Source organism: Rousettus aegyptiacus, unplaced genomic scaffold (genome assembly GCF_014176215.1).
Source record: "Rousettus aegyptiacus isolate mRouAeg1 unplaced genomic scaffold, mRouAeg1.p scaffold_m13_p_5, whole genome shotgun sequence".
In the NCBI taxonomy this organism is placed as follows: Eukaryota; Metazoa; Chordata; class Mammalia; order Chiroptera; family Pteropodidae; genus Rousettus; species Rousettus aegyptiacus.
The window spans coordinates 46697031-46769119 of NW_023416308.1; the positions used below are offsets into that span (position 1 = coordinate 46697031).

At 36.5% G+C, this 72089-nt stretch overlaps 1 long non-coding RNA gene and 1 pseudogene across 2 annotated transcripts; one reads left to right on the top strand and one right to left on the bottom strand.

Moving 5' to 3' along the window:
* Positions 1-10917: 10917 nt before the first annotated feature.
* Positions 10918-46365, bottom strand: LOC107498254. 2 transcript variants are annotated; one of them, XR_001593991.2, is made up of 5 exons: positions 46232-46365; positions 43902-44060; positions 43075-43128; positions 24282-24456; positions 10918-11442 (listed from the first exon to the last, which is right to left on the bottom strand). It is a non-coding gene; the product is annotated as an uncharacterized LOC107498254 (long non-coding RNA). The 2 variants fall into 2 exon arrangements; XR_001593992.2 differs by lacking the exon at positions 43075-43128.
* LOC118603357 lies at positions 22536-22654 on the top strand (annotated as a pseudogene).
* Positions 46366-72089: the final 25724 nt, after the last annotated feature.

Below are 72089 nucleotides of genomic sequence, written 5' to 3' on the forward strand. Positions count from 1 at the left end.
GCTCTTGTCAGTTTACAGTTTCTGTTGATTTTTCTATGCTGCATACTCCAAACTGTGGTTCTTACAGTTTTCAGTTTTGAATCTCGTTATTGGATCTCTTGAAAAAGAAACATTATAACATTAAATGGATAACAGTGAAAAGACCAAGGAGATAGAAACAGAAACTTGCATCCTTCAATAAATTTAGCATCAAAGTTCTTTGAAGGAAAACATAGCTATTTCTGCTTGGTTTTGCCCAGTTTCCATTTTACTCATTTACCAATAAAAAGATAATTAATATTTATAGCTAATGGTCCCTGGCATGGAGCCAACTAACAATAATAAGATTGTCTGCATAATATAAAATACCAGATTAGCACAATGAACTGAATGAGTTGTAGAACAGAGAGGAATAATTTAGCCAGTGATTCAAAATTCCTGTCTATATCTACACAATGCTAGGCATTTGGGAAAAACCAAACATTCCAATTAGAACTTAAGGAGTTTTCAAATATTTATATTGATTGTAAGCAAGGTTTTTTTTTTTCAGTTTTAAGTGCTGGGTATTTAGCAGACAATACTCTTTCATGAAAAAATTTTTATTCAGAATCTTGGGAATTACTAAAATTATTTTGTCATTGGACCATGTGACACTATTTTAGATTTAGATGACGTGTATATAATATCAAATGCTTTCTAAAGGAATTGATCAATTCATTTGCCTTTGTCACTATGTGGGGTTTCATGAAAATGTTTGTTCAAATAGAGAGTTCTGCAGGACTGGACAAATAGAAATTTTCAAATGAAAATATGTTTGACACTCTGAGGATCTAAATAAAACAGTTGAGCTTGATTAATTCACACCTTATATTTGTTATTTGTTTCAAAATATGCAGAAGGTCAAAGGAACAATCTTTTTTAGAAAGTCTGATAAAGTATTATGAGGGAGGAGAAGCTCTGAGTGAATGAATAAGGAATGGCTGAGGGGAGACAGAATAGCTTTATATATGTCCTCTTTAAAAGGCACTTCAGAGGCAGTTGGAAACTGAGTGTAGAGGGAAGGAAGCTGGGCCTTGGGGCATTCAACTCTGACTGGGAGGTAGCCTGGCAGATGAAGTGTTTCTCACACTGTGTTTCAAAGACCCTGTTCCTCTGTGTGTTAATAGATATGCTAAGGAAAAAGTATACCATGCTTAAGTAAGTTTAGAAACTGCTGGGTTGCACAGAATTGTTTTTGTTGTTGTTGTTGTTGTTGTTGTTGTTGTTGTTGCAGGACTTCTCAGAGCCTTCAGCATGCTTGTGTATTTTGAATTTCCAGAGAAAGAACGCATTATCAGGTTTCCAAAGGTATGAACAACAGAACAGTCTTTTCGAGATGTGTCTATTGGTATCTCCTCAAGTAATGTTCTCAAAAAATCATTTTGAAAAGTTTTAGTGTGGTACAAAGACTCCTGGCTTTAGAGGCAAACACATCAAAGTGTAAATCCTAGCTCTGTTATCTACTAGCTGTGGGCTCTTATTCAGATCACTGCCTAGTATAAGTCTCAGGTTTGTCAGCAGTAAAACATAGCTTTTTTATCTGTAAAATACCGAATTTTTATAATAATAATAATAATAAACAACTAAAATTATAAACAAATACAAAATAAATGTTAGTTCATATTACTATTAATTCAGATGGTGAATTATAAAAAGTAATCTTCAGATATTTATATTAACAAATTTTTAGTTTAGAAGTTTTAGTTCTTGTTTTAAGGGCATTGCCGGTAAAACTGATACTTAACTGAAAAGATGCACTCATATATTTGACAATGTTCTGAAAAACTTCATTTTTAAAGACCTCCAAAACAATTAGCAAAGTAGCCCCAAAGGAGTATCCTACTACTTATTGAAAAAATAGTTGGGAAAATTCTACCCAATTCTACCCACAAAAATGTTGCAACCAACTCCCTGAGTGTTTGGAAAGGACACAGCTAGTTTAGGATTTATGTTTGGACTTTAAAGTTTGAAATAAGCTGAATTGTGTAAACATTTTGGCACAGTATGCAGGGAGTTAAATACATTGCTCTTGGCATTATTAACAGGTGGTGTGGGAATAAGTTGCTGGAGAAAGTTCATGGTGCAGTGTCAGCAGAAGAAAATGTATTTTATAGGCTTACAGGGAGAGAGAGAAGGGGCAACAAAGGTTCCATAAGGTCCCATGCATGAAGATGACTGAAAAATACTTTCCAGCTGTCACAACTGCACGTGGGGTTGGATGATTTCTTGTAGTGTTATGAATATAAACGCTATTCAATTAACTATTTCAAAAGCAAAAAGATTGTTTCTAACAGAGAGCACCTGAAATATTTGAAAGCCCCTATTCCTTTCCAAGTTGCTCAGTCTCTTGAGAGAGATCACCTCCCTTCTAATAAAGGCTTCCTAATGATCTGAGGATATAAAAATAGACATACAAGGAGTATATTCTCTTAATAAGCAGAGCTGTCAGATTCTACAAAGCTGAGCTTAAGTCAGGACTCAGTTTATCCACACAGCAACTCCATGTGTTCTAGTTAGCCCCTCTTCCATGTAGCTAGTTTCCAAAAATAATTCAAGAAGAACACGAGGGAAAGCCATATGAAAACAAACTTAGGTTGAAACATAGGAAGAACTGTTGACTGCAGCACAAAAGACCAAAGAAAATGATAGAATCTCCTTTTTTGAAGAGCGTAAGCCAAAAGGACCCCATCGAAGATGATTAGAGGGTTCCTGCAAGATCTCTTCTTATTTTTTGAGAATGAGCAAAAGGAAACTATGAATTGCCAGAAAGAGAGTAACAAATATTCTCTATTGTGGTCTAGGCAGGAATAGAATCCAACACACTGTGTCTGACAATAGAAAAAGAAAGTGTTGGGAAGGAAAATGCATTGGGGCCTGAGCATGAGTGTACTGTCCAGAGAGCTAGCCCAGCACTGGATACAAGGTCCACATTGTTTTGTGAGACTTCTTAAACTCCAGATCATCTAAGGTTTCTTCTGGCTAACTCCGTAGGGATTTTTGCCAAGCAGGTGATGAGTTTTCATAGCTCATATTATTTCATTATCTTTGTGTAAAGGATGAAAGGCAATTCTTTTATTAAGCTAACCCTGTGACTATAGCTCTCTCACTCAGAAAGCCATATGGCTCTGTTCCAAATATGTGTCGACCAGTACTGTGAAATTTCCCAAAGCCCCAGAGTTATTGGCCATCTCTGTTTTATAGTACTCCACACTCACTGGGCAGTAGGCTTAGCACAATTTAGTCTAGGTTTAAGAATGTTGGCTTTGAAATCTAAGAAACCTGAGTTCAAGTTTAAGTCTGTGTTCTGCCATTTAACCAACCATGTCATACTGGGTCAGGTACTTAATGTATCTTCACCTTTGTTTCCTCATCTGTAACATGGTAATAACCTCAGTCTCTTCTTCCAAGGTATCTTTTAGAATTAGATAAGATAATCCATGTAGGCACAGTGACTGGCACTTGATAAATGGTATCTACATTTCATATTGGATGTGGGAGGTTTCCTGATCTCTACAAAGAAAGAATTGCTCTGGGTACTTGCCATGGTTTTGTGAAGACACCCAGGCCCCATTGCATAATGGAAGCAAGTAATCTAACATCCTTCTTCATATTACTGCAGAAATTGGAAAGACAACAAGATGTGAAAAAGCAACATTTCTGCCTCAGCTGCCCAAATTTTTACTCCTGTAACTCTCCTCTCACCTGCATCCAAAAACATTGTGATCCAAGGCCTGGGCCGGGCACTCTGCTCTTAGAAGCATTTACAACAGCTGAGCTGGGTGAGGACTCGTGCTTTCATCTGGTAATTTAAATAACTATATTTGAGCTTCTAACAGTATGCACAGGCCCTGCCAACATGCATCTGTGTTTTTTCAAATGAGAATTATTCAATTGGCAGAAAAACGACCGAGCCCTTGTAACCAGGAAATATGATTACAGCATTCAACATTGTCATTTAATTTGTTTTAGTATTCAAGCTGGCCTTCTACATCCAGAAATTTCTACACCCAAGCAATGAACAAATGAGGTCAATTTAAATTTATTGCAGTTGCACTAGATGTGTCATATATCCACTGTGGCTCCTCTAGTATTGAGATGGCCCATGAAAAGCCTGACAGGAGGGCCTTAACCACAAACACAAATTTGAGGCTTCCTATGGTTTCCTGCTTATGGCACACAGTGAGCCTCTCTTCTGGTACCCAGTCCCCTGCCTGGTATGTGCTATGCAAACACTGGTAACTGAACTTCTGCAGTAATAAGGGTGACTAAAATTGGTTCTGCGTGATGCCAAAACCACCCATCAAATTGAATTAAGACATTACATTGCTTTTCTTATAAGATATTACACAAAAGAGTTTGTTTCTCATTAAATTGAAAGATTTAGAGATTAGACAGAACTTAAATCCCAAGTCTCTTAGCCCCTTGTTCTATCAACTAAAAGACGTGAGACTTAGTACTCTTATGGTTTCTTCCTTCATGCCTCCCAGTACCACTTAAAATTAAAATTAATATTAAAACCACTCAAATATGGTGCTGTAGTAGCATAGGAAAAACAGGTGGTTGACTCATTCTTTTTTCCCTTTTAAAACTGCCTGCTGATTATCCCATCTGATATTCCACTAATCCTGTTAAACTAAGCATTTACAAAACTGTGCTAAGCCCTGCTCCTAGCCTAGCCCACCGATCCCCTCCACCATAAACCAAGGCCTTCATTGTTTTGTGCTTCTTAACTTCTGGTTGATTTTAATTCAATCATTATCGATCATTTATTTTGTGTAGGCATTGTGCTAAGGGCTGGAGTCTATAACAACAGGCATATAGGTTAGGTTTAGGAAGACTCTATTCTTCTGGAACCATGTAATAGATATGGAACTGGGGAGGTAGGAAACCAAAATTTAGAGTGCTTACAGTGCCAAGCACTTCATAAGTTTTTACAATATTCTCATCAGGATATGTATGTTATTATGCTTCTGGAAAAAGGAGAACATGCTAAGATAAGTTAAGCAGTTTCTTCAAAGTCATAGTAAGTGGTAGAACTGGAATTTGCACCCTGATCTGTCAGATTTTAAAGTCTAAGCATTTTCTATCACAAGATGGGAGAATCACCATTCTCCTAGTCACTGAGGCTGAAAACTTAGAGTCACCTTAAACTTCTCAACTCTCTTTAACTACATAAAGATGGCTTTACTTGCGAGCCACAGAAAATCCTGACTCTAATTAGCTTAAACAATAAGATAACATATTATCTCACATGATGAGAAGTCCAGAAACCAGGTGGCTCCATTCAACTTCTCTAAATTCTCTTGGCTTTGCCATCCTCTATGCTTTGCCTGATAACAAGATGGCTACCCAAAGATTCAGATACCACATCCAGAAACAGCAAAATCCAGAGAAAGAAAGGGGACATGTCTAACAGTGTTTCCTTCTTAAGAGCAAAAAACATTTTCCAAAGCCCCAGGACAGTTTACCCCATATCACTCTGGCTAAAAATGGACATACGTCTACCTCTAAGCCAATCCTTGGCAAAGGGAGTGGAATGAACACAATTGGATTATAAACTAACCAGGATCCACCCACTGGTGCTTGGGATGGAGTCAGTTTCCTTCTTCCCAAAACTCAGAACTATGTGGAGGAGAGATATGTTCCTACACAAAACTGAGAATTTACTAGAAAGAAAGAAAATGGAAATAAATGCTGGGTCTACCACACTCATCTCACATCTCCAAGTTCTGCCTATTCTACTTCTTAATTTTCCTATATGTACTCTTTTCTTCCCATTGCTTCAGCATAGCCCTTTCTACCTTTTGCTAGGTTACTGTAATAGCATCCTAACTGGGCTCTCTATCTCTAATTTTCTCTTGGGTTTAAGCTAGATTAAGCTTCTATAGGTGCAATACAATGATTTGACTTCTTTTTTTTTTTTTATCCAGAAACTGCAGTGACTATTGATCAGGGTACTGAAGGCCCTCTAAGATTCAGACCCAATTTCTCTTTTTAGCTTTATCTCACACAGTCTCACTCATCAAAGTAATTCAGCATAACTGAATTACTTTGAACATGTAGAGGGTTTCAAAAGGTAATTTGAGGGCTAAGGGAGGTCAGAGGGGCATTACCTCTAATGGTAAATATAAGTTATGTGTTAAGACACATGCTCACCATAGAGAGATGAAGAGGATCCTATTGCTAGTACTGTTCTGTTCTAAAGGCTGTGTCTATTTGACCAGCCTTTAAAGTGGAACATCTTCAGTGACAATTTCTACTTTGCAGTTATTAGATGATCATGACATCCTTTCAGATGTCTGTGAGCCCAGAACTACCTGGGTCCATGCTGCCACCCATGGCAGCACGTCCACCAAATACCCAATGACTCTTCTGTGGAGCAGGACTTAGAAAGATACATTTAGGAGGAATTGCTTTGTTCTTGGATCATCTCTCACTAATATTTGTATGCAAAACTATGTACTACAAATGTAAATTAAGATACCTCGACTGGTTGAAATTATCTTCAAATCTATTTTTTAATAACAAATTTTAAATTAAATTTATTGGGGTGACATTGGTTAATAAAATTATATAGTTTTCAAGTGTACAATTAAATATGTCATATGCATATTGTACTGTATTCACCACCTAAAATAAAATTTATTTCTATCACCATTTAATATCATAGGTCCTTGTGTTCTCCTTCTTTTTTTCTCTCTCTTTCTTACACACACACACACACACACACACACACACACAAGCCGTGATGACCATGACTTATGAAATAACATAAAGAATAGAGGATTATGAAATAACATAAAGAATAGAGACATTAACATGGCAAAAAAAATCTCTAGCCTAGGAATATAAGAATTATGTTTTATTGACTTTCTATGGCCCCTCACAGTTTAGCTCCACTACTGCCCTACCTTACAACCTCTCTAACAATACAACAACCACTTCTCATGGAAAGCAGCTGAGGAATATGAGGTGAGATAAAATGATTGAATCTCCATATGGGAACCTCACCACAGATTAGAAAAGATCATCCTGGGGTAGGGATGTGAAGGTTGTCTGCAGAGGCTGCTTTTGAAGGTGAACTTAATAAATCATCTCCTACTAAGATCAAGGCACTCCAACTTCTTGGCATAAGGGAACGACATTCAAAATCATTGGTTCCCTCCCTAATGTCCAGACTCAGTATAGATAAAGCCTATACAGCAAATATAAGGGAGGTAGAGAACACCAATTCCACTGCTATGAATGTTCTAAGGAAAAGAGAAATACAGGTTATGCAGGTATCAATTATTTCTTTCTTTTTAAAAGAACTCCTCCTCACACTCAAACAGAGTTGTCAGTGACTGAACTAATTTTCAAATGGAAAAACCTGAGACATCTACATTCCCCATAAACTTCCCCTTACACACACATCCCTATCACACCCAAACATCTATAGTAGAATGTCTATAATGAATAAGAGGAAAAATGTATTGAGAGTAAAATTAAGTGAAGAATGAAAGAAGGTGTCTCTCAGTAACAGGAATTTAATTTCACCCACAAACCTGAAAAGTTTGCACTATTTGCTAACTATTACAGCTAATCCTTTGGAGTCTGTCAGATTGATATCACTCATGGCTCTCAAACTAACAAGTCCTGCCTGCTTCTATCTGCTCCATTTTTAAGTTCTGGTCAAAACTGAGTCTAAAATAAAGGCTTAAAGAAATGAAAAGCAATTAGCTGTAAACTAGGAAATTCTAGGAAAATCTTCATAATGTTTGGAGTTGAAATTGAATCATCAGTGGAATGGGACCCTTCATTGTTTGTACTATGTGAGCTGATGTGTGATAGAAGCAGTATAATGCAGAGGTTGAGTTTGAGATTTGGGGAGCCAAACAGGCCTGGATTTATTCCTGACTTTGACACTTAGTAGTTGTGCAGCCTTGGACAAATCATTTATCCTTAGTAGCCTCGTCTACAAGATGAACATAAGATAAATGAGGTGATGCCTAAAATGTACCTACAACTATTCCAAATACATAGTGAGTTCTCCACAAATAAAACTATTCTCAATAAATATACGATAATTATCATATGGCTTTTAAAAATCCATTTGACTTCAAATCAGACCTAATACACCTTAGCCAAAGCATTTTTTCTCACTGTGAATGAAATAGGTTTTCCACGTGTAGTTTTTCTTACATAATATGTTGCCAAGTTTCAAATTAAAACTCTAACATTAAAAAATACCCCCAAAAGATGGTCTAAAAAGAATGGAAAAAAGAAAGAAAATGGAAGAACATCAAGCATTTATTTAAAACACATTCAATACAAGGATATTTTTAATGCGTTAAAAAAAAAAAAAACTCCCTCAAAAAAATGCAAACCCAGATGGTTTGAACAGTTAGTTATACTGTAATGGTATATTACAATACCAAAACTTGAAAAAGGTGTATATGACAAAGGAAAATTATAGACTAGTCTGTCTCATGAATTCAGTTTAAAGTCCTAAACAAAATATTAACAAGCAGAATGGACAAAAATCTATAGAGAATAACACATCAATACCAAGGTGAGCTTATCCCAAGAATGCAAGGTTGACTTAAAGTTAGAAAATCAGCTAAAGTAATTCACTTCACTAAAAAATAAAACAACAAAATCATGATGATCCAAGTAGATGCAGAAAAAGCATTTCCTAAAACTAACACTCATTCATGATTTTTAAAAACTCTTAACAAACCCCACATAGAAAGAAGTTTACTTAAGGGTTTTCTATCACAACATAAACAAACAAATAAAAAACTTTAGGAAATATCACATTTAATGATGAAAAGTTAAAAGCTTTGTTCTGGAACAAGTCAAAGATGCCTACTATCACCATTTCATTTAAAATAGTATTAAATAGTCTAGTCAGAATAGTTAGGCAATAAAAAGAAAGAACAGGTAGGGAAACAAAGAAACAAAGTTTTATTACTCATAGATTATTTGATCTTATATATGAAAAACCCAAAATAGATTCTAGATAACTTATTAGAATTAATAAGAGAGTTTAGCAAAATTACTGAATAAAAGTCAACATACTAAAATTGATTTTACATCTATATACCAGAAGCAAATAGAAAATTAAATTTTGTAACTATTTCAATTTCATTAAATATGTGAAGTACTTAGAAATAAGTCTAATAAGACAGTTACAGAGCAGTATATAAAAGTTGATTGAAAGATGCTCAGGTGTTCACAATTGCATTTGATTCCCCCCATTCTGGACACTTTCCTGCTCTTAGTATGACCAATGTGATTTGCTTTTAGAAAAGAAAGATGAGTAGGAGCTTTAAGGACCAGTGTGCTACTTAGCTGTCTTTCTTTTCTGCTGCCTCTGTAACCAGCAGTGCTCCAGATGGTGATGCTCCATCAGCCCGGCTGCTGAGTGAGGATGACACAGAGTAGATCTCCAGCTGACCCACAATGGACACATGGCATAGACAAGAAATAAACCTGTGTTAAGCTACTGAGCATTTTAGGTTGTCAGTAATCGAACCATAACTGGCCTATCCTGTCCATTGCAGACATTAAAGAGACCTTAGATAAATGGAGAGATAGATCAAATTTAAGGATTATGAAACTCAATAATCAAAAACACATCAATTCTTCTAAAATAGGTTAAATAGAACTTGATAACCTGGTTCTAATAATTCAAAAGTCCAAGAAAGGTAAGTAATTCAGAGAGAAAAAGTGAGGAACTCGTCATTCTAAATATCAAGATTTATTATAAAGTTATAGTAATTAAGACAGTGTTGGATTGGTGCAGAGATAAACAAAGATTGATGAAACACAATCAAGAGCCCAGAATCAGACCCACACTTAGATGTAGACTTAACCTATGACAGAGCTCAAAACAACTTTTCAAAGAAAGATACTATGACAACTCATTACCCACAGGGGAGAAGTGAAATTTGACCCTTACTTCCTATCATCCACAAAAAACAACCCCAAATAGATTAAAGACATATCCATGAAAAAACAAAACCATAAACCTTTTAGAAGATAATACAGGGAAATATTTTCATGACCTCAGGTTGGAAGGATTTCTTAAAGAAGATATAAAAGCACAAACAGGATAAATATAAAAAATTTAGCAACATTAAAATTAAAAACAACTTTCTTGAATGGACACCATAAAAAGAGTAAAAGGTAAACCACAAACTGAGAGAAGATATTTGCAACACATGAGATTTAGCGATGTACTAACATTCAAGACATATAGAAAGAAACTCTTCAGGTCAATTAGAAAAGGGCAAAAATGCAGTACAAACAATGGACAAAAGACTTGAACAGGGATTTAATAAAAGAGAAATTCAAATATCCAATAAATTATTGAAAAGATGCTCAATTTCGTTAGTAACCAGGTTAATGTACATTAGAACAAAAATAAGACATCATTATACATGCATAAGATAGAGGAATAAGTCTGACAATATCAAGTGTTAGTGAGACTGTAGAGCATTGGGGACTCTCATACACTGTTGGTGGGAGAGTAAGCTGGTACAGAATCTTTGAACTTCTGTTTGGTAATATCTGGTAAAGTTATGTCCGCTAATTCTACTCAGTTACATACACTAGAGGAATACTTGCTTGCATGCATTAAAAAATATGTACAAAATATTTAAAGCACCATTGCTCACTGAACCAGGAATAACATAAATGTCAATTATCAATAGACTAGGTAAAGAAACTGTAGCACAGTCATACACTGGAATACCACACAGCACTAAAAATAAATTTCATCAATATGATGGATGAATTGCAGGAATATAATGTTGAATTTCAAATCCTAGAAAAATTCACATGATGCAGACTAATTTCATTGATATGAACTAATAAACATGCAAAATTATTTAGAGATAAAAACATCTGTGGTAAGTCAATAAAAAAAATATAAAATTCAAGAAGGTGGTACCTCTGGGGAAGAGACGATGAACTTGGAAATTCCAAGGCACATGGTACATATATAACACATGTTATATACATATGTTTTAAGTGTAATTTCCATTTTATTTTTTCCAGGGTATCATTCTTCAGAGTTAGCCCCTTACATGGGCTTTGGTGGTGGTCGTGGAGCAGCCCTTGCAGGTCTAAATCGGGATGGGGTGTTCAGTCCTTCTGGTCTTCACAAGATTCCTCACTACCTTGCTGCAAATGCACAAGTTGCATGGTAATGTAGTTTCACATCCGGCTTAGGAAGCACACAGGCATTGAAGACACTCACTTCCGAACTGTCCCTCACGGCTGCAGCTTCTACTATGCTTTGAATGACGAACTTCTTAATAGCCTTGACCTTGAGCACACAACGGGCACATTTGGTGCAGCGAATAGGCTGCACATGGCCACGATGCTTCCTGGTACAACTGTTATTCTTTCCTTTTTGGTCATCTTGGAAGCCAGGAGCTGAAGGAACAGGATGTTATATGTTTTTTACCTGGGGTAGAAGGTACATAGGTATTCACTTCAAATCATACCTATTTTTTTAAATTTATTTTTCAATTACAGTTAACATACAATATTATATTAGTTTTGGGTGTATGACCTAGTCATTTGGCCTTTATATAATTATGAAATGATTGCCCTGATAAGTCTAGCACCCACTGACACCATATATAGTTATTACAATATTATTGACTATGTTCCCTGTGCTGTACTTTACATATTCGCTTAATATACTCTTTTATGTGTGTATTCCACAATCTAAAGATTATTTTCAAGTGATTATGGACACGCAGAAAGTTTCAAAAGTAATACAGAGCAGTCCCCTGTATTCACAATTTTGTAAAATACCTCTCCCATCTCCCTCAACCCCACAAAAAGACCTAATATAAACAAACAAACAAAAAAACAAACAAATAAAAAACCTAGTGAGGAAATGAGATTTGTAGAATGTGAATTTTGCTGAGCAATAAGCTTGGGGAAAAGTTGATAAACTACAGAGTGATTTTTACCTGTCTTATTTTTCATCTTGGAGATGAACAATGTCAGGTCAACATTATTCAGGTGAAAAGAAATAAAATAGAACTGAAGGGATTTTATTCGAGTGCTGCATTTAAGTAATTGAGAAGTGATACTATTCCAAGGTGACTTAAGACAGATTTAAATATTCTTACTAGAAAGGCAAGAGGACACTCATTTGAAGTCATGTGAAAATAATTTCTTTGAAAACCAGAGACAATATTTAGATGGGAACACTCAGCTACATCCAGGATATTTTTATAAGGCCTTAGAAACATTAAGCCCTTTGTGTTGTAGGTGTGAAAAATTAGGTTGGCCTTGAGATGAAGCTCCTAATTCCCTTATCAGTTGTCCAGAAATGGAAGATGTTACTAAAATTAGTCTTGCTCTTAACTGGAACTATTTACCTCCATCAAAAGCAACAAGTATATTCCAGCCTAGGAGGAAGCATCGCTGGTATATTACACCACAAAAGCTAGCCAAGTGGCTCTGGAGTCAAACAATCTGTATTGAAAACCCTGGTGTGGCCACTTAGTAGCTGTGTGGGTCTAGACAACATCTCCAAGCTTCCATTTTGTCACAGGTGAAATGTGAATAAGAACTACTTCAAAAAAGTTGTTGTGACTGTTTAACTATTAGAGTGCTTAGCATTTGGTGTTCAAAAAGTGTCAGCTGTCATTATAACTCTTATCGAAAGCTTGCTTTTGTCAATAGAGAAACAAAAATAAGGCTGCTTGTTAAGAAATACCTTCTTACTAGCATGACATGATCAACAGAATCTCTGTCCTTGGTATCTCATCTTTAGGCCTTCCAAAGCTTGAGCATTATATGTATATATGAGGAGGAGGGATGACGGTCTGAATTATTTTATGTTTGCTGGATATCTTGATAATCTATTAGCATATGTGGCCTCCTGGCAAGACCTAAGGCTTGAGGAATGAGAATCAAGGTAATTACATTTGCTCCAAGGGAAGAGAGAAGAATGTCAAGAATAATTAGAGCTCAGGATATTATAGTGAGATATTACTGACACATCTTCAAGAACCACGGGGACCAAGACAGAAAGTGGCAGAGTTAAGATTATAGCAGAAGTCACATTTATTGACACAACTTTCCAGGTATTATGCTAAACATTTCATGTATGCTCACAGTAGCACTATGAGTAAAGCATTATTGTCCCCATAGTGCAGATGGGAAGACTGAGCGGTTAATTAACTTGTCCTAGCTCAGCCAACACAGTATATTATAAAAGCGGGATTCTAGTTCAATAATCTAATTCTAGAATTCATATGTTTAACCATTCTGTGATGCTGCCTCCCTGTATTTACTGAGTACTAGGCACACTGCAGGGCTCTGTGCCAGGTGCTCTGTAGATAGAGGTGCACAGCCCACATGTGCTTCTTATCCTCTTAGAACATATAGTCTCAATGGGGAGATAGACATCAAATATGTAGAAATACTACATATTGAAATTATCCAGTACATGAAGTACTAAGAAGAAAAAAGAGAGAAAATAAAAAAAGAAATCATTGAAGACTAGTAATCAGTGAGTGCTTTTATGAGAAGGTAACCTGTGGTGGCCTCCCATGAGAAGGGTAGAAGCAAGAGCCTTCCGGGCTAAGAAAACAGCATGTGCACATGTCCTGGGATATTTGAGTATAGAGTTACAAAGGGACAAAACTGTAACAGTTTTGAGTTTATTCTGTGCCATTTTATTCCAAATGAAGCGTTTTATATCATAGGGAAAGTTGAAGTGGGAACAGGGCATTCAAACAAGCTTTAGCAAAGAGGCCAAAGCAAAGCTCAACATGGTCCTGACCACAGTTTGCCAACAAGATTTGGGAAAGGAAGACCAAAGGGCCCTGAAAAGCAAGACACAGTGTAAGGAGGATATTCTCTTGAGCAATGGTAGTAAAATGCTTTGGCCAAACCTGAGAAGATCAGAGAAGAGAAGACTTTGAGATGGTTTTCTGTATCTAATTAGAGAAGTACCATAGCCCTCCCAAAGGAAAACTTTGCCCCCAAAAAGTATAGAGAGAAGGGCATAGAGAGACAGATCAAGAAATTCAAAAAGGTACCCACAGCCTTCTTTTATCTTCTCATTGTCAAAGGCTGATCTAGCCTCTGCACCCCTATATTCTACCCCTACCACTACTATCCCAACACCCCCATTCCTAATACTCTCGATTCCAAGTGCTCTGCTTAATCGTGATCTGAATGGATGCAGGAAGTTCCAAGCCCAGGTCATCTGTAACTGAAAGTAAAATATGGTAACTCGTGCTCCACAATCAAATGTGCCTTCTCTCCTTCTCCGTCCCAAATGCTTCTGATTGAAAAAGGTGGGGATAATTAGGATAAAGCAAGGTGAAATATGAAGGAGGAGAGAAGCCTTTGCCCCCGAGCTGCGGGTTATTCCCAGGTCAGTGAACAATGGTCAGGAACAATAAATAGAAGACCCAGAATAAGCTCTGAGGTTAAGCTCACATCTTCCTTGCTAAGAGCGATCAAAAAGAGCACAGGAAGCAGGTTTAGTTATTAAGATTAGCAAGATAAGTTTGTCAACAAAAAGATAACAAATGCTGGTGAGGATGTGGAGGAATCCTTGTGCACTGTTGGTGAGATTATAAATTGGTGCAGCAACTATGAAAACAGTATGAAAATTCATCAAAAAATCAAAAATAGATCTACCATATGATCTAGCAATTCCATTTCTGGATATATATCTGAAGGAACCAATATCACTGTCCCAAAGAGCTATCTGCACTACTGCAGCATTATTTACAGTAATCAAGACATGTAAATAATCTAAATGTCCATTGACAGATGAATGGATAAAAAAAATATAATACATATATGCATATATATACATACATACATATATACATATATGTGTATGTACACACACAATTGAATACTATTCAGCCATAAAAAAAAAAAAAATCCTGTCATTTGTCACAACACGATTGGTCCTTGAAGGCGATATGTCTAGTGAAATAAGTAAGACAGGTAAAGAAAAATAGTGTATGATTGTACTTATACATGGAATCTTAAACAAACAAACAAACAAACAAACAAAATGAAGTCCACCAAACTCATAAATACAGAGAAGAGATTGATGGTTGCCAGAGGCAGGGAGAAGGGGAGATTTTCTAGTTATAAGATACATTCTATGACACAATGTACAGCATGGTGACTATGGCTAATAATACTGTACTGTATATTTTACAGTTGCTAAGAGAGTAAATCTTAAAAGTCCTCAACATAATGAAAAAGAAACTGGTAACTATATAAGTATAAAAATATAAATATAAAAAGTGGTAGATGTTAACAAGACTTGCAACCATTTTGCTATATCTACATATATCAGAGCATTATGTTGTACACCTTAAATTTATACAATGTTATGTCAGTTATGTCTCGAAACTGTGTGGGAGTGGAGAAGTGTCCAGTCCTTGAGTATCAGTGTAAAACCTGAAGGTACAGAAGAGGTTTCCTTCCTGCTCACAGGGCGACTCCCTGCTGCCTCCATCCTGAGCTTGGACTGCACAGTTCCTCCCTGTTATTACTTCCTTCTCAGAACTGCTCGAAGCAGGGAGAGTTCAGGCTTGTTCAAGGTCCTGTACAAGAGGGTAGAGATTGCAGTGGGCGGAGCAGAGTTCGAAAGATCTTGTATCTTGGGAATATGCTGTTTTGGGATGATTCTTTTGAATTCTTACTTTCTTGAAATATCACGTGGATAGTTTAGTGATGGAGTGTCAGGGCTGAAAGTGGCTGAAGCAGACCCTTGACCCTCCTTCTAGCCAAAGTCAAAAGTACCCGGTAACTGAAAGCCCCAGAGACTAATACCAAGCATTCCCTGTCCTAAAGTGTTCTCTCCGCATCTAACTTCCTGGGCTATAGTCAGGGGTGGGAGTAACCAGGGGGTGGGATTTCAGCAAAATTCAGACTTCAGACCCTGGCAGCACTCACCATTACTAACAATGATTCCCCTTCCCACCCCTCAGCCCTGGCTATGCCCACCAGACTTCTCACAGTTCACTTCCTTCTATCTTCTGATCCCAGTCCAGTATTTACACTCTCTATCTCCACTCTGGCCCGACCATCCCAGAGAAATAGAAAAAGACAAAAACTGACAGAGCCCAAAGGAAATCCCGTGAGAACAAGCAGCTACCTTCCATAATTACACATTAAATGATTAGGTGTCCTATCATTGTTACAAATAAAAATATCTGCCATTTGAGAAATATTCCTGCGTGTAAGATGCTGTTCTGGTAAAATAAGTGTCTTGTCCACATATTTTGGAAATAGATTCAGATAATTTAAGCAAAATATTTTTTTAAAGCAAAATAATAAGAGATGATGATAAATGCTGTGAAAAAAATTTTAAAGTGTTAGCTTACATATATAAAGGTCAACATGTGGGCCTTGTCATATAGAATGACCATGGGTAGGAATTATTTGATACCTGAAGAATGAGATAGCGCTATTCAGGGAAGAACCAGAAAGTGAGCACCCCAGACACAGAAACAGCTAATGCGAAAGTCTGCAAGCTAGAACAAGCTTTGCTTATTCTTAGAAGAAAAAAGATGCCCATATGGCTGGAAGAAAATCAAGAAGAAATATAAAGCCAGGAAAGGCAGGGGTCAACTCATATGAGGCTTCTTAGGATTTTATTCTGAAAGCAATGAAAAGTCTTTCAAGGACTTTAAGTGTGACACGATCTTATTTATGCTTTATGAAAGTGGACTTTGGGTGCTGAATGGAGAACAAATTACAAGGAGTAAAAGTCAGCAGGCTTTCAGAAAAAAGACAATGGATTATGGTGGTTTATGTTAGAAAAAGTGATGGCAGTGGCAGTAGAGTAAAGTGTAATAATCCTCTAAATTTTATAGAACTGGAGACTGATGTTCAGAGAACAGGGAAACTGACGAGACTGCACAGCCAGCTAGCCGTACGCAAAGCTAGGATTCATGCCAAAGTATGTTTTCTTTCCTCTGCATTTCTTTGAGTGTGGTTTCTTATCTGTAAAATAATAGTTTGGATTAGATTATCTATGAGTTGTCTTCTAGTTCTAAACTATCAAAACTTTCCAGCTAATTCATCAAAACTTGAACAAATTCCCTCTGCTTAGATATGTTTGATGTTCCTTGGATAAAGTCTTATCATACACGCCACTCAATTTGTTTTTTTGTCTTACATGGCAAGGAAACATGCACACAGCGTATAGACACCCAACTGGTCTTCAGTTTTCAGGAACCTTCAAGATAACAGTGAGAAAGAGACTGTCTAGCCGCTGCATCAGGAGGAAGTCAGGCTGTCTGCAGAAAGCAGTACAGACTGAGAAATGGTGGAAGACAGGAGAAAAGAAGCAGCTAAAAGGAAACAGGTTATCAGGTAATCTCTGGGAGTAAACTACAAGACAGATAAAAAACAAACAAACAAACAAACAAATGATAAAATCTATTACCTGTAAAATGACAGTCCTTAAAAATCAAGACTTGGCATTTTGTTTTTTATTTTTAACATATTTTCATTATTTGAACTTTTGGATAAGTGTGTATAACTTTTGTAATATAAATTTTTTTTTGAAACAGAAAATATACAGCCAATTAAATAATAGATATCTTAAAGCAAAGATTTTAGTAATATGGCAACACACTTTGGATATTCTGAGAGGCACAATTTCAAATATTTTGGTGGTAAAGCAGAGAGAGAAAGTATAATGTTGAGAAGTCAACGTAGTGACTAATAACTTATATTCTGGAGCCAGGCAGCTTCCCTTGAAATTCCAGCTCTTGTACTTACTGTGAGATCTTGGTTAAATTATGTGCTCCCCTCTGGACCTCTGAGTCCTCATCCATAAAATGGGTTCAGTAATCGTGTCATGCCATAGAATAACTGAAAACTAAATGAATTAATTTATGTAATTATAAATGAAACTTAAAATAAAAATGGCAAGTCAGGATTTTCACTGTCTATTCCTATAACTCTTTCAATAGTCTAAGTTTCTTCATGATCTTACCATTTTTGCTCCCTAAACTCTACTTTTTATCTTCCTACTGTAGTTTCTGGAGACCCTTACCTTCTTTTCATTGTCAAGGAAAAGACACTCCGGAAATACCAGAGCTTGCTCACTCTTCCTCTTCAAGAAAGGGTCATAGGGAAAGTAAAAACCAGATCTCTTGTGATTTTTACTTGTTCCTCTAGGCTTTGAATATTAAGATATTAGATCTTCTGTTCCCAGTCTCTCTCCAAAGCAGAGTACATAATGCTTAAGAGTCTGGGTTCTTGAAGTAACACACACGAATTTGACTCCACCACTTAGTAGTTATGTGGGCCAATTACTTAACTCTGTTAAGCTTCACTTTCCTCATCTACAAAAGGACATTATAGCATTTACTTTATAGTGCTGTTGTGACAAATAAGATAATTATTTAAAGAATTCAGCTATTAGTAATGTTAGTTATTTTATTGTGTTGTTATATCCTAGCAATAACAATCAACTCAAACCCTTCTCCCTCTTTTGCTCTGCTACAGCCACAAAAGCTTTTTTTTTCTTTTGCTCCCCAACAAGGTCCTGTCTCAGACTGTTTGCTCCAGTACCCCCGTTAAAAGAAGAGGCATCAGAATGCAATGTACATTCTGAATGGTGTCATACAGAGACCCTAAGTAATCTGGAAATGGTTGATTCCTTCCTCCCTCCCTCCTTCCTTCCTTCCTTCCTTCCTTCCTTCCTTCCTTCCTTCCTTCCTTCCTTCCTTCCTTCCTTCCCTCTTTCCTTCCTTCCTTCACTTCTCTCTCTCTATCTCTCTGTCTCTTTTTCTCTCTCTCCCTCCCTCTCCCTTCCTCCCTCCCTCCCTTTTTTTCTGTGTGTTTAGTGAATCTTACTGGAATACGGAAACCATTCTATCACTAACTTTTGCCTGGTGTGTTTTCTCCTGTTTAGGTTTTCAGATGGCTGGATCCTTCTCAACATTCCATCTCAACTGAAAAGTCGCCTCCACAGAGAGGCTTTCTCTGACCACCCCAGCTAAAGTGCCTCCTTGGTTGAATCATTCTATTATTTTCCTGCATTATGTGTCTCAGAGCAGTTGTAACTGTCTGGAATTATCTTGTTTATCTCCATGTGTTTATTGTCTGTCTCTCCCCCTGAGGACTGAACTCTTATCTGTCTTGCACTTGCTCTATCCTTAGTGCCTGGCACAGAATGCAGATTTAAAAAATGAATCAGTAATTTTTGTATATTCTATGGAGTTCAAAGCTTCCTTCAGGGACATGGCCTTGGCAGGTCTGAGGCTTCCTCCGCATGTATAATGACAGCCAAACTTCCGTGACTCCAGCCTTCCCAGTCAAAGATCTTAGAGGGTCTTTTCTCATCCTTGTTGCAGTATGTGTACAATAAGTCTCATTTCACAAGATATGGTATTTATGATGTGGAGAAAGACTTTGAAGTTATGCATTGGGGATGTCCCTGGACTTCAGATGGTCTCTCAAAGAAATGTGCAAAGGTGCTGATTGGTTCTGAATGAGGAGAAACTATCCCTTGGCTAGCAGTGCGATGCATGTTGAAACTCTCAACCTCCATCCTCAAGAAGAGGAAGGAAAGAGAAGGGCCAAGAATGTCCATGAATGAGTTGTCCATGGGCTTCTTGCACAGGCCCTTGGAAAATGCATGAATAGGAATTAACTGAGATAAGTTAAGGAATACTGAAGGAAGGATTCCAAATTTGATGTAAAAGTTACCAAGAGGCTTCAAGGTGAGATTTACTTTTGCATTGCTGGATAGTGAGCAAGAGTTTCCTCATGAATATCAAGCTTCCCTGCATTTAAGACTTGTTGATATTAAATATGTTTTGTTTATTTTTCTGTCATAATGCTTAGCAGTAATACTTAATTGAGGAGGAAAAAATTATGCCCACATTTTTGCACCTGAAATAATGCTGAGATTAAATGTTCTATCTGGAAAAGATAGAATACTTGAAAATGGATAAATTGAGATTAGTCTGCAAGATTAGAAGAGGTGGAATCTTGGCGTGAGTCTCTCTCTGTCACAAAACTACATTGTTCAATACATTTTCGCTGAGCATCTATTATGAACCAGATATTATTCTAGATGTTGGGAATTCTAGGATGTATGTAAAAGAAACAGTTCCAGTCATCCCGGAGCTGACGGTCTTGTTGGAGAGACAGACAAGTAAACAAATGACAGTATCAGGTGACCAGTGTCATTAAGGGGTATGGAAAAACAGCAAAGAGAGCAGCTAACCAAATCTATTATGGACGATTTCACAGAAGAAGTGTTGGAGAAACAATAATATGTCATCTGGTGAAGGCAGCAAACTTATGAACCTGTTTTTCCTGCCAAATGAATCAGGCAACATGAGAACATTAAATTATTTGAAAGGATGTGTGCCAACATCGCTCCTGCTTTAGTCTTTGCACATGTTGTCCCCCACATTTCCCAAGTTCCAAGTGCCCCAACCACCCACTAACCCCTACTCCCTTTGGCTCTTAACTGAGAACTAACTTTCTGGGAGGAAACCTTCTCCAACTCCCACATGACAAATGCTCTGCTCCCCCTATGTATTTCCATTAACACTCATTTGTCTCTCCATCAGATTAACACATGCTCGCTATATGGCAGGCCATGTTCTGAGTGCTTTACATATATTAACTCATTCATTGTCTTCACCAACTTATGAGATATTATTGCTATACCCACTTTGCAGATGAGGAAATTGATATCCAAAGAGGTTAAGTAATTCACTTAATTAAGAAGTGACAGCCAGGATGCAAACTCCAGAATGAAGCTTAAGTGTCTGCTTTCTTACTATCCATGCTGCACCTCCTCTTAAGGTAGGTAAATCTCCCTGTACTACCCTGTTCTGTTTGCCTCCTTTCAGACTGAAAGCTCCTCAGAGGTGGAGCCTGTGTCTTACTCATAGTTACACCCCCAGTGCCTAGCCCAGGTCCTGCTGTATAATAGGCATTGGATGATGTTTATTGACTTTTTAAAAAGAATGTTGTAATACTACCTGATCAACACTATTCAAAAAGGAGCCACTACATCTGCCAGTATTTAAGTTGGTGCTATGATGGCCTCACCTCTCAAGTGATGCTCTTAACCAGGTTTCTTGAGACTTGAGACCTAACTCAAATGAAGGGCATTGGGACTCCTAGAATACCAAACTTGGAAAAATATCTGAGTGCTTTTTGTTATAGGTAGCTATTTGTGAAATCTTCCCAGGTATAACTAAAGTCCAGAATTTTTCTTTTTCATTAAATTTCTTTTGCTAAGGTACTTCTGTAACTCAAAATGTTACCCACCCACCCCCGCCCTGGAATGGGGTTTTGTTTTTTGCCTTTTGTTTGTGTTTGTGGTACAGTTTATGGTAGAAGTAGATCTGATCCAACACTGGCTCTGCATTTTTAGCTGCTGTCTGCACAACAGCTTCCAACAGTAACTGTGTAGCGCTTCATTGCACTCCAGCTGCAGCCTTCTCTCTACTCTATGTCATGCATCTTTTTGCTCAGCTGCCTTCTCTTTGTTGCTTGATCTATTAATTCCTGGCCTCACCAGCAGTTCAGATTATACATCCCCATCTGGATCTAGATATGCTCAGTGTCTCCAGGGGAATCTTATGGGAATTAGGCTGGGTAGATGAGATGTTTCTTGATTTTTTATTTTTCTGATATGTCAGAGGTGATCGCATTTCAAAGGTACTCAGAAAACTATGGTCAGAACATATGGCAAAGGTAACAATACCAATAGTAAAGGAACTCTAGTGTTACACAAAGCATTTTTGTCTAGGAGTCTGAGATTTTGTTCTTTTTTAAAATCTGTGAAGATTAATTACTTAGACATGTAAGAATTCAAAGGGGATCAATGTAAAAAGTAAAATGAGAAGAACTTTTAAAGGGTACTGTTGTGAAAATAACAATAAATAGACACTTAAGACCTGACATGGAAAATAAAGGTATGACTTAGGTAGTTGCGATGAACTCAGAACCAAAAATTCTGTCCTTACCTGGATTTCATCATACAGGTTATTAAGTCTCAAAGAATTTAAAGAAACTGAATTATAGGCAGTATTTATTGTTTTGTTTAAAAGTCAATTAATATTTTTTAATCAATCTTTGCAATAGCAGATACTCTAGTGAGTTAACAAAAAAGAGTGTGATTTTGCATTGGGTGAGGCTCAGACATAGACAGGATAGAACACTGCCTAAATCTGTTTCTATTTGCCCTGACTTTGCTCATTGAAGTTGAACTGACCTACCATTACTAGATGGCTAGTACCAAATCAAAATTGAGTTCTGTATGCCCCATTCCCAACTTGCTTCAAGCTTCTATTTTTCCCAGGCCCTCACTTGGCCCATGAACCCTTGCTCTCTCTACTTTCCACTTTTAGATCAGATGACTAAAATGTGTTTTCTGGCTGTCAATTTTCCATTCTTCTCTTAGGCAGAGTTTCACATTATCTTTCACTTGGACTCACTTCTGGGTGACCACTACAGGTACTTAAAACCAATCTTGGGTCTACAGCTATGCCACCCTGAATGTGCCCGATCTCGTCTGATCTCAGAAGCTAAGCAGGGTCGGGCCTGGTTAATACTTGGATGGGAGATGACCTAGGAAGACCAGGTGCTGTAGGCATTAAAAATAGATAGATAGATAGATAGATAGATAGATAGATAGATAGATAGATAGATAAGTAAATAAATAAATAAAACCAATCTTGGTCTCTGGAGCTTCACTTGCTCCTGTCCGTTATGAGGGAGAAACAAATTTACTAACTTCACTCCCAAAATACCTAAGTTGTCCTTTTTGTTCAATATGCTTAATAGTAAGAATACAACAAAAAGAATGTTGTGATTATGAATTCAGAAGACCAGGAATTTTAAAAAGACGAAAAGGAAGAAAGAGGGTAGACTTCTTTTCATGAATCAGTCAACACGAAGAAGTCTTTATAGAAGAGGCTTGGAATGATGCAGAAGATTTGTTACAGAGCATTGCTATTCATTTAAAGAAATAGTTGAGTTTCTCTAAAGATAAATTATTGTAGGGGGAAATGGAATAAATTCTCTTAGGCATTATCCTTGGCTTGTGAGAGGGAGAATGAGGAGGTGTAAATGATGGACAGTTTTCTAGCTTTCCATTGGAAATAAGAAAAAGTGCATGGAAACTGCAGCGATTCCAAACCACAAAGCACCTTCAGAAAAACGTTCACATGGAATGTGTTTGGAATTTTTTTCCACACAAATGATAAATTGCCAAGTCCATCTGGCTCCAGTCCTTACTAGACACTATTTTAACACTTCCTGTCCTTAGACACAACTTCCTGAGTTTTCTATGGCATTCTACAGATGCCTTAAGTACTGCTTTATTTTGGCCCCTCACCTCAGGCATTCCTCAGAAATTTTAGCTCTTTTAAGCAGGGCCATTTAGGTCCCAAGCTTGTTTATTTTACAACTAAAGATGTTCAAATAGGTGGCTTGTAAAGTTACCTTTACTGAATGACATAATTGTCATTTCTCCAAACACCTCTGGCAGTGGAGTGTGGTATACTCTCCATTCCCTATGTTCTTTGTACTACTTTGATATCTTCTGCTCTGGGAAAATTGGATTGACATCTTCTTCCAGTTTTCTCAAGAGATTAAGGGAGGCAGGAACCCTCTTGAGTTTCTGAAGCCCCTGAAGATGTCACATTATCGCTTTGTGGTCTAAATTGTTCTAATGCATCTAGTCTCACTTAGGACAATGATCTATAGTGGATTTTCCTCTGGAATGCTTGCACACATTGTTTTATTCTATATATTTATTTCCTAGAGTTGCAAGCAAATTATCAGAAACTTGATGGCTCAAAACAACAGAAATTGTATTGTATCACAGTTGTGGAAGCCAGAAGTCCAAAATCAAGATATTGGCAGGACCTCACTCCATCTGGAGGCTCTGGAGAATATCTTTCCTTGCCTCTTCTAGCTTTTGATGGCTGTTGGCATTCTTTGGCTTCTAATCTTCGCCTATGTGCCACCTGCTCTTCATGTGCTTATTGTCTTTTACAAAGACAATGTCATTGGATTTAGGGCCTACACAAGTAATTCAAGATGATCTTATCTCAACCACCTTAATATAATTAAATCTTTAAATATCCCTTTTCCAAATAAGGTAACATGCACAGAGTTTGGGTATTAGGTCATGGATATATTTCTTTGGGAATCACCATTCAACCCTCTATACTGCATATTCTGATGAAAATTCTCTGGAGACAACTGGTACTTACCCTTACATGTTCACACTGGTCTTCAAATGCCCATTTTAAACACAGCGCTGATCTGGTACCAACTTTCCATTTCTTCAGCAGACTCATGGAGAAAGGTGCATGTGATCTCTTCAGATGAAAAAGCAGCTAGAGATGTTGGTGACTCCAAAACTGGGACAAAGCAGCTGTGAGGTGTCTGTGGGAAGCCACAGAGTTTTCCTAATGAATTCAGATCTGTTCAAGGTTTGGGTGAAGACTAAGTCTTCTCCACAAATATGTTAATTCACCCCAGGTCCCAAGTCAACATTTAGAAGTATCTTCCTTTCTATCACTTCCTCAAGCATCTATTTTAAGTTCAAAATGTATCTTTCTAACACTTCTTTTTTGGTAATCATTAGAATAAATAGGTTAAAAAAATCAGGGTTGCTATAAAATATTTCAACAAAATAGATCTTAGCCAGAAACCCCCTTATTTGGGCCTCTACTGACTGTGTATGCTACACATTGGTTTTCTATTACTCTGAATCCTTCATATGTGGTTTCTCTGCTTCCTATACTTCTGGATAGCTGACTCTGAGAAAATAGAAGACAATCTTTTCCACCCATTCGTCCAACAGATCTATATAAAACAGCTTATTTATTAAGTACTTACTACTTTGGAAGGATTAAAAGATGAATTAGAATAACACTGAATCCTATACAAAGACATACAACGTGCTTTCTAACATACAATCTCATTTGATCCTCAAAACAAACATATTAATGTAACTGGAGTAAAGAGAGGGGGAGAGAATATCTAATGTTCCAAAACTAGTGAGAGGCAGAGTTGAATCTCAACTAAAAAAACACTTCATTCCCTAATCCTTCCCCATGCCATATAAACAATATATTCAAGATGAACATCTAGTAAGGAAGTTTATCAGTCAGGCTTCCAGTAGAAAATACAACTTACTCTAGGTGGTGCATATGAAAAGACTTCAATGAAAGGACTATATACAGAGATGCCAGTATGTTGTAGTATGTGTGGGGTTGGGAATGCATGTGTGTGGAATAATTAATTGTTCTCTTTGGAATATGAATGTAGGAAGGGAAGAGTAAAGCTAGGAAGTAAGTTGAGCCATGATAGTGAGGAGCCACCAATGCTCTGTGAAAGAATTTGATTTTTTACTCTGGGGACAGTGGAGCACCAGGGACAGTTCTGTGAGGGGGAGTCTTCACAGAGGGTAATACTCTAGAGCAGAGAGTATAGATCATATGGAAGGACAGTGTCATTTCATGAAAGAAGTAGCTTCTGAAAGGCTTTGTCTTTTTGCTTGAACCAAAACAAGCCAGGTTACCCAAGGAAGGCCTTCACCAGATCCATTCTCCCATTGCTTTCTTCCCTAGACTTTTAAAAATTCAAGTCTGCTTAGTTAAAAATTCAGTCAACTGGCCAGCTAGTTTAGTCTGCTAAAATTTAAGGGACATCATTGAAAAAGGATTAAGTTCAATGAAAAACCTAGTCATAGTAATGAACGTCAGGATATCATAGCTAAAATTCCTGAGAGCTGTCTGGTTCCACTGCTGTGGGAGATGAAGGGTGGTTGGGGTTAGCTTCTCTTCTCCTGGAGTAAGATTTTTTATTCGTCTCTTGTCTTCTCTTTTTCAGTAGCCACTAGTCTAGTATTTTTGGTAGCAACTTATTTCTCAAAGACCAAGAGAACCAACCTTCTCTTCAGAGATTATTTGTTTGTTTTTTCCTAATAGAAATTTGGAATTTGAAAATTTATACAGTCATGTGGCCCAGATTCAAGCAAGTCAGGCTGACCAGATACTTATACTTAAGTCCAAACCTCTCTCGATCTGGTTTTAGTTGCCACAAGTACTAGCAGAATTCTCAACAAAGAGAAATGGGTTAGAAGGTAGAAAGGTTGCAATGTGCGAAGTCTTACAATGTTGTCAGAGAGATACTCATGAGAGAACAATTATTGCAAAGCCACAGATTCCACACAAATGTTTATGCTCACAGAGTAGTGTGTTGACTTTAGAAAAACTGGTTGGGCTTGAAATACTGTATATAGTCACTTACCAATATGTTACTTGTAAAGATATAATCACAGAGGAATTTCTTGGTGCATCAATTCATATAGGTGAGATGGGAAACAGAGAAATGACTTATAGCTTATTTTTTTCAGTTATCTATTTTTTGAGATAACCATTTATTTTGTGTAGAATATTTAGATAACTCAGTTTTCTTTGCTTCCCCTTGTCAATAACTCATCATTCTCAGACTTTTAGACAATACATATTTGGGACCATACAGGAAACTGACTGATTTGTTTTTTCCTTATCTCATTTAGGGCATTGACAAGAGCATTTAGTCTGTGTCGATCCTGACTTGAGCACTCATTAGCTGTGTATTCCAAGACCACTCACTTAATTTTTCTGACCCACAGACCCCTATATGTAAAGTGAGCAGGATAATACTCATACCACATTAGAAAAATCAAATAATAAAGTCTGTCGTCATGCATTTTTAAAATCTGTACCACCCACATAAGTCATAGTTTGTTGTTATTGCTATAATATCTTGGCCATATATCTCTTTCAAGTTATCATGTAGAAATGGTGATATTGGGATTTAGAAGTCTACCAGCTATCTCTCTGTACCTTGGACTTTGGTCTTCAGACATTTGGAAGATGATGTTACATAATTCAATTCTTCAAAACCTACCTAATTTCCTGGCTAAGTGCTGTGGAACACATAGAGATGAATAAATAGTCCTTGTGCTCCTAAGGCTTATAGTGAGGAGATAATAGATAATAATAGATGAGAGAGAGAGAGAGAGAGAGAGAGAGAGAGAGAGAGAGAGAGAGAGAGAGATGATAGAGGAAATGCTTTCCTTTAGATTATTTTTTCTGATGAGCAGTCTTCACAAATAAAACTTTGCTTTGGGCATGGCTGTGAGATTAGAAAGTGAGAGAGAGTTTCACCAAGATAAATGGTTTATCAGCAGCCATGCTTGACTAATTACTTGCTATGTAATTTTCCTCATGGGGGTTTGGCATAAGAGTTCTAAAAACTTTACTAAATGCAGATAGAAAGTGATTCCCTAGCTGCGGATAGAATCTTTCCCACTTTGTGTTGTGGTTAGTGAGGAAAGCATTATTGAATCTTGGATGTAAAAATGAAAATCATTTAAAAGACCAGAGAGTTTCTTTTGAGTCTTTCCTTATGGGTTTCTCCTAGGATACTTTAAAAAGTAACAACACTAACAAAAAATATTATTCTTACTTCTTAGGTGGTAGTATCATTTGACAGTCTATATCACAAGGTATCTTTTGAAAACAAAGATTAGCTTTACGAACCTTAAAAAGTGGCCCATTTCTTTAGAAGACTGTATATACATTTTTAAAAAGACCATTTGAAATACCAAGTATAAAAGAATCTGTATTTGTAAAAGCATTATAAGGTATTTTTATGCTCCCTCCCCCACCAAAATAAAGTCAGACAAGACAAGATTTAGATTTCTGCCCTTTAGCAAGACCCAGCTCCTTGACTAACTCTACATAGGGAAGATAAGACTCATAATGATGCTGAACTATCCTCAATGAGACATTGTGTACAAAATATGATTTTAGGATCTGCCAATAAAGTATCAGTGAATTGTCCCCCATTTGTGCTAACGAGCATGGCAAATAGTAAGAAGAAAATAAAAACATTAATCTTTGACTTGAGGATCTTTAGGATGTCTTTTCTAAATGAAATAATGTCTACTCTTAGAACTTGAGATACTCCAAAATAAAAATCAAACTTTTAAGGAAGAAAATAGGAGAAAAGACCATGAAGAAAAATAATGATAAATTTAAGCAATGGTGATTTCCAAAGTTTATTCTGCATCTTCCTATCAATCTAATCATTATTATAAATTTTATTTAAATTTTCTTGTAGAAATATTTTCTATGTCCCAAGTAAATCTGAGTACCTGAGTTATACGTTTAAGATATATTCTCTCTGCCTCTGAGAGGAGACCACATTGTCTGTGGAGTGTTACTCCTTTTCTAATAAACTTTCCTTTTAACTCTAAAAACAAGCAAACAAACAAACAAACAAATAAATAATAAAATACATTCTTCTTTCGAAGTCTCACACAACCTCTCCCCAAGCTCTTCTTTGATGTATAAGATTACTAGTTGCCATTTTAATGAACTTGCTGACATGCATGCCTCCTAAATTGTAACAGCATAAGAAATGGAACTGATCTTTTGAGGTGGAATATGCTCCCTTCTTTTTTCCCCAGTAAAAGCCACCAAAAAACCCAGGTATAATTTCTAAACCTCAACCTTACTTCCACCAAACCGGAAAGAAAGAAAGAAGTAGCATCGACTGCTTCTACTTTCATTTCTTTCCATGTCCCATGGCCCTCTTCAGGGTGAGTTGCTAATTTGTACTAAAATAACCTGCCAGCAGGTGAGCAACTGGACATATTAGTATTAAAGAGACCAAAAAAATTGGCAAACTAGACAATTGAATCCAGGTGGTCAATTAAATGATGTTTTGAAGAACAATTTGTTGATCATCTGCTTTGTATTTTTATTTTTTCTAAACAAGGAACTCCCTATAAATGAGCTGTCATATCAAACAATCCAAGAAAGATTGAAGTGAGGAGAGGAGATAATCATGCTATCTTCCACATGACAGCCACTCTTATTTTAACCATCTGAGTGACAGAAGTAAAGCCCCTTTCTCAGTGTTGTGTGTGAAACACTGGGTCACAGTGCACAGTTCCACACACCAAGACCTTGCCATGATCCGCATCTTATTTTGCAGCCTGAACATTGGGACCAGGAAGAGCATGAAAAGAGTGAAAAGAGGCCTATATCTGTCCAAGTCCTCTAGAGAAACAAAACCAATAATAGACACATATTTATTTACTTATGTTATTTATTTATTCATTCATTCATTTAAAGGAATTGGCTCATGTGATTACAGAGGATGAGAATTCCAGATTTGCAGTCCAAAGTTCTAAGTTCCAGGCTGAGTAGGAGTTCCAAGGCAGGAGAAAAGCAATGTCCTGGTTTGAGCGTCAGGAAGAGAGAATGAATACTCTTTTGCTCACCCTTTGGTTCTACACAGGCCTTAAATGAATTAGATGAGGCTCATCCACACTGAGGAGGGCAATCTGCTTCACTCATTCTGCTAATTCAAATGTTAATCTCATCCAAAAACACTCTAACAGACACACCCCAGAATAAAGTTTAACCAAGTATCTAAGCACCTCTTGGTCCAATCAGGTTGACAATTAAATACACAATTAAATACCACTTGGCTTGAGGATAAAAGAAAGTCTGCAACAGGGGTTCCCTAAAAGCTTACCAGTACAAACACAGACTGGAGTCTGTCTCACTGGGCGTCCATCTTACAGAGACCATTCTAGACCCGAAATGTCTATGGAAGGGACCACTCTGAAGACTCCTTGACTTGACTTTAATGTTCCTCTCGAATGAAGCCATTTCTATGTGATTTTTGAACACTAACACCTGCTAAGGATGAAAAAGGGTTCTGGAGCATTTTTATGTACTTTCAGTTGATAACGAATTTGGGGAAATGGGGAGAACATTTGTGTATCACAATGATTTGGCAAGACGAATGGCATACTGTTGGCAGCTTCTTTACTTGGCTTCAGTGGCATAATAAGAGGATACCAGTTCAAGGCTTTCATCTGGAAATAAGGTCCCAGGGCATGGAAAAGACTGAAAGCTGATTTTTTTCTTTAGAACAAGCTGATTATGTGATATTAATGTTTCTCATAACAAGCTGCTTTAGAATTTAAGAGCTTAGAGAAGACTATCCCCCTGCAATATTTGGCAAGTGAAAATCAGGCAAGAGTATTCAATGATCATTTTAAAAAGGATATCTGCTATCCTGATTAGTCTAAGTTGGCCTCTTAGGCACATGATGTGGCAAAGATCCATAATTCACTCATTTTCCTAACTTGCTTCAAGCAATCATAATTTTCCATTGACCTAGAATTTCTCCAGCTCAGGACAAACTTCAGCCTAACAGAGGATCATTGAGCTTGAATGGCAGCCAAATTAAAATACTATCCTTTTAATGCTGGTATTATAATGTATATTTAGACAAGGATTCTCTCCTACTTACTAAACATCAGGTTTTGGTTATAATTCATCCCTAAGTCACCTGTAAAGAATCCATGGCAGGGAAATTTACCTCAAAATCAGCTTAAATTGATAATGTAAAACAAAAAGTATGAAGTTAATTTAAAAAACCAACCTATTGTTTTTTTTTTTTAAACCAATGTGTTTGGTTCTAGACTTGTTTTTAAGTGAAAAATCAGAATATTAAATTGTCTGAAAGTATTATCCTGCCTACCTCCTCTCTTTTCCCTCTAGTATACTCACAAAGGAAGTGGTGTGTTTGTGCTGGATTAGGTGATTTGCAGAACAAACCTGAGTTATAGAGTGTTATGGGCTTTTGGAAGAAGGAAGGTGCTGTCAGAATAGATGTTAACTTTTCCATGGCACTTGTATATTAGATCACAATTTGTGACATTTTTTAGTTGGCTGACTGCTCTCTCCTTCCCTCAATTCCTGCCTTCTTATTAAACAAAACACTGTACATTCTGGAAATTGTTGACAACTCATCCATGTCACTGTCATCCAGGCAGTGCTGTGATGTGGTGAAAAAAAGGTCTCAAGGCTGGAACTTTAGAGAGCTCTGGCCACTGTGGGGTGTGTGCTCTGTACAAGTCTTATGCCAGATGCTGTTGTGGGCCAAGGGCAGCAAAGGATAGATACTGGAAGAAAGGTATGCTGCAACTTCACCTGCAAATGTTAAAATCGCTTTTCTTTCCCCCACCCCTACCCCTTACCAAGATTCCCGGGATCTTCACTTTCTGACAATTATTTCTTGTTCTATCTGTAACCAACGTGTCTCTATTTCATCACTTCAGATTAATTTACTCAAAAAATATTTAGTAAGCGCCTACTATGCAAGGCACACACTTTTCATTACACCTCAGTCTGTCCTTCACCCTCGCTTCTCTCTGAAACTTCTCTGAACAAGGGCACTTGTTTATTGTTAAATCCATGGTCACATTTCCAATGTTCTCTCTACATCATCTGAGAGTGTTAATCTCTTAGAATTTCATAAAACATTCCTATCCTTTACCTGTTTAAATAACCCTCTCTCTCAATTTTGTTCCTTCTTCTGATGCTTCCTTCTTGGTCTCTTTATTGTTCCTCATCCTTTTTCTGCCTCTTCAACGTTGATATGTCCCCAGGTTACATTCTTAGCACTCATCTCTTTTAATTCTACACACTCCTCTGGATTATTCCATGTCTTCTTAAGGCTTCAGCTCTCATTTAAAATGCAGAAATTTCTTGAGAGCTAAATTTCCAGCCCAGATCTCTCTCCTGAACTCCAGACATATTTAGTCAACTGCTTGCACAATACAATCATCTGTTCCAATTACTGTAGCTGCATAGCAGGTCATCCCAAACCTTAGTGGCATAAAACAACCATTGGTTGGGTGAAGAATTCCGGACAAAACAAAGACTGTTGTTTCTGCTTCACAATATATGGGGCCTCAGCTGGGACAACTTAAAGACTGAAATGATTTAACAACTGGAGGCTGGAATCATCTGCAAATATATCCACTCACATGTCTAATGGTTGGTGTCTGTGATTATGTCACATGTCTGTTGGCTGGGACCTCATCTGGGACTGTCAGCTAGAATACTTATAAATGGCTTCTCCATGTGTCATGGACTTCCTCATAGCATGGTGACCTCAGGGTCATTGGACTTTTCCCATAGCACACAAAGCTCCTAGGGCGGATGTTCCAGCTAACAATGCAGAAACATCACCTTTTATGACCTAGCCACAGAAAGCACTTGGCGTAGTTTCCATCACATTGTATTGGTTAGAAACAAGTCACAAGTCCACCCATATTCAAAGGGAGAGGATTAGGATCCATCTGGTAATTGGGGGTGGGCAGGGGCAGTCGCAAGGCTATAGAAGAGCATGTAGGACAGGAGATACTGTGGGAGCAATCTTTGGAAAGTACAATTTGTCATATCACTCCCCTCATCTTCATCCTCACATGGTGCTCCATCTATACAGATACATCACAGTACCACATATACGCTCTTTCCTCCATGTTTTTGCTCATATAATTCCCTCTGACCGAAGTATCTTTTCCTGCCTGATAGCTCCCTGCCACCACCTGATTTTTTTAACCTAATTTTACGTGTCCTCATCTCAGATGACACTCTATTCAGACCCAAGTTTACCCTTAGGAGAGAGAGTGTCCAGCACCTCATCTTGCTTTCCTCCCCGTCGGTCCTCCTTACTTACCCAATAATTGGGTGTCAGGGAGAAACATATTATGCCTGAATTCTGAATCACTTAACCTGAGTTCAAAGTCTGGCTCTTCCATTTGCTGATTGTGCAAACTTAGCAATTTGCTTAACTTCATAAAACTTTAGTTTCTCTATCTAAAAATAAGGAAAGTATTATATTATCTTATAGGGCTGGGGGTTAAATGGGATAGTATAAAGATATTGGCCTATAGGTGCTTTAGTAAAAGTTAGCAATTAGTATAATCCTGAGAACAACAACTCCATGGGTTAAAGTTTAATTTTAAGAACTGGTGTCATAATGTAAACATTTTCCCTCTAGTTCTAAGGAGATACATTCCTCCAAAAAAAAGAAAAAAGAAAAAAAGAAAAAAAGAAAAGAGAAAAGTAACTTTCTTTAACTACATTTAATATAAAAGTATCCATTGTCTATATTTCGATATTCTCTTGTTTTAATGGTTATAATTTATATACATTCAGTATTTAGACAGCTATTCTTCAGTACAAGCATTTGCATAAGATGATGTTCTATATTTAGTATAGCTCATTATTTCTCTCCATATGCCTTTAATCCTACTGATGTGAGAGAGAATCTTTCTGCTTTCAAAAAGACATTTACCCCAGTTGTCTCTCCCGGTAAGGTTATTTCTCTTTCTATGTGTACCACTGGTACAGGAAGAGCAGCAAATTGAGTGTAATATGACTTTTCTTTCTCTCCTTGGCTCTATTAACCCTTGTGCTTGGCACTTACCACGCATAACTTTGGTCTGCTCTGAGGATTGAGTATAGAGTTCCCCAACACGTTCTTAGGTAGGAAACAGGTTCTGCTGAAATATTTGCAGTGAAAGCAGCACATTTTTATGGTGCTTTTAAAGTGAAATTTCAGTTTTGTGGGGGTTTTTTTTGTTTCTGTTTTTTGTTTGTTTCTTTTCATTGAATTTTTCTAACTTTCCAGGCAGTTACAATTTGCACAATTTGTGTGAACAGGTTGTTTTAGCGCATCGCTATGACAAGGAAGAGAAGCATTCAGTGTTGTTTAAATTCCACATATAAAATGGGCCAAAATTCTAGCTCTATGCCTGTTTGAGCAGAAAATAAATAGGAGCAATTGAGGAGACATTCTAAGGAGCTAGATATTGTCTAGCTCCTTACAGATAGAGCCATTAAAAGAAAGGAATGAGTCACCTGCCTTAAGGAGGCAATGAGCTCTCTGTATGGGTTTTTTCAATTACTAGCTAATCAGCAAATCATAAGGAAGACTTAAATATCAATGAATGGTTGAATTAAAGTGACTTAGTCTTCCAATATTTTCTAATAAAATGCCCAAGAAGATATTCTCTACTACGATTGCTGGACAGCACCTCTCAGCTGCATTGTCTGGGCTCTAGAGGAGAACAGACCTTGAAAAGCCATCTTTATGGATGAAGAATTTCATGTTCTCCATTTAGTATGAAGGTGAGCAGTGTACGTGTGACTGGTCCCAAAGAAAGAAGACGGCTCAGAAAAAATGACATATATTATAGCTGTTTGAATCCTCACCAATATATAGAGTCTGTATTTTAGAATTATCTTAATCTGTTCTTTCAAATTCAAAATCAGGTTTGTCTCCATTACTAATAATGTGCATTTGTCCTCGGTCAAATCCCTTCAGTTTTCAGACTAAAGATGTGTTAACAGGTTAACTGAGGAGGTAAATCAGGCCAACAAGAATGAGAACACAGGAAGTTAGAAAAATTGGTGGAACAAGTACAGAGACATCATGAACTTATCCATATTCTTGTAGGACATCATATTAGCTGATTTGGCCTAGGACCCTGTGTGCCTCTTATTATAGAGTCATTTGTGGTAGATGAAGTTGGTTTCATGCCTTAAAATTACAACCCATCTCTATGCCTAGATATCATTATAAGAATTTAAAGTGTTTAAAGTGAGAATATGGTCACAGGATTTCAAAGCCAAAGAGGAAGTAGCAAAATATTCAATTCAATCATTTTATTTTTACAGGTCTCAGTTTAAAAGTCATTTTTTCAAAAAAACTTTTTCTAGATTTCTAAATTACATTAATTCTTAATTACATTCTCCATGACACACCATACTTATACTTTACAGTACTTAATATGATTATAATTAAGTGTGGATTGTGAAATAATTTGTTCAATATCTCTATCTCTAACAATCTTTATGTTCCTGGAGGGAAAGGATTGTATCTCTTTGCTAGCACATTTATCCCAAATGCTTGACACTTAGTAGGTGCTGAATAATATTCATTTAATTAGTTGAATGAAGGCTAAGTTCAGATAAACTGAGAAAAAATTAAGTGAATGTCACAGTCCCAATATACACCTCATTCCCAAAATCCAGCTCGGTGTTGTAATTTGGGTACAGAGAGATAAAATGAAAGAGAATTGAGGAAGCTTATCTGTTACCTCAGGTTTTCCAAGTGTCTAAGAAATAAAGTATGCACATTTCATTTCATCCCAAGATGTTTAGTATATACCCAGTCTCACTTATTCAATAAATACTTTTTGAGTGCCTATTAGAGTCAGACACTAAGTTAAATGCTGGAGATACAAATAATGAGAACAAAATAGTAAGCATGCCGAACTTATTCCTGCCATAGACTGGTGTACTTGTGGTTTGTCTGTCTAAAATATTCTTCCAACGTCTTCACATATCTCAGTCTTTCCCCTCATTTACGTCATGGCTGAAGTCATCTTTACAGATAAGATGTCTCTACCCATCCCCTAGTCACTATCCAACAATCCTGTTATATGCTCTCTATAAGACTTAACACTTTCCACAATTTTTCCTTATTGTCTATTTGATTATACTTTAGTTTAACCCTTACACACACACACACACACACACACACACACACACACACACGTATATCCAAACTAGACTGTAAGTTCCATTAAACAAGGACCCTGCATCTTGTTCTCTAAATCTTCAGTGGCTATATTAGTATCTGTTCCTCCATGAATATGAATTGAATGAGATCATGGTCTAGATCAGGGATCCCCAAACTCCAGGCCATGAACTGGTATCAGTCCATGGCCTGTTAAAAACCGGGCTGCACTGCAGGAAGTGAGCAGCAGGCAAGCAAGCAAAGCTTCATCTGTATTTGCAGCCACTCCCAGCACTAGCATCACCACCTCAGCTCCACCTCAGATCATCGGGCATTCTCATTGCAGCACCCATTCCTGGTGCCAAAAGGTTGGAGACCGCTGATCTAGGTCACATGTGATTGTGGCATAGAATGTGATGTGTGGCTGTAGCACATTGAGAGTAAAAAGCAAACCACGAGCCTAAGAATATCCCTATAGAAATTCCTCTAAGTCTTATCAGTTTCACCGTTTTCCTTTGAAATCAGTTTGCTATATGTTCCTATTGTCTTTGACACAGGACAACATTTTTATTCAATAACAATTATGCTCACTTTCACCACTTCTACCTAACACAGTACTGGAAGCTCTTATCAGCAACTAGGCAAAATAAAAATAAAAGACATCCAAATTGAAAAGGAAGAAGTAAAATGATCTCCGTTTGTAAAAAACATAATCTTACATGTAGAAAACCCAAAATATTCCACAAAAAGAGCTGTTAAAGTAAACAAATTCTGCCAAGTTGTAGGATACAAAATCGATATATGAAAATTGTTGTATTTCTATACACCAACAGTGAACAATACAAAAAAGAAACAATTCTATTAATAGCACCAAAAAGGATAAATTACCTAGGGATAAATTTAATGGAGGCAAGAAACGTGTACTCTGCAAATTACAAAACATTACTGAAAGAAATTAAAGAAAACACAAATAAATGCGAAGAAAACCTGTGTTCATGGACTGGAAGACCCAATGTTGTTCAGATATCAACATTACCCAAAGCAATCTACAGGTTTAATGCAATCTCTATCAAAATCTCAACAGCATTTTTTGCACAAATAGAAAAATTCATCTTAAAATTCATGCTAAACCTAAGGAGACTGAATAGTCAAAACAATCTTTAAAAAGGAGACCAAAGTCAAAGGTCTCACACTGATTTCAAAACTTATTACACAGCTACAATAATCAAAATGGTGTGGTACTGGCATAAGACAGACATATAAGCCAATGAAATAAAATAGAAAGCCCAGAAATAAACCTTCATTTACATGGCCAAATAATTTTCCACAAGGGTAGGAAGACCATTCAATGAAGAAAGAATAATCTCTTCAATAATTGGTTTTGGAAAAACTGGATATCCGTACGAGAAAAAAAAAAAAACGAAATTAGATCCCTACCTTACATCATATATAAAAATTAGTAAAAAAAAGAAAAAAAAAGAAAAAAATGATGAAAGACCTAAACTTAAGAGCTAAAGCTTAAAACCCTTAGAAAACATAGTAGTAAATATTCTAAATATTCTTGACGTTGAATTTAACAATGATTTCTTGAGTATGATACTAAAAGCATAGGCAACAAAAGGAAAAATAGATAAACTGGACTACCACAAAATCAAAAACTTCTATGCATCAAAGGACATAATCAACAGAGTGAAAAGGCATCCTACAGAATGGGATAAAATGTGTACAAATCATAATAAATCTTACAACTCAAGTTAAAAAAAAATTTAAAAATGGGCAGAAGACTTGAGTAGATGTTTCTCCAAATAGGATATACAAATGGCCAACAAACATATGAAAAGATGCTCAACATTTCTAATCATTTGGAAAATGTAATCAACACCATCTCATACTCATTAGGAGGACTACTTAAAAAAAACACACACACACACACAGAAAATAAGTGTCAGTGAGAATAGAGAGAAATTGGAACCCTTGTTCACTGTTGGTAGGGGTGCAAAATTGTAGGGCTTCTATGGAAAACAGTATGGCAGTTCCTCAAAAAATAAAAAATAGAATTACTATATAATCCAGCAATTCCACTTCTGGTTATATATTCAAAAGAGTTTAAAACAAGGTCTTTAAAAGATATTTGTACGCCCACGTTCATAGCAGCATTATTAATGATGGCCTAGAGGTGAAACTACCCAGGTGTCCACTGACAGAAGAACAAACAAAATGTGGTACATATTTACAATGGAATATTATTTGGCCTTAAAAAGGAGTGAAATTCTGATACATACAACGTGGATGAAACTTGAGGACACTATACTGAGTGAAACAAGCCAGTCAAACACACACACACACACACACACACACACACAACATATGATTTCACTTATATGAAGTACTTAGAGTAGTCAAATTCATGGAGATGGAAAGTAGAATAGTGTTTTCCAGGGGCTGGAGAGAGGGGGAAGTAGGAAGCTGTTGTTTAATGGGTATAGAGTTTCAATTTTGCATGATGAAAAAGTTCTGGAGATTAGCTACACAATGATGTGAATAAACTTAACCCTATAGAATTGTATACTTAAAAATGTTTAAGATGATACATTTTATATTATGCACATTTTATCACAATTAAAAAATTTTTAATTAAAATGATATACTAGCTCCTTGGTTCATGAGGGGAAAAAGGACCTACATAGCAAGTTACTTAGAAAGTCTATCAACTCAAGCTTATGAAAAATATGAAGGTGTTCTTTAAAATGTCATGGCCTCTTTCATCTGAGAAACACTTCTAGGAATAGACTTAGAATATTTTCCACTTAAACTCCAAGTTCACCAGCACTTCAGCAACTACAAAAGACTTCTGGACATTTCTGCAAGCAAACCTCTGCATTTGCAATAAGTTTTGTTGCTAAAGGGAAACATGGGTTTATGAGACAGAGATCTACTTACTTTTCAACCAAAGTTAGTGTTAAACTGAAGAGTAGGATGTGACACGAGCTAAATAACGGGGGAAATGCAAAAGCTCAAGGAAAAAAATGTAACTCTTTGTATGTATGTTGTGGACAGAGCACTACTCTGAGAATTAGAAGACCTGAGTTTTAGTCCCACTCTGTCAGATAATAGCCTCCTGAACTTAGATAAGCACCTCATTGTGTTCTTTTTAAAGTGATCAAGTGGACAGAATAACAAAGGACCCTACCTACTCCTCTTCAACACACAGAAAAACATGTTAAGCATCTATTTAAATCAGAGATTAATCATTTTTCTTGTGTATCTTTGAACTTCTAATGAAGTATCAAAGACAATTTAGTACACTGAAGTCTTCGAAGAATTATAAGTGAAATATGATAAAAACCCGTCACCCTCGAACACCATCACTGCTATTACAAATTCCTTTTAAGCTGTGTGGTGGTAAACTAGAACCTGGGGGTGTCACAAAAGCCGATAATCTAGACACCTCATTTCATATCCTTGCTGAGGGTGATTATGTCTGCACTCTCGGACAGGGAGGCCTTCTTCCAATTACAGAGTGAATCAATAATGGAGTCAAGTTTTCAGGGAAACTAATTTTCACTTGGGCAGATTTATTCCCAGGAACTGGGGAGAAAAATTAATTTAAACACATGTGGTATATTCTGCTCCCAATGTCTGCTGAATTGAACACTGTGACACGACAGTCTTCGGGCCCAATTTTCAACATACAGGCTTGGCATGGCACCTTCTAAGACTGTCCAAACAGAGCTCAGTGTCTTCCTTCCCACCTGCTACTCCTCTCTCATCAACACATCTTCTGGGGAACAGACTGAGGAAGAAAATGTGTATTTCTCTTTTTCTTTCTGACAAAAATGAACATTTATGTCATATTTTAGAGACTTCAATGGAATTTTCACATATTTATCTCTTTTAATCCTCACAAAAGTGAGGCAAGGGGTATTTTTATCCTTTTTTATACACAGAGAAACTCCAACTTGGAGGGTTTGGTAGCTTGTCACAAATGAGCCTGCAAATAGGGCATCCTGATCAGAGGTGACTCATAGAAGTTGAGAACTATTGAGTCCCTGTCTTCAGTTTCTGAGAACATTGCTGCTGGGACCAATCCATAGTGTTTGCTGAATGCCTATTAGACTTTATAGCAAGTGGTTATGAGTTGATTTTGATATTAGGAAAAAAAAAAAAACGAGTTTGAAGAGCAGCTCCACCAGCTAATCTCATAACTTGAGTCAGGTTCTTCTTACTTATTCATTCTGCAATACTAAGTGCCCTCTGTGCTAGGTACTGTACTAGGTTCTGGGATCACGACTTTGAACAAAACAAGTATGGACATCATTCTCATGGAGTTTAAAACCTAAAAGGGGGATAGTGAATAAGAAGCATTACCAAAATAATTCCAGAGAGTGGCAACTTCTATGAAGAAAATGATACAGGGAAACGTGATGGAGAATAATTCTGGGGAAGAGAGAGCTAATTTAAACATATTGGCCAGGGAAGGTCTCTTTTAACACATGAGATTGACTTGCAACCCGATTGACAAAAAACTAGACGTTCAAGGATCTGGAGCCAAGGGAACAGAAAGTCCAGAGACTCTCAAGCAAGAGTAAGTTGGAGTTCAAAACAGAAAAAAGGCCCTTGAGACTGGAGTATAATGAAGGAGGAGAGGAAATAAGAGAAAAAGCTAGGTCATATTATAGAAGGCCTGTAGGCCTCTAAATTTTTAAGCAGGATAAAGCATTATATGATTTATTTTAATGGCTCATAATCCAGCCTCTCAAAACCTTAATTTCCTCATCTGCAAAATTTTCGTAATAATAGTAGCCACTTGATAGCTCTGTTAAGACTCAGTTTGTCTGATAACAACTAGTATATATTAGTTATTATTATTAATTATTATTATTTATTAAGTTAGTTGAAGGAGAATATATAAGAAAATATAAGACATATCCATGCATTTAAAAATTTCATTATTGCACAGCATTGACTTAGCCTCTTTCATTTTGGTTCCTTTTAAAAATGTAATGTAAATCTCCCACCCAGAAGAATTCCGTATAATTTAGGTAGATTCCCTACCTTCAAGGAGGGGGTACATAGCTCCTCATTCATTAAGTGCTGGCTGTGCATAATAACTTTTTTCCAAAGACCAAAATGTAAAAAGAGGAGTAACACAGTAACTTAGGAATGGAGAAAACTTACAACCACCACCTTAGTCAAGTGATCAAGGTTAACATCAACAGTGATAAATCATGTCGATAGCATGTACCCTTGATATGTGATTTTTTAAAAAAGCCCTTCATTTCCATGGTATTCCTCCCAAAAACACAATACCTCAATCTAATTATGAAAAAAACATAATCCCAATTGAGGAACATTCTATAAAATATATGACCAGTACTCTTCAAATTTCTCAAGGCCATCAAAATCCAGGAAAGTCTGAGAAACTGTTACAGCCCAGAGGAACCTAAGGAGACATGATGACTGAATGCAACGTAGCATCCTGACAGGGAGAAAAAAAAAAAAAAAAAAAAAAAAAAAAACCAATGAACTAAGAAAAACTAACATGAAGCTAAGGAAATCCAAATAAAATATGAACTTCAGTTAATAGTAATGTGTCAATATTGATCCATTAATTATAACTAATTCATCATAAATTTGAGTAATAGGGGTGATTGGGTTTGAGTACATGAGAACTCTGTACCATCTTCTCAATTGTTCTGTAAATCTAAAAGTTTTCTAAAATAAAATTAAAAAAAAAATTGCAATGTAGTATCTCCATCTATATAAATTTTGATGACTTAACTCAGGTGTCCAACACACCTGGAAATACCTTAAATTATGACATTTGAATGTGATGTCATAATAAGAAGTATAATCATTAGAATATACTATATAATACTCATAGCTTACATTAAAGTTGTAAATTGCATATAGACACAGATTTCCTACAGACTTCAGTCTGAAATCTACTTGCAAAATCTGGAGGTGTTTGTTGATTTGTGACTCAGCCTTATTCCATGAGAGAGGTGGAAGAGAACTTAAACTGTTGTAACAGGTGTTATTATCGTGTTCCCTTCCCTTCAACTTTTTCCTCTTTCTAATTAGGGGTCCAAAAAGTCTCTCTGGGTTAGTCTTCCAATCTCCATCTACGGTTGTGGCAGAAACAATAAGCTGATCACCAAACCATTTCTTCATTTTCCTGGGCTCACAGCTGAATTGCCTTTTCCCACTGCCTTAGAAAAGGGCACTTAGCAGTATAGCCCAGAGACCGAATGTGACTAAATGTGACCAGAGGTGATTTGTACCACTTCCCGGCCAGGCTAGCTCATAAAATCCTCTTATAAAAGACCCTCCATGCTTTCTCCTTATCCTGGTCAGATGTCCATGCCCAGGGCAATGTTGAAAACTATGTATAAAAGATGGCGGAACCTCCATTAATCTGACTGCTTTGCAAAGCAGAGTCCTCAGGTTTACCTGGAATTAATTTGAACTTGTTATTCTATCTGCTACAACAGTTAGTCTACTCTAACTAATATGATGGTGCATTTCTAAAGTCTTGTTATGTCAGAAATCTCCTCACAAATATTTGTGGCCTAATTTCTGAAAATACATGGTCCTTGATAGAAAACTTTCAATAAATACTCGTAAGACCCTAGAGGATCTCCTCTGCAGGGAAATCTGGTTTGATGGACTCTGCTGCATCAACCTCTCATTTAGATAGCAGCGTAACGATCGCTCTACTGGATTACAATCTAGTTTAGTGATGTGTAACTGGAAGGTTCCTCTCTTTAGCGACCTTCATCCATAAACTTAAATCCTCCTTGAGATTATTTTAAGATTCAGCCTATTCTGTGCTCTTAGTGGATGGTGCTTCCCTCAGCATACTATAGTTTTAATTTGTCTGTCTCCTCCCCGGCAGCTCCTGAAGGTACACTTGACGTCTTGTTCAGCTTCATGTCCCCAATACCTAACACTGTGATTGGCCCTTAGGAGATACTGCAACCTGAATTAACTAGTTTTTGAGGGGGAGGGGGCTGTAGTTTTTTAAACTTACTACTTTTGCACAGAAGTCAATCTCTTCTGCGGTAATAGTTATCATTAACTAACAGCCAACAAGTACTGGTAATATCTTAAACTCATTTTAGGAGTATTCCCGGGGCAACAGCTGTCAGTCACTAACGCACCCACCTAAGCTTCAGAACAGCACTGTGAAGTCAACATCATGTCCACAGCACCTTCTGCATGCACTCTAACTATAAGCAGATAAGGTGGCAGCTCACCACCATACGGAGCCAAGCCCAATAAACACCCCCGCAATTCCTGGCCTCCCCACAGTGTGAACAGGAATGTGGGCAACGTCCGTCTTTCAGCTATTGGACTGCATTCTCTGCATGTTAGAGTATCAACTAAAACTAAGTGTTGGCCCTGTTCAAGATTTAAAAATTTTGATTTTGACAAGTAGAGAAGAAATCACCATGATTTCATTCAATATAATTTTTTGTTATTGTTTCTAAGATGAAAATTCCAAAAAGAAGTAGTAAAAACATTGAGAAGCAGTGGTTTAGTGGATAAAGGCAAAGATGGGAATTTGATAGAACCAGATTTAAATTCAAATGCATCACTTACTAGCTTTTGAAACTGGGCATATTGCTTAAAATCTCTGAGATTCAGTTTTTTCACCTGTGAAGAGGGAGTGAAAACCCAGATAAAAGGATTGCTAAGAAAGAATGTACACGCTTACCACAGTGTCTGACATGCGATAAGCAATCAGTACATACTAATTATGATTATTATTAGTATCGTTTTGCTTTATATGAGTATCTCACCCCTTAATTTTACAGTTCAGTGAATTGAAGCCTGAAGAGATTAAGTGACATACATACATAGTTAATTAGGGACAGTGCAACTAAAATAAATCAGATTATTCTGAGACTCATTTTGGGGTTCTGCCCAATATAGCATAGAGTTTATTCCTGTACAGTTTATTTCCCAGAACTCCAGGTTCTGAAGATCAATGCAATGCTCTCCTTTTTTGGAATATGGTTCCATTTGCTTTCAAAACTTTCATACCAATTGTAATAAAAGATAGTTTTCCTACTTCGAAGGTGATTGTAATCTAAACACAATCTGAAACTTTTGAATACAGAAGGAAATAGAAAACACCAGACCACATACTAAACTGGAAAAACAGATGATGTTCTAATATGATTTCCAAACAAATGTCATAATGTGAAGCTGGAGGAAATTTGGAAACTTTCTACTAGGTCTTAGAAGCTGGAGAAACTAGACACCCAAGACATATAAAAATAAAATTGAGGAAAGCTGGTGTCAAAGACGTCATCCACCTTCAAAGAGCAACAGGAAGGAAAGCCTGAGGGTGGCTAATGTCCATCAGTGGTGAGAAAACTCTAAGAAGTACTTACATACCACAAAAGTCTCAGACTGAAGTTTACCTGAGTCATTATGTCCACTTCGTGCCTTGCTTCAACCTGTTCCTTCTGCCACCAACTCTGGGATGGGCTTTCCAATCTCCTGTCCTCCAAGCTAGAAATTTTTGCTTAGTCCAACTCCTCCTCTTTCCTCACACCCAACAATCACCAAATTCTGTTGGCCTGACAAAAACAAACAACATGACAACAATAACAACAAAAATCCACATTTGGAAACTGGTCTCACCACTCATTTCTCCTCTGCCCCTGTCAGAGCATGGGTTTTACTTGTCAGAGGTATTCCCTACCCACCATATAATTTTAATCCTCTAGCAGGTTTCTGTCTCATTCCTCTTTCTTCTTGAAGTCAACAGAGCTTGCGATCTTATACAGAAGATCAGCCTTCCTTCTGGATAGGCTCATTTTGGTCATGTATTTGTTTCAAATGGAAAAATACACATAAATAAGGCAATTAGCATCAAAGAGTGTGAAATCTGTCAGCTACTTAATTAGTGAGAAAGTTATGTTTTGTTTTTAAGTAATAAAAATCTGTATATTATTATAGAAGAGAAGCTTATTTTTGTTTTTTAAACTGCAGGAATAACTAAACATTTTGATATTAAGAAATTTCCAGCCCCTTCTAGACTTATTTTCAAGACATTTGAAGGTTTTAACATGAAATGAGAATGAATTAATGGGATAATACTTCTGAAAGGAAGATGCAACATTGAAATATTTCAAGTGTTTATTTAGTGCCTTATACATATTGAATTATCTGTCAGGTACTGTAATTGTTGCAGAAGAATTTTAAGACCTTGTCCCTACTCTGAAGAACCACACACCATCTCATCCTGCTAACAAAGGATGATACCATTAGAAAATAATACAAGTTACCATTTTGTAGTATTAATACAAGATAGATGAGAGCTAGATGAGAGAGAAAAAGAGAGAGAGAGAGAGAGAGAGAGAGAGAGAGAGAGAGAGAGAGATTGAGATCTCAAGAACAAGACATGAGGTTAATCTATGAACAACTGGTTCTACCTTTATAACACCATATATTTCCAGAACATTGAAATTTGGTTCAGTCCACATTTAAATGCCTTATCAAATTTCAAGGCTGTTTTGGGTGAGTACTCTTATTTGTTATTTCAAAATGTTTCAAATCCATCATCCCAAAAATACATAGTAGAATTTAGCTTGTACTGTTTTTAAATCATTTTTGCTACTGTAGTCAGATACGGGAAGAAATATACATCTTTAGAGTCATCAATCTGTTTGCTATGAGGCAACCATGGATACTTTAGTAAACTGATTTTTTTTTCAAAATCAAAGTTTTTTTCTTATTATTAAAGTAATCTGTGCTAATTATACATAAAAGACAGAAAAAGCAGACAGGCTAAAAGCATAAATATTTAAAATAATCTTTTATTCATCTGTATATGCATTTAAAACAAGAATAGGATAATAAAGAATACCATTTTGTAACCTGCTATTACCACTTAATATATCATAAATATTTTCCCTTATCAACAAATATATTTTTATGACATTTTTAATACATAATATTTTATATTAAGGGTGTTAATGTATCAAAATCAGTGACTTTCACACATTTTGGACTCAGGACTCCTTATACTCTTAAAAAGTACTGAGGACTCCAAAGAGCTTCTGATTATGTGTTATATCTATCAATATTTATCGTATCATAAATTAAAACTGAGAATTTAAAAAATATTTTATTAGTTCATTTAAAATATGAATAATAAATCCATTACATGTTAATATTTTTATGAAGAATAATTCTTTCTAAAACAAAAAAATTACATGTTAATGAAAAGAGTGACATTATTTATATTTTTGCAAATGTTTCTAAAGTCTTGTTTTAAAGAAGACAGCTGATTTTCTATATCTACTTGCCTGTTCAATCTCTTGTAATACATCAAATAGTCGTCTGCCAGAAAGCACATAAGAGAATGAGAGTAATAAGAACAAATGATGTCATAGTATTAGTAAGAAGAGAATCTGATCTTCCAGATGCCACGAAAGTGTGTTGGGGTCCCCCCAGATATCCCTGGACTATGTTTTGAGAAATGCTGAACTAACCAATGCGTAATTTATGAATATTTTTTATAAACTACATCCTGATAATAGCTGTATTTTTTATAAACTACATCCTGATAATAGCAACATTTTCAAGATGTTAGAGCACATCATTTAATAGGCCAACCGAAAGTCTAGAACGTTATCATTTAGCATGCAGCAGAAATTTTTAATAATAAAAAACTTTATTAATTACTTTGTATATAGTAGACCCTTCACTAAGGACTTGAAGATCTAAATTACTAAATACTTACAACACTGTGAGTTAGAGGATCCTGTTTTTATAGAGAAAAAGAACCAAGCAGTTCAGCAATTGTCTGCGTTTCAGCTTAGGTCTTCTTAACGGGAAAGTTCATACTATCTGTCACAATACTCGTACTTCCTCCCATAAGGCTGAAAGAGAATAGAATGAGCGGGGAGAGTGCAGGTAAGGAGTGCAGGTAACAGGTGGTGCATGAAATCACGATTTATTATTGTGTTTAACATGTCAATATCATGATTATTTTTTGGAGCTTAACTAATTGTGAGAATTTGACTTTTCAAATAATTTTCATTTTATCTACTAGACAGTCAAATCACTATAGATGAGATCAAAATCAAAACATTTACAATATAATCATCTATGTGATGCATATAGTTTGTCTAGATGTTTCTACTACATCTAGCTTTATTTTACTGAAGCCTCTCATTAATTTCTATATACTTGCTTTTCACATCAATGAATAAGTTCATTGATATACTGATGGAAATTGAGAGGATTCTAAGTACATACTGAGCCTGTGCTAAATGCTTTGTACTCATTATCTGTACTTAATCCTTACATCAACTCTACAGGGTAGGTATTAATTATCACCATTTTACAGGGAAAGAAAATGGGGCTCAAAGAGAAAAGAGGTTTAAGGTGGAGGAAACTAGAACTGAACTAAAGCCTGCAAACTTAACTGCTTTCCATCACCTCCATAGAGATGATATTCCCTCCATCTTTTCATGCTCTATAGCGCACAGTAAATGCCAAAGGACTGAATAATAAGGATGTGAGATGGGTACAACCAGCATCCCTAAGAATTGTTTTTCTCCAGCCCAAGGTCTGTGGGCCTTCCACATAGAGGACAACAAGTTTGTACTTAGGTCTCGAATGACCTGGTCCTGTGTCCAAGATCTGGCCAATATCTCTCTTCTGATCCACCGTGGTGACAAGCCATGGAGCACAGTATGTACTGTGATTACTTCTCATTTTTAAAACAAAATCAGTCATTCAGAAAGGTTGGATTATACAATATGTTGGAAATTCATAACATTTCTTTGTAGAGTTGACACTGACCATTGACTCAGATATCTATATCAGGTTCTGGCATTGGGCCATGTTTTTAGAAGGAAAACAATTTCCTGTGAAAGCATTTGATGTGGGTATGATCATAGCAACCCCGCAATAATTATAGAATATAAGGATGGAGCTTCTAAAATATGTTGACATTTATAAAAGACACTGAAACTTCTAAAATAGCCAAAAAAGCTTTGGAAAAAAGTTCTGTGTATGATAAAAAATATTTATATATAAAGCCAAGATGTTATAATATGTATATACATAACTTCATACTAACATATGAATAAAATATAGTGTACTGTGAATATATTTATTTTAATAGAAGAAAAAATATAGATATATATATACAGATAAGACAGCATCATGAGCCCTTTGTCCCTGGGAGATCTGAACCAACATGACCTAAGCTCAAATCCACAGCCTGAAAAATGTCCAGCACACCACACACACATACACACATATACACACATGCACACACACATATCACACACACATGCACACCATACACACACACAAACCCCTACCTACACACGCACAAGCACAGAGGCATATCCTCTATGACTTCTGGGACATTCTTTATCAGGCCTTTCTCTGCCTCTCCATTCATATTGCCTCAATTCCATACTATGTCAACCTAGGCATAAAGCCTAGCTTCTGCACCACATCCTGCCTACTTACTCCAATACACACACACACACACACACACACACACACACACACACACACACACACATACAAATTCGCCTAAACCCAAATGTTTTATAAGTTTAATAACTTTACTAATGACTTAGAAATTATGAAGTTGGGTTAACTTGACAACTCGTGTCTCAAATAACCTCTTCCTTTCTTTTCCTTTCTTCTTCTTCTGCTAGATTAATGACATTCTTCCCTCTCACATGTAGAGAAGTTACACTTATGCCTTGTTGTCTCAGTTCTTTCTCTCTCTCTCAAAAAAAAAAAAAATGCTTTCTCCTTCCTAATAGGAACTCTGGAGAAAAAAATTGCCTCCATCTTCTTACATATGCACATTGACAATGCCTTGAGAGTCTATGGCTCTCTACAACTCTGTTATGTGTTTATGGATTAAGGCTCGGGTTTGCAAGGGGCAGAAACCCAGCTCAAACAGGTTTAGGCACACAGGAACTTGTAGTTTCATGAAATTTTAAAGTCTAAGAGTATGGTAATCTCAGGTGAAGTCTGACACACAGGTTCATCTGTGTCAGATCTAGGGCCTCTCTAGATCCCTCAGTTCTGCGTTCCTTCTAAAGTGGGTCTGCAGTTAGTGCTGGTCCTTAAAACTCCAGTCTTAGGAAAGGCCTTTAGTCTACTGATAGATCATTATAAAGTCAATCACATAATATTTTTTATGCTTGGTGCCTAGTACATTCTGGAACATAATGAGGAGTCAATAAATATTTGCTGAATTCAATTATTTGTTTACCTAATATTTATTGAATGCCTGTACGTGTCAACCTTTATAATACAGGAGTAAACCACAGAAAGTCTGCGCTCATTCAGCCGAAATTCTGCTGAAGGAGGTAAGTAATAAACATATTAGAAAATTTCACATAATGAAAAGGGTCATAAATAAATTAAAGCTATATGATAGATAGTGACTAAGGTATGGCAGAGGGCACCCATACACAAAGTTAGAGAAGTTAGAGAAAAATATTTGAGCTTAGATGTGGCTGATAAGAAGGAGAAAACTGTAAAAACAGAGAAGAATGTTCCAGGCAAGGGGGAAAGCAGAGCAAAAGCCCTGTGGCAAGAATGAGATTAACACATTTAACATATGAAAAGATCGGTGACTAAAACACAATGAGCCAGGAGAGTGCCCTCACATAAAGTCAGGGAGGTTGGGAGTTGCCAAGTCAGTGGGGCCTACAGGTCATGAGAGGTTATCTGAATGACAAAGTTGCATCCACCTTTTAGCTATTGTGAATAATACTGCTATGAACATGAGTGTACAAATATCTCTTCAAGAACCTGCTTTCCACTCTTTTCAGTATATACTCAGAAGTGGAATTGCTAGATCATAGGTAGTTCTATTTGTAATTTTTTTGAGAACTGCCATACTGTTTTCCACAGTGACTGTACCATTTTACATTCCCACCAGCAGTGCGTAAGGGTTGTAATTTCTCCACATTCTCACCAACACACTATTTTCGGTTTTTCCACACCTATCCTAATGGTTGTAAGATGATATCTTACTGTGGTTTTCACTTGTATTTCCCTAATGGCCAGTGATACGGAACATCTTCTTATGTGTCGATAGGCCATTTGCATGTTGTCTTTGTAGAAATGTCTATTCAAATCTTTTGCCCACTTTTTAACTCGGTTATTTGTTTTATTGTTGTTGTTTAGTTACAGAAGTTCTTTATATATTCTAAATATGAACCTCTTAACAGATGTAGATTTGCAAATATTTTCCCTCATTCTGTAATTGTCTTTTCACTCTGTTGGTTATGTCCTTAGATGCACAGAAGTTTTTAATTTTAATGTAGTTCAATTTATCTATTTTTTTCTTTTGTTTCTTATACTTTGGGTGTCATATCCAAGAAATTATTGCCAAATCCAATGTCATGGGGCTTCCACCCTACATTTTCTTCCAAAAACTACATTTTATAGTTTTAGCTACTTATATTTAAGTCAATTTAACATTTTTAAAAGAGCACTTTAACTCCTGGCGGGAAATAGATTGTAGAAAGGCAAAAATGGAAGTAAGGAGATCAATTAAAAAGCTCACTGTAGCAAGAGATGATGGTGACTTCAGCCAGAATGGCAGTGTGAAGACGGTTCTATCCAACTGAACAAACATTTATTGAGTATTTTATCCATGACAATACCAATTATTGAGTGGTTATTGTGTGCCAGCTGTAGCAGAGGCTGCTGGTTGCTTACACAATATCCATGCTTCTTTTCTTTACTATGAGAACCCCAATCTTGTTTATGATGCTAAAATACGCAACTAAAATATATGCCCTCTCAGATTCTCTTGTAGGCAGGGGAGGCCACATGCAAAGTTCTGTCCTCTGACACATAAATAAAAGTCTGACAGAGATTTCAGGAAAAGTTTTTACTTTCCTGATAATGGCATTTCTCTTTTTCCTTCCTTCTTTCTTCTCTTTCTGAGTGGAACATGACGCTGGAGGTAGAGTAACCATCTTGAGATCAAGACTCAATAAGCATAAAAAGAAAACCATATGCTAAGAAAAGCAGCGCAAAAAGTTTATAGGAGCTTGGGACATTGGCACCATCCTGGGGTTTCTATATCAGCCCTGCACTGCTTCCCTCAGGACTTTCTGATATTCTGAAAACAACTGGTTAAGCCCTTGGAGTTGGAGTTCTATGACATGCAGCCAAACACAATCCTAACTCACACATAGGAACAGTGCTAAGCATTTAGACACATTATTGCTTAGAATTCTAAAAAAAGTTTAGTTCTATTTTATAAATAACACTGAGGTTTATACACAAAACTGTGCCCCATGTGTGAGACAATGGGTTGAACAAGAAAATATAGAGAAATCTAGATTTTTCTGAGCAATAGCATAAAAAATCAAGGCATCTGATGAATTTTATGTAAGTAGAAAAAATAAATAATTCAAAAGGAAAATGAATTATAACAATTATCTCACTTGTCTGACAAACTTTTATTCATCTTTAAGACCCAGCTGAAATGGCAACTCCTCAGTGAAACCTTCTCAAATCTCCTCCCCCCACAAGTCTGAGTGTCAACTTTGCAGTCCTCTCTTCTCACATGGCCCCCTGTAGCAACATTTATTGCTTTTTATTATCATTGACATGCTTAAATGTCTGTCTCAACCACCAGCCTGTGAGCTTTTAAAGGGTAGTAACCAGGTCCTATTCATTTAGATATTTCTAGGAGCAAACACAATCCTGACATAATGAGTACAGTGCATGGTTTTGAATTGAATTGAATTAGCAAAGTCCTAATAATTTTTTTAAAAACTGATGTTTCTTGATTTTCGGACTAAGATCCATAGCAAATGATGGGATACTGTGGAGCAGTTCTAAGAACCAAAAACAAATTACAAATATAGGGAATTAATTATTAGGAGAAATCATGAGAGAAATGAATTGCAGTACACTAAAAATTTCAATAGTGAAAATTAGAGGATTCCTTGGATTTGTGTGGAAAGGCCATGTCTGCAGAATTTATAGCAAAGTGAGGAGCATCTGCCTTGGCTTGGCTGTTAAACATTAGAAAACTTTTTTTTTTTTTTTTTTAAGCAGCTGCCCTTAATAAGACCAGAGTCATGAATGTCTTTTTGTCTTTTCTTTCTATTTTCTTCCTCCCTCCCTCCCTCCCTCCCTTCCTTCCTTCCTTCCTTCCTTCCTTCCTTCCTTCCTTCCTTCCTTCCTTCCTTCCTTCCTTCCTTCCCTCCTTCCTTTTTTGGCAAGGTCTATAAAAACAAATGTTTGAAAACTTCAATTTATGAAAGATATCAAAAGGTAGATCAGGGATCATGTTGATCTTGTAGAAACATATATGTGCTGTTCAACAAAGAAACATAAAAACACTGAAAACGAGCTTCCAATTAGTCAGTAGTACTCCTGGACACATTTTAGAGGTTACATTCTAGGCTCCTCCATCGGTTCCTCTCCTCTGCACAAAAAGCCCACAGAGCAAAAGGACATGTCTACCCAGAGCCTGTGTCTCCACTTCTAGACCATGCCTGATGTTCTTGGAACTCTAGAATTGGCCTCAATCTTATTTCTGGAACTAATTGCAGCCCCTTTCTTGGGTCAGTTCTCCTGAGAGCAGACTGGGCTAGGCCCCAAAATGGCCAAGTGGCTACTATGGGGGTTGGGGGGTAGGTGGGAGGTGAATATAGCTTAAACATGCAGGCAGAATGTCCCCACACATGTTTTCAAAGTCTCTTAACTGAGTAGCCTGCGGTGGAAGAAAGCTGGGCCATAGGCCAGTGCTCTCTTTCCAAACTGCCATCTTCTAGTGAAGAACTCCAAACCAACTAACACTTGTCAACTTTAACATTGCTGTGAAAATGCTTATGAGGTATCCCTGTCGAACTAGGAAGATAAAACATCTTGTATGTAGCGGTTTGTTATCCTGACTTATACATTAAAAATTAAGACATGTAGTAACTGGACCTCCATTTATATTCTTGCCCCAGGAACTACTAATGTTAGGAATCAGTAAAGACAAAAGTCAATAAACCAAATTGAGTCAGAAGAAGATAACATCTAAAAGACCAACAGATTGATAGCTTTTCTCCTCCAAATTCTCAAAAAATGTGAACTCTGGGATGGGAAGGCCCTCAGAGCCTGCCTAAGAGCCCATGACACAAAATAGATGCTCATTAAATATTTGTGGCACACAATCATGAGGAGCAAACATGTTCACTACATGTTCAATTTGATAACACACACTAGCTATAAGATATAATTTGGAATATCTACAGAGTCTCACTGTGACCAACACCATCACCCTGCTCCTCTGGACACCCCCATGCTGTTGATGGCATCATCATTCTCTTGATCACCTGAGCTTGACATCTCAGCAGTATCTTTAACTTCTCCCCTCATTCTACCTCATCCTCAGCTAATCAGTAACCAGCACCACAAACACTCAGTCCCTGCCCAGTCCCCAAGTTCCTATAGAAATCTCCGTATACTTCTCCCCATTATAGGGAAGCTAGTGAATTTTTTTCCCTATGATGTGACAACAATGTCTTATATTTGCTTTCCTATAACACCTAGCACAGCACTTCACACCCAGTTGGCACTGAGGAAAGTCTGTTGACTATTCATTGAATAAATTTTGGGTGTAACAGAACCATTTTAAAAGTTTTATGTTCCTAATTAATATACAAATACATTGTATTAAGAGTGTAGTTTCTGCAATCAGCCTGTTTGAATTCGAATCCCTGCTCTGCACTTCCTACTTGCATCGTCTTGTACAAAACAATCATTCTCCTCTAGAAAATGAAAATGATGATAACACCTACCCCATAGGATTGTTGTGAGAATTGAGTTTACACGAATAACATAAAAAGTGCTCAGAATGGGGCCCGGCACATAAAAGGTGTTTGATACACATTAGTTCCTTTTTTTTTTTTTTTTTTTTTTTTTAATTTTCTTTTGTCTCCTCAACAATCTGACTTGGTAGATTTTAGATTTTAGTGTCCTTGTTTTATAGATAAGGATCCTAGTTCTTGGAGGACTCAAGTAGCATACCCAGCATCACAGAGCTAGCGTGGCACAACTGAAATGTGAACCATGATCAACCCACTCCAGCCTTAAATCTATTCACCCCTTCCTATACTACTGTACTCCACATGACAGTCACTAATGCCCTGTGACTCAGAGTGACAGTAACAACAGTGCAGACACCAGATAGGAGGAAACCCATCAGCCTAACCTGCCCTGTGGTGTTACTCCCTGGGAATAGGGAAGTATGGCTAGGGTAATTCCTCAAATCACACAGCCCTTTGAGTCAGGCCTGGGAATAAATGTAGACTGAATATTTGCTTCCCAGGAGCCCTCAGGTCCGCCTCACCACTCACTTCCTCTGGCATCAAAAACAACTGTGTCTGGAGTGTCCAAATTTGATTGTACAATACTTAGGCTAAATAAAGAGCCACATGGCAGCCACAGGAAAAGAAATTTGAGGTTTTGCAACTAGCACCAAGACAGCTTAATATTTAACAGCTTTAGAATCATGTGCCTGTCTAAAAAATCTAGTAGGCACTCAGCAAATACCTAGGAGCTTGACTACATGATAGAACATTCCCGAAGTTGACAACTAGCCATATCATTGTTATTAAAAATTACCTCTGTATCCCCCACCCTCACCACCACCATCCTCATGCCCACTCATGACAATATTAGACCCTTAATCAAAGGGCTTAAGAAAGTGGAAAAAGTCACTTTTATCCTAATAGGAGGTTTTAAGTTCTCCAAATCTTAAGAATCTGACATGCTAAGTTTCTCTGTGTTAAGAAATTGTTTTAAAGAACTGTACACTGCATAACCCATAGCAAGAAAACACACTATGTTACCACAGGAATAATTCCTGATGCCAGTAAAAGCAAAAATGAGTAAGCTGCAGAAGAAAGGACTCTCGAGTTATTCATTGGTTTGATGAGGTATTTTTTTCCTTAGATTATTTTTAAATCTTAATTTCTTGTCAAGCACTTTGTAATTAGAATTTTACTGTAATCTTTGAGAATTTCTTATTTTTCAATAGTCTTCATTAATCATATAATTCTCTCATGTATGAAAACTTTAGTAAATCAAATATAGCCATTTCTTTAAGGCCAGATCTTCAGGAATAGGCTGGTGTTCAAGTAACTATAACTGAAAGATAATTTAAGTCAATTCAAATTTAAAAAGTAACATTAACCAAGAAATTTAAATCTATTTTCCTAAAGTTAAGGAAATAACTAGAAAAGCTTTTTCTCCTGAGTTCTACACTTATCTTAATTATGGAAATGACAATAGAACATGCTGATATATGAGAATTGTTTTCCAAAATAGCATTTTTCAAACTGTACATCATAGTCCTTTGATAGGTCATTTATTAATTTAGTAGGTCACAAACACCATTCTTTTTTATAAAGGAAACAGAATAGGATAAAAAGAATACATTGTAGCTGGTAGGTATAGTTTTACAAAATTTTTCTTTTAACTATTTACATGAATACCTATGTGTATGTTCACTGGTAACGGGTTACAATACAAAATGTGTGTGTATAAATATATATATATGTATATATATATATATTTTTTTTTACTGTGGGTTGCTGTACAAGTGTTTGAAAGCCTCTAGAGCATGTCCTGGAGTTAACAGATCTGCTCTTTCCTCTATACTGGTCTACATCTATAGTTTAGTACAGTCAACAAGTGTTTCTTGAATGCTTATATGAGAATTTATATTTTTGCCCATGACCCAGCACACCAAATTATCTAAGAAAAATTCACTTATGTTCACCATCCCATAGTGAATTTTAACATGAATCAAAATTTTAAAAGGCATTAAGTTAATTCCCAGTAAAAAAAAAAATTAACTAGAAAATACCATTGTTTAAACAAACTGGTTGTTATTTATAACAACCGTTTGGAAAATTGAAACTGAAAACTACTTCCTCAGCTTTTGCTTTTTTTTTTTTTTTTCCCTTTTCCATCCTGTGCACACACTGATAAGTTATTATAGGGCAAGGAATGTTTGAGGAGGATATGAGTTAGCACGAAATTTTTCAATAAAAAAGAAAATGTTTGTTTTGAGAAGAAATATCACATAAAACTTATACAGATTCAAGATTTTAAGCAGTGTATGCTTTCTGAAGCTTGACAATGTCTCTTTTGGCATAATGTACCAGTCTATTTAAATACTATAAACTCTAACCATTATTGAGAAATTTCAAGTAAAATTCTATCTCAATTACATAGATTCACTATCATGTGCTTTAAAAAAAATTTTCCTTTAGTCTATAGCTTAGAGCAATATCAAAATTCACTGATATTATAAGATTCTGTATTTGTGGGGAAAGACTGCAAAAAAAAATTAGCAATGTATGTCGGATGGTTGTTAAAACTTTTAAATCACTTTAACTTTGATTTTAGGTGCCTTAAGTACTTTAGCATATCTCATACAGAGTAAGCTCTCAATAAATGTTGATTAAATGGCACATTTGAAGAATTAATAAATGAAATAACCAAGCAATAAGAATAAAAAAGTAGATAAAGCATATTGAGCACTCGTTACGTGTCAGGAACTGGGTTAAGCACTTTACCTTTGTTATCTCATTTAATCCTCAGAAAAGCATGGAGGTAGATGCCATACAGAAAAAATAACTTTCTCAAGGTCTCACAGCCAATAAGTGGCAGAATGGGATCTGGGATTTGAGATGAGAAATAAAATTCACTATTGGCCTTAAATTCTAACAATCTTAAGTGAAATATTTTGAGATGTATCCTTAAGAAAGAGTTTTCCCACGTCAACCCCGAAGACCAGAATTCTTTGCCCACACCTTTTTGGAGTATGAAAAATTGAATATATATTTGAAAGAGAGAGAGTCTCATCTACAGGAACAATCTTGTTCATAGCAGAGCTGGAAGAATGAGGAGAGCGTGCAACTATAAGACTTGAGGGGGCCTCTCAAACTAAGACATTGACCCACTCAAAGCAATTTCCCTCTCTTATGTTCACGTAACCCTGACACTTAACTGTCTTGGATCTGTCAGTCATGTTCCCCTTTTATTGGAAAATTGCAGACCCTCAGCCTTGCTCTCTGCATAGTGCTGGCTGCTGGTTGAATCAAGGGAGGTGGGGTGGACCAGATAATACTAGGTAGATTAACTCAAAGAGTGTCAGACAACAGACCAGTAATGGTGAGCCAAGCCAGCCACGCTAAGTTCTTGAATGTAACCTAGAAAGAATGAAGAAAGGAATAAAAAGTGTGGAGAGAAGCTGAGAAAATAAAAGAGAAACTATATAGAGCATAAAGAGAGAGAGAAGGAAGTAAAAAAAGGACTCTAAAGCTAGTTTCCTGTTCCAGTTCCAACCCATGCATGGTTATCCATATTTTATTAAAAAATTTTTTTTGTGGAACAGTTCTTTTTTTCCCTTAAGGGATTCACTAAGTTTATTCTAACCAACCCATTTAAAGTGTCACTGGGGATATGAAAATAAATTAAAATCATAGAGACTACTGCATGAACATCTATTAACAATAATCTCATAATAACTATGTCACCCAGACTGTATTAAAAGTTAACAGCAGGTTCCTGGGATATGTAAAAATGTCAAAACATCTTTGGGCAAATTTTAGAAAATTTAAAGCTTCCCAGTATACCTTTGCTTCCTCAGTCTTGCCAGTGGATCTTGGTGACTACATACTTTATCTAGATATCATATCGAAACTCAAGACTTAAGGCTCTCAGTGAGCCCACAGCCAAATAATTTTTTGTCTCCCATTCTCCTAGAACTTGGTATTATTTTAGGAAGAAGAGGGCAGAGCCAAAACTGAAAGGAAGAGGACACAGGATGTACATGTAGAACGTGTATGGTTCTAGGTCTGGGTGCTGGAGACCCTCAGCAGCGGCTGAGCACGAGTGATGGGAACCCACGGGGAAGACAGGTTAGGAAGGAAGAAGGAATGCCTAATAAAAGGTGATAGCAACAGGAAGAGGACAAAATTAAACTGGTCATTTCACATTTTTGCCTCAGGTCTAGTTCTCATAACACATTTTACTTTGGATTTCAGTCTCATGATCCTAAATCTCATAACACAGTTCTCATAATATCAAGATCATATTTTGCAGTTTACAAGGGGCTTTCACTCACATTATTATACTTAATTGTTATTCTTAATTATTACAATAATCAGAGTGGGATGATATCACCATTTTACAGGTGATAAAACAGAGGTCAATATTATTAACTTTGGCCAACACAGGGACAAGCCAGTACCAAACCCAGGGTCTTTTCTACTATGCCTCCTGGACACAGGCTGACGAAAAGATTCCCCCTCTGCCTTCACCTGTCTATGTGAAACAAAGAGAGAAGAAAAACAGAAAATCTCATTTCTCTGGAATATAGAACTTTAATTCAATATAAAGGGATATTTCAGCTACAGTTATTTTACATCCATGACTTTTTAAGAATTTACCCTCAAAAGACTCCTTCCTTTCTTGGTACCCAACTATATATATCACTTCTTATTTTGACACAAAAGATGAATATTTCATTTAGGCAGGCTGATTGAAAAGGATAACACACTATCTTGGTTGCCCTACTTAAAAAGAGGTTCTTTATGCTTTCTTAAGTTTAAAAATAGCTTGATTTTGCAGTTAAAGCTTGATACTGCATATCCAACACAAGTATATCAGAGGAGGCCCTAAAACTAGGCTCTCTCACTCTCTATAGTCTGTTATTTTCTTTTAAGCTCCCTGCCTTACCTCAGAATTCTTGATACAAAACAAGAAATTGATCATGTTCATTTTTTTGAATCTCCCTACATATGTGGAATTTAAAGAACGACCATAAAGAACAACAATTAGTATATATTTATAAATTCATGGTTTGTAAACATTTGTATAAGCATCACATATTAAGCACCACAATACCCAGAAATCATCATTACCCATTTGTATAAATGTTGACATTAAAAATAAGAAAGGTCAAGTAACTTGCCTAAAGTTTCAAAGCTAGTTAGCAGTAGATCTGGGATCAGAACCCAGAATAGTGCGATCAGGATCTTTCTAATATTTCATGCTGACTTCTGCATCAATAGGAAATCCAAAAAGGATAATTTAACTAATAAACAAGAAACAAAGCCCTATTCATTCATTTATTCAACAAATATTTTTCGAGCCCTTGCTATGTGCTCTTTTCTAGGTCCTAGGGATATGCCATTGAAAAAATATAATCTTATATCCCAGTTGAGGATCCAGGTAATTATCAAAATATGTGTATGTGTGTGTGTGTGTGCGTGCACGCACGTGCACATGTACTCACACATGCACAATTCTAGATAGCAATAAATATTAAGGAGAAAATTAAGCGTGGATGTAAGGGGACAAATTCTTATTCTTATTCATGTGCTCCAGGAAAATGCAACACTGCTTCTCTTGACTACTTCGGTTTTACAATTTTAATAGTAAAAATGCTGTCAACAACCCAAATGTTCATTTTCATTAAAATTAATAAATAATTTATGGTATATTCACAGAATGAAATACTATGCAATAGCAAAAATAAGTGATCTATTTAAGCAATAATATTAATATTGTAATTAATATATTTTATTTTAATTTATATATAATTTACACATTAGTACAGTTATATGGAAATATCATAAATTATATAACTATTATACATATTATATGTGGTTTATATATTAATATGTAAACTATATGTAATTAACATATAATTTATCATTTAATCTTAAACTGATAATAACATTAATATAGTAAAATTACAATTTTACTAATAAAATATAATATTAAGTGGGGAAAAACAGGGAGTTTCAAAAGACTACATACAGTATGCTGTCACTTTTATAAAACCCCAAAACAAAAAAACTAAACACTATATCATTCAATAACCATTCATACATACATATGTAGTAAAACTATTTTTTAAAGTTAAAAACACAAATTCTAATGGGAATGCAGAGGATTGAATTAGGGAAAAACATATAGGGCTGTTTCAATGATGTTGAGAATGTTTTAATATCCAGGATGGGTGGTGGGTTTGTGGGTGTTAATTTTGTTACGCTTCAAAATTTGCATATGTATTATTGTGTATTTATAAAATCTTATGTAATAAATAATAAAAAACTAGAACAGAAAGAATAGGAATTATTTTATCCTTGATAGTTTCAGATTGTTAATATCACAAAAGTAGCATTTTCAGTTTGAGTAAAAGAGGTCCAAGTATACATGTACAGGATATTGAAATTTACAAAAGTCTTTCTCACAAATTGTCTTTTTTAAATCTTGCGCAGTGGTTATTATTATGCTTGCCTCACAAGTGAGTAAACCGAGGGAGAACTTAAGTGAATTATTTAATTTCACATAGCTAACCAATGGGAGAGATGTCTTAATTGCATAAAACTAATCTCCTATAGCTAGTAGGAACCATAGGGCTTTCTTGTTGAACAAAATACCAACTGAATTCTGAAATGTTAGAGCTGGAGGCAGCTTAGAGATAAGCCTTTTTCAATCAGTCCATTTCACAGATGGAGAAACTAAGACCTACAAACATTAAGGATTTGGCCAGCACCACACAACTATTTAAATGAAAGAAAAGCTAGTTGACGCATGTTTTTGGACTCCAAGTTTAGCATTTTTCACTCTGCCAGACTAGCTTTTAACTATATAGACATTATATTTTGTAGCCAGTTGGCTACAGGAGAATCTAAAACTTGAATTATAAGGCATGTACAAGTACTTGTCATTCAGACTACTGTTATAGAGCTGTGATATACAATTGAAAAGCTGTAATGGGAAGCCTGGTTTATAACAAGATTATTAAATGTGAGAGTATTTTAATTCATGGCCATCAGTTTGCTATTTGCAAGAAATACCTATCAGAAAATGAAAGACAAAACAACTGCTTTCTGGAAAGAGAAAAGGGGCCTTATCACCTGAAAAGGCCTCAACCTGAGATATGTAACATCTAGTGCAACATCGTAGCACTGCTTCTTCAAATGGCATAAGAGTCATTGAAACAATAAAAATAAGGTGTTACGTTAGTCCTTCAAGGATATTAAAAACCTTAATGGTCTTTCTTCAAACTGCTTACAATCTACAGTTATTAAAGATTTAAAATGTATTTAAATAAACACTGCAGTGACTAGAAAATGAATTACTGTAAGAAATAGAATGAGAGAATGGAACAAGTAGTAAACTTGGAGCCAAGAAACCTGGGTTTGAATGCCAACTCTGTCATTTACTTGTTTTATGCAGTTAAACAAATTACTTGACCTCTCTGATTATTGATTTACCATACTGTAAGGTGGTGATGATAGTAACTCCCCTACAGAATTAAGAAAGATAATGTATGAGAAAGGCTTTAGAGCTTTTGCACAAAATCCTGTGATTCAATCATTTGATCATTCAGTCATTCATTCAATAAACACATAGTAAGCACTTATTTAATGAGTGGATAAAACTGTTCTACATGCTGTAGAACATCCAAAGATACAAAAGACCTAGTTTTGGCTCATTAGAAATGAAGGGGAATTTTTTGGCTAAGGTACATAAATAATACAATATGAACCTGCACGTCATAATTCCCACAGGATTAGTACAAGAAAAAAAAGATGTAGGACTACGGGCCCAAGAAGACCAATTTTGACTGGAGGAAATGTCATTGGCTAGTTTATAAAGGATGGATAGAATTTCTAAAGGAGGAGGATGGCATTCCAGGTGGAACGAAAAGCGTAAACAAGGGCAGAAAAGCAGGAAAGCACACCTTCTGACTTTTAAATCTTTAATATTTGTCTAATACATAGATGCCTGGTTTTTCATGATGTCCCTTCATTCACCAGTGTTCTTCCTTGTAAGTCTACTAACCCCAACTAGACCATGAGTTCTGTTAGAGCCAGGATCACGTCTCACAGAGCTTAAGACAATACTGGGTCCACGAAGGAGTTTCAGTAAATGAGTGGTTGGCATATTTTTAAGAAAGGTTCTGTGTATGCTTTCCAGATGAGAGGGTGGGGAATAGAAAATTATCTGCACAGAAAGTGCTTTAAATTAATGAGACTATCAGAACACAGAAATCAGTATGTTTTTCCACAAATTTTGCCATTTCCCCATAAACTTTATGTTTTTTGTTTTGCAAAGTAATAGAGTTATTATTTTAGTTTGAAAGGAAAACACACACACACACACACACACACACACACACAAAAATAGGAGAGCAAGACTTGAGCTCAAAAGCTGATGTGTGACTTGTGTTCTGGATGCCAGCAATGACAAAATTTTTTTTAAAAGCTGGTCTTAAAGTTTAGCGCAGCATTTTAAAGATTTTTTTCTTTCTCATTAAGAACATTTAACCTGAATTCGTGGATACTCAGAGCAACAAGCCCAGTTTCAACTTTAGAGATATTGACATCTATGGCAACATTTTTCTCCTGGTTTTGTTATTTTTCTTTCTAAATTATATTGCAATATTATTAGAGAAATCTCTGTTCTATTTCCTGTCCTTCAAGCCTGAGATACTTGAGAGTGAGTCCTACTATTAAATCTAGAACACATGGCTTGAATTAGAAGCTGTTGGAAGATTCACCCCCTAATATAAAGTCATTCGTAGGAAAAATATTCCAAGATACTCTATGTGTGAATTCCTAACAAATGTATTCCCACTGAACCTTTTTCTCACTCTTGGTTCTGTGAAACAGCAGGGAAAAAATATATTGCCAATAGAAATATTTTTATAACTTTTAAAATTCACTTTGAGACAAATCTTAGAGTACAAGTTTTTGAGAAGAACTCCAGCAAAAAAAGAGCTTTGTATATTATATATGCTAACTATTTTATGGTTTGATTTTACACAAAAGAAGATAAAACCCATATATTAGTGAGTTGGTATTGATATTTTTATAAAGAAAGAAATGTCAAGCTATCATCCAATATTTCTCAAGGGAAACTTTCTGGTCTGAGGGTTTAAAAAATATTTTTATTTATATAAAAGTACAAAGTAAGATCAATTTTGTTTCCTTTTCATTAAATAGCAGGAGGCAATTTGTCTGCATTGTGTTTGAGAGATCCTTGTCTTCTTGCTTTTGGCAACATATAAAATTATCTTGAAAAAGATAGCAATACACAATAAAGAAGACATCTTTTCATATATTGGATTCTAGAAAGAGTTGTTCTTGAAAAATGGCTCCAAATTGATTTTTTACATTTTAAAAAACAATCTTCATTGTCATAGCAGAGCAGAAGACTAAAAAAGCATTCAGTTATTTGAAATCTAAATAATTTACTTGGACAATTCAAGGACAAACCACTTCATTTACTCACTACTCCATCCATTCATCCAACTAATGTTCTCTGAGACTTTCTGGGGCCAGGCACTTTTTAAGCCCTAGAGATACAGCGGTGAACAAGATAGGCACGGCCCTGCCCTCTGGATGTTAAATGATTCTTATAAGACTCCTATTCTTCCCAATCATAAGAAAATAATGTTCTATTCAAGGATGGAGAGAATACAAGCAAGGAAGCCAGCCAAAATAATGATAATGATAACAATAAAGATTCTGTACAGAGCCCTTGTACTTTACATTACAAAATTACTTCCATCATTACATTTGTCAAAAGATATGCCTAAAAGCTTACTGCTTCTAAAACAGTAGCCTTCAAGGTCAATAAAGACGATTATAAAATGACTGTTCTGTATAGTTACAATTAGTATAAGATCAAGTGTTCAAGGATAGCCTCACAAAATATTTTCTCATACAGAGAATGCTACCTACTGGAGCAGCTGCCTGCACAGCGAGGCAAGGGAAGCTGAACAGAGCATTTAAACTGCTTTTTCTTCTTGATAATATACATATAATTTAAGGAAGACTGCCATATAGAGCAAGATCGAGAGAACCTGTATGTTTCTTTTATCACTAAATTTAGTTTACGATAAACCGTAGTTTATCTCTATTTGATTCGTGTCTTCTTCTTTCCTCAGTTCAAAGACAAAATCCTGTCCTTAATTTTGTTTTGTGAAATCAAAAGATCCCATATTGTACTCTCTGAATCTGCCTCTGACAACCAAACAAAAGACACTTAATAGTGACTACTGATCCTGGAAAGGTAATAATCATGTTTTCCTCCATTCTGATTACTAGACTGTATCTTTCTGCTTGACTGGCAGAAATACAAAAATAAAATTCTCATATGCCTTGAAGGCCCCATTTAGAAAATGGAATTAATGCTGACTGCTGCTGCACAATGTGTGGCTCTCTTGAACATAGGGAGAACTGATGAACTAGAGAACTCTTAACTACTTAGGATTTATGATTGGTTAACATGAGGCTTCCACCTCTACAAGAGTTTTTTCTATTAGGGGTATTTGCTGTGTAATGACTAAAATATACTAAACTCATATGACTGTATTTTAAATGGTACTATCAACATTGCATTTTCCAATTATGGCATTAGCACTAATAAGATAGCAAATGTAATTGTCATAAGTGTTGCATAGATTCAAAAATGGAGGAAGAAAACATTTAGTTAACCTACTTCTTATACCGATATCGGGGATATATTTCCTGTATACACTAGTCCTAAAGTCAGACAGGATGAGTTATTTGAGTTCAAGTGGAACAAATCTTTACATAAAATAAATACTTATAGACCCTAATTGTTGACTCCTTTGTTTTAAATACTAATAATAGTAGTAGTAATACTATTATAGCAATAGCAGCTAATGTTTGTAAACAGAAAACATGAAACTCACCTTTCATGCATGAGATCATTTAATCATCACAGCAGCCCTATGAGGGGAGTACTATTATTATCTTTATTTTACATATAAGGAAACTGAGGAGCAGAGAAATTAAGTAAATTTCCCAAAGTTATGCAGCAAATAAGTAATGGATTCAGAATTGAAACCCAGGCAGTATACTTTCACTATGCAATAGAACTAACACCCAGAAAAAGGAAAAAATCTGGTACTACTTTGTCATATATGACAATTAAAAGAGGTGAGGTAAAGACTAAACTAAGGAAATCTTATATCCCCTGGAAGTGTGGAAGAAACTGAATGCATTATCTCTCAAACAACTTTCTTTTAAAAAAATTATTAGATTAAATCATACAATCATATCATCAATAATAAAACTAACCTCCACATCTTCCAACTAGGAGCAAGTAGAAAATTTCCCCCTGAATTTCAAAATTTGGGTTGAACTATGCAAGATTTTTAAGTTGACAAGTCATCCATTTCTTACTAGATCCATCATTCTCAACCTTGGCTGCAAAACCAAACATTTCTTCATAGGAGATTCTTCATAGAAGAGACTCGAAATAGAGTTTCGTGATTAAATAGGTTTACAAAATACTGGATTAAGCCAAATAAAACAGTGTTTCTTGCTGGAGTTTGTCTTGAGGTCTTACTATGCATCATGAGTCTCTAAAGTACAGGGATGGAAAGGAGTTACCAGGGGCACTTTTTTTTTTTTTATGGGGTATGTCTGAAGAGCTAAACTGAAGTCTTTTAACACAAGTTTGAGAAAAATTAATCTAATGGAGCAACTAGGGAAGAATAAGCTGGGCGAGGGGAAGGACAGCAAATGTCAACTGGAGAGCATACCTAGAGGTTCAGGGAGCAAGCTCACCTAGAGTTGATTTGTGAGTGGACTATGTCACCTTATAATAGGTATTACTGAAACAGGTAATACAGATGGTCCCCGACTTACGATGATCCAACTTACAATTTTTTGACTTCATACTGATGCAAAAGCAATATATATTCAGTAGAAACCACACTTTGAATTTTGAATTTTCATCTCTTCCTGGACTAGCAATATGCTGTAGGACACTCTCTCATAATGCTGAGCAATGACAGTGAGGTGCTTTTGCATAACTATAGGGCAATGTAAGTGTTCTGAGCACCTTTAAGGAGGCTTGACTAAGCTCTGATGTCTGGTAGGTCAGTTGTATTACATTAGTTTTTGCTTTACAGTATTTTCAACTTACGATGGGGTTATCAGGGCCTAACCCCATCATAAGTCATAGAGCATCTGTATAACACAACATAGCATAGCATAGCATAACACAGCATAGCATAGCATAACATAACATAACATAACATAACATAACATAACATAACATAACATAACATAACATAATATTACTTTTATCACTGATACTTTTATAGGAATCTGGAGGTCAACGAATCACTCTTTTGGCAGTTTCTTTCTCCAAGGGGGAGAGAACAAAGCTGTTTGCTCCAATTGAGCATGATAATGGAATCCACCTACTGACAGCCTGAGAGGCAGCAGGCTGGCATATTCATACTGGGGTATGAAGCAGCCACAGCAGAAGATTTCAGAGTCCTGGGCCACTGCTCCGTTAGACTAATGTGGCTTGCTGTTTTGGAAAATCTATGAGAATCTATGAGGGTCAGAGGAGGAGAAGAAATCATAAAAGATACATAATGGCCAATTCTGGTGAATATTAGAGGCAACTGAAATGGCAAAGTTCTCTATATGTGAATACATACACGCAATTCTCCTAAGGGCTTGCCAACTACTTGAAAAGAATTTAAGTGTTGCTGGAGTCTCCTCAATTGTTCAGGTAGAAGGTAAACCAGAAAAATAGTAATAACTGCAGCTATAATTTATTAAGCCCTTAACTAGGTACTAAGCACTACATATTAATGATTTTACATTACTTAATCTTCAAACAACTCTGTTTACTTCTACAAGGCCAAAGAACTAGGAAGTCAGGAACAAATAGCTGTTAAATTAAGTTTTAAAATGTAATGTACCTCCTCTATGCCCTAGACCTCTTGATTAAATTCTCCTGAGGTACCACTTCCATCTCAAGCCATTCTCCTGAGGTACCACTTCCATCTCAAGCCATTCTCCTGAGGTACCACTTCCATCTCAAGCCAAACTCTTCATCCTAGCTTAAGGTAACTGAGCTCAGTCTATTTCTCTGTTCCAAATATTTGCTAAAAATCAAACTACCCTGAAATTTAGTGGTTTAAAACAACCTTTGAATTACAGCTCATGATTTTTTATGTCAGGACTTTGAACGAGGCTCAGTTAGATGGTTCTTTTATTTCATGAGACATTAACTGGAGTCACTCAGAGGTATTCAGTTGGCAGTTAAGCTGGTCCAAGATAGTTTCGCTCACTTGTCTGGCACCTTGGCATGGACAATAGCTGGAAGGTTGGACTCAGCTCAGCACCATCCTCTTCATGTATTCTCAGGGTCTCTCCATGTGGTGGTCTCTCTAGCAGGTCATCAGCTTTCTTACATGTCAGTTTAGTGCCACAGAGGACCAAGATAGAAGTACCAGTCATTTTAAAGTTTAGGTTCAAAAGTGGTACAGCATCATTTCTGCCACACTCTAGTGGTCAAAACAGCCAGAGGCCAGCCTAGACTCAAGGGGAGGGGAAACAGACCCACCTCTCTATGGCCAGCACCTCAAAGAACAGGCAACCATTTTGATCTGTCACACCCCTAACCTCATCTTGTCCTACTCTCCCCTCATTCACAGTGCTCTAGGCACATGGGCTGTCTTTTAGTTCCTCAAGCAAATCAACATTATTCTTCTTTTAGGACTTTGTGTGTGCCTATGCTAGGAGTGCTCCTAACCTCCTGGAGCCTTCTTGTCATTCGGGTCTCAGCTTAAATGTCACTTCTTTGTAGAAGTAGTTTCCACAATATCGTGTGGAGACTTTCCCTGGTCACTCAATCTACCTCCGTAATTTATTTTTACGGCATGATTGCCACCACTGTGAGACCATCTCTGCTTTTGTTTTGTTTTGCTTTTTCTATTTCCTCCAATTAGAATTAAAGACCTTGTCTACCCTGCTGGCTTCCTCAGAATGAACCACTTAGAACCATGCCTGGCACAAAATAAGTCCTTAGTAAACATTTGCCAAGTGAAAGTAAGATATAGTGAGTTGGAATTCAGAACTTGATTTGGCTGACTTCAGAGCTAAAACCAAACTGTCTTTGTAATCCTTTGTATTCCAGGCAGATATGGTCAGCCTAAGTGCCCAGGGCAAAAATATTATACAAAGAAGATGGCTTATGAACACAATTAAGAAAGGATTCACTAGCAAGGAAGCTGCAGTCAGACCAATCTACATAAAAAATTTATAGAGACTATTTCATTCCAGCAAAGCCCTAATGTTTCTTTGTCTGACTTCATTTCAGCCATTTTTGTTTTGACTCTTAATGATGAAAGATCTCCAAGGTATGCTGTTGCCTCAAGGCCATTTGCAACCCAGGTCTTGTTTCCAGCTAGGCCCCTCCGATTCACCTTTGCCAGGGCCATACCACCAAGTTTTGCCCTGTCCAAACTGGAACTGGGCCACAGGCATGTTTGTGTCGAGGCTGTAGGGAAACATGGTTTATAAACGCTTGTTTCCTCTGAGTCAGTGCACAGACTTGTCCCTTCAGTACAAACATTCCATTTGGTTTTATAACTGGGGAAAGAGAGGGTGGGAGCCAAGGCTAACTGGGATCAGGTTTGAAAGGAAAGGGGAAGTGAGGAAATTTAAATAGATTTTTCTATATTAGTAAGAGTCACAAAGAAACCCTTATCTGAGTTTCAAAGACATGCACAGAGTTTCATCTTTATTTATTTATTTGTCTTAGTAAGAAAAAGTTCACAGAGTAATTTCTTCCCTTCAAGCTTCTATAAAAATGCTGGCAGTGTGGCAAAAGTTTTACAAAAACAGTTTAAGAACAATTAAAGTGCATATAACTATTTTTTAAAGTTTATGTTAAATGTTCTTTAATAAATATAAAGGAATTTTGCTTCTAATTTCCAGGCATTGTTGACTACATAATCCTTAAATAACCACTGATTAGCTTTTATCATTACTGTAAGTTTTTATGAATCATGTGTTCCAGATCAAAATAATTATTTTCTGCCTTTTAAATACATCATTCAATCTCATAACTTAGTGTCAGGCTTCTCATCTGTAGAATTTGGCTTATAATAACAATACTTGCTCACAACTCAATGTTATTATGAACCTTTGATATATTTAAATCATAGATATAAAAATATTATTCCTAATTCAGTCATTAACCACTTGACTTTGTATAAATTACCATCATAATCATTAAGCTCAAACATAGGTGCAGAATCCAGTGCTTGCCACTAGGACTACAAGAGCTACAAGTCACAATCCCTGACCTCGAAAGGATTATAATTTATTACAGAACTAGATATGAGTCTTCTGAGCCATGGAATTTTCATTAGTAATTTAGAGAGCTGTATGGGAAAACAATAGATTCTGTGCATGGCATAGAGTTCAGGTACCACAAATAAATTTTATAGCAGATTTTGTCAGTATTCTGCCTGGAGTGCTCCCCACAACCTCCAGTTGCCAATAAGAATTCCTCTCCCAATTACAATGTGTGTGTTGTGGTGGAAGGACTAGAGGAGGTGTTTTCCACACTACCAAGCAATTCTCATCTGTTAGCTGGGTGTCCTATGACTCAACCCCATTCTGACTCTATCTACTTGGAAACAGCATCAGATCCCACAGGTTAAGGGCTCAGTCCTACAAGACTGTTCCCCTTACAACTTCAGACACCAGCCACCAGTTCAGGTTGTCACCTGTGCTTCTGAATGATCAGCTATAGATGGGAGGTTCCAACGACCCCCTCATTGGGCTCAACTAATTTTCTAGAGCAGCTCACAGAACTCAGAGAAACATTTTATTTACTAAATTACCAGTTTATTATAAAAGAATAAACCCAAGAACAGCCAGATGCAAGAGACACACAGTACAAAGTATGTGGGAAGCTGGCACAGAGCTTCCATGCTCTCTGAAAGTACCATTCTCCCTGAATATCCACATGTTCACTACCCTGAAAGCTCTCTGAACCCCATTCATTTTGGTTTTCTATGAAGTCTTGATTGATTAAATCACTGGCCATAGGTGATTTGATTCAGTCTCCAGCCCTTCTCCCCTCTCTGAAAGTCAGGGGATATGACCAAAAGTTCTAATCCTCTAATCACATGGTCGCTCTCCCTGGGAACCAGTCTCCATCCTTAGGCCAACTAAGTGTTTTTCAAAAGTCACTTCATAGACATAATGAAAGAAACTTTTATCATTCTCATCACTTAGGAAATTCTAATGGTTTAAGGGCTCTATAGGAGAACCAGAAGGAAGAGCAAATACATATTCGCTATAAATTACAATATCAAGGCCAATTATCTGCCTAGAGCTAAAGTTTGTTTCAGAAGTCTGCACTATAGCCACATACAACTTTCTCACTCCCAACCCCACCCCTGCCACACACACACACACACACACACACACACACACTCGCACACACACATGCACACACACTCACTCACACCTGCATGGCAGACTGGAAGACAGGAATTAACACCCCCTCCCTGAAATCTTCAAGCTTCAATCACCCACTTCTGTAACTGGCTTAATAATACACTCCTTCTTGACACTACTTTTCCTGTATCACATCCTCTTTCCCCTGCTAGTGTTTCATGGAATCACCTCCCAAATAAAGTATCTGCATTTGAATCTCTGTCTTAGGAACTACTTCAGAAGGAAACTCCCCCTAAGATTGTTTTCTTCCTTACAAAGTTACAGTTATAAGGCCCAGATGAGCCAACTAGCTTTGCACAAAATAAAAACTCCATTTAATTACCATATCTATCTTATTAATCTTGGTTGTTCCTGTTATCTTATAAATAACTAAAAAAAAATAAATTCACATAATTTTAAATTCTTTAATATATACTGCATCATTTAATTTTCACAAAAAGCCCTAAAAGAAAATGGAGACGAGAAGATGTTTAATACCTTGCCAAAAGTCATAGGGTCAGTAAGTAAAAGAACTAGACCTTAAACCAAAAATTTCAACAACATATTCTGTACTTTACCCACTACCTCTAGACTGTTGGGTAAGACAACGTATGTAGTTGAAAGCAGACTTCTCTGCATTCCTGCAAATATGACTCTAAGTGCATGTTCTCTTAGGGTCAGGTATACCATTTTTGTATACAAATGTGAACTTTTCAAGGTGTCCTTTTAATACAAGACAATGGTGATCACTTAATATCCCTAGAAAGGGCCTAAATGGTAGAGTGTTCTGAGGAAACACAATAAGGGAACACAGAGTATGGTAGTCTTATTTTTATGGTTACATAACACTCTAGAAGGCTATGAAAATCTAAAGTAGCCTGACAGGTAAACTATTAAGGCCTTAAATTAGAGGCATTGAAGGGTTTTTAAAATGTGGATGAACTTGACAAGAAACACAGCACAATTCCTGATTCTTCTCGCATTCTTCTTTCTCATCTAAGGAAAGCTTCGGTTTCTCCTCCATGAAATGAGACTGATAATACCAAAATCGGATACCAATATCTCTTACTATATGAAAAGATGCACAAGAGAAATGCTCATTCTTTTTTCTTAGCTAGAACTGTTGAGTGCCTGCTCTATTGCAATCATAATTCTTAGTGAGCTCAGCTGCAAGACATGAAAGGAACTCAGTCATGCAGGTCAGTGAGAATAGCGGAAAATGAGGCAACAGGTCTCTGAGCCTCAGAGTTTACTGTCTAAATGACAGTGTCCGGAATTATGGGATGCTCCAGAACAAAACCAGCAGGTGGACCCAACGGCAGAGACTCCAGGTAGAGGTAACATTGAACTCAAGTGGGTGGGGAAAAACAACTCTGATCAATACAGAATTCTATTCAGGAGCTAGATGAGGTGGAGGACAGGGTCCAGCCTGGAAAAGAAGGCTGGCTGTTAATTCTACCAATTGTCAAAACTAGTTTTAGGAAGAAGATTAAGCCCCAGTGGGAAAATGGACTGTTGAGCAGAAAACCAAATCATATACCTAATTTCTCTGATGTGACCTGTGTAAGCCTTCAGGGAAAGATATGTCTAGGTGGCTAAGTGCTCAGAGCTCCCTCCAGGTATATAAGTCGATGAGTCAATGGAGCACAATTAATTCTAAACTATAAAACTTGGTTGAGATGGGATGCGGGAGAGCAGGTTAGAAGCTTCCTAATATACTCTTTACCGTTGCCTGGATTATTTCAGGAATATCCAGACAGAGATGAACGTATATGTTGATTATAGTGAGAAAGAGAGTGGAAGACAAAGGCTTTGTGAGGACAATGGAGGAACGCATGCTGTGGTTGTGTCCTCAAGTTGCTGACAATCCTGTTAGGAAGCCATGAACCTATTAAATAGTCAATAACAATATTAAATAACTTTATAACTGATGGACAAACTATAACACCCAACAGCAGGAAAGACAGCAAGCAAACGCAAAGTATAGTAGTCTTATTTTTAAGGTGATGAATTGATTACTTTGGGCTGACATAACTGAAAGTGGTTTCATGGAGAAAATGGCCCTTTATTTTGGGCAGACTTGAAAACAGTAGTGATAGCTACACTAAATAGTCTTATGTGCAAGGCTTATTGACATGAAGATTTTTTGGAAAAGTAACTGATTTGTTTCACCAGTGTTTCCTCTAAAGATGAAGAACCACAAGCACTCCCACCCACAGCTTCCTAAGGATTTTGAAATAGGCATATTTGGTACACAGAGTGCCA